We start from the raw sequence: 72089 nt of genomic DNA on the forward strand, positions 1-72089 counted from the left end.
TCTCAATCTCTTCCTTCTTGGCGAATGGTAGTCGTCTTGGATGCTGTTTAATAGGGGGGTGTTCTCCAGTGTAGATCCTATGCTGCGTTAAATTCGTCCGGCCCACATCCTCCGATGTAGATGAAAACAGATGCTTGAAGTCGTCCACCAATTGTTCCGCAGCAGTTCTTTGATCTTTCGATAATGGCGCACTCCCAATTAACTTCGATGTCAAGGACTCAGAAGACACAGTTTCGGGGGAATTGATTCTTCTAATGATGCAGTTTACTGGAGTACAAGTTGCTAACACTTCACCTTTCCGAATATTCCTTGGCCTTTCACTCACGTTGGCGACTCTTACAGGAATTACATCCTTAGAAAGGTCCACAAGCGTAGATGCTACCAGCACTCCTTTTGGGTTATGGCTTAAGTTGGGGGATTCAATGAGTCCAAATCGAAAACTATTGCTTTCTTCAATGGAGCCGGGTATTAATGATTCTGACCTTGAGGGAATTGACAAATCTGTTTGGGCAATTATTTGATGAGCGGATTTTACATCACTTTCTGAGGGAAAGACTGCTATGTCTTCTCTCGTCGAGTGCAGCTCGTTAGTCTTGAAGTCGAGGTTGAAGTCATACTTCTTTAAAAAGTCCAATCCGAGAATGAAGGGGTCTGTGATAGCAGCAACGAATGCGTTAGATGGTAAGTGGCATTTCCAAGCACAATTTCTAAGTTTATTTTACCTTCAATCTCGATCTTGTCACCTGTCACAGTTTGGAGGGTAACACAGGGCGGCGTCCATAGAATGTTGAGTCCAAATTGACGAGCCACATCTGTTCTAATGATTGTAACATTGGCTCCAGTGTCAATAATCAGTTCGCAGGGAAACCCGTTCACGTATGCGTAAACAAACAGTCCATTACTGCCGCCACTCGTCGATGAAATCTGGAAAACTTTAAGATGGGGCTCATTCCAATTTGGCGACCTCCGCCCAGCGAGATTGCCATGGCTTAGTTTTCCTGGACCTGGGAGGGGGAGGTGCTCTTCCGTCTGGTTTCTTGGCGAGCTTCACAGTTTCTTCGTAAGTGACCCTCGCCGCCACATTTCCAGCACTTAAGTGATTGTCCATTTTGGTACTTGGGAGCCGAAGTCCTTTTGAGGATTCCTGCAATTTCTTTTATTTGCTTTTCCAGTTCAGCAAAGCGTGACGAAACCGGATCAGACTCATCAGTTTTCACGCCGCGGACTGAATGGCGATCTTTGCGGGTTGCTTGCTGGGCGGCCTCCAACTTCATCGCATACACAACAGCAGAACTCAGGTCTTTGACATCCGCCATCCGTAGAGCTTTCTGGATTTCCGGATCTCGAACCCCGTCGATGTAGTAGTTGAGTGCCAGGTTGTCTCGAACATCCGCAGGACAGTCGCAAAAAGCAAGATGAGACAGTCTCTCGACGTCCGTCGCTAGCTCTTGCAGGGTTTCCCCGGTTTTCTGGAAACGGGACTTCAACTGGAGTCGGCTGAAATCTTTCTGGCACTTCTCACCGAAGCGAAGCTCCAACGCAGATGTGAGGGCGGCGAAATCCAGGCGCTGGCTGTCCGGAAGGGTCTGGAGAATGTCCGCTGCGTCACCTCTCAGGGATGCTGCAAGATGGCAGGCCTTGGTAGCAGAGTCCCATCCGTTCGCTTCCGCCACTATCATGAACTGAGTTTTGTAAACCTGCCACGAAGTTTTCCCATCAAATGTGGCAAGTTTAATGGACGGTCGAGCAACCGATGTGGGAGCGCCAAACTGTACAGAGTTGCTTTCCGCGGTCGCCAATCTCCTTTCCAGGTCTTTAAAGATGTCTTCTTTAAATTGATGAAATTTTCTATCTTCTTCATCCAGTTTATTTTCTACAGCATTGCATCGGCCTTCAACGGAACTTAATTTTTCTTCAAATTTCTCTTCGATTTTATTTTCCACTGCGATGAATCGGCCTTCAACTGCCTCAAACTTTCTTTCAATAGCATCAACTCGATGCTCTATCTCATTAAATTTATTTTCCATCACAGTCTTTACCGAAGTAAGATCGTTTTTAATTTCCTCTTGGTTAGAAACTAGGTCATTATTCAGCACCGTTAAATCACTTTTCAATTGGTTTTGATTAGCCGCCATATCATTTTTTAATTGTTCTTGATTTGCAGTAAAACTTGCAGTCAAATCACTTTTCACAGAGGTGATTGCGTCAAGAAGTTGTTTTAATTGTTCATCCATTGCGCGAGTAATCACCATAAAAACAAAGTCCAAATTTAAAAAGTCTTTATGAAAAAAATGTCCAAAGTCACACTTACTCCAAGAAAGTCCAGAAGTAGCCCCACGTTGGGCGCCAAATTGTAACGGATTCGGTGCGACTTCCACTTTCTTGAAATGAAGACACAGTTCTTGATAAAAGCACAGGAAATTTATTTACACTATGTACAGGAAAGATCGTCAACAACTGCTAAATTATTCATCAGCAGTTAAGCAATTATCACACAACACCGTAAACTCAACGTTTACACACGTATTTACTTCCAAATACGAAAACAACACAGCGAAATGCCTCGCAATAAACAGAGCAAAAATGCTCTCAGTTCGAAATCTCAATCGAAACTCCCCTGTTTATCCATCGCTAACGGCTTATATAGACACCGAAAAGAAATTTCTCAAATATTCCACACGCTTCTGTAAAGTAGTAGACCGTTATCAAATTTTATCAATGAACAAAAAGGAAATAGGGGTCGTATACTTTAGCCATATGAAAAGGGGTTGTATATTCATTACGGGAAACTATTTACAGGTTACGTTCCTACAATAATTACTATTTACAGGATTTGTAACACTATTTTTAGATAAAATTCATGCATGATAGAAATAGCAAATATACATAACGGCAAACTGAAGAATCAAAGTACTTTGAAACACTTATAAATATGTTCGAAAGCCTTCAAAGCTACACTATGATCAAATGCCTGTACTTAAGCGAAATTTTGCAGAGTAAATTGCAGAAACCTTTAGTTTTAATCCAATTTCGTACTTCATTCAATGTGGAAGTGCATCTACGTTGTTACTTCCTTTCGTCCGCCATTGATTGTGGTTGAACGATATCATCAGAGCGCATGCGCCAACGTTTCACCCTTGCGTTTAGGAGGTCCGTCTTCACATTTATTAGCGCCATTCACCTTATTCACAATTCCTAGCCTACATTGCACCCTGAGGCACCGTGTTTTCACCCCAGGAAGCCAAATAGCTTTTCAGAGGCACCCGTAGTTCTGACAGTGTAGCATCGTTTTGTAAGTTTGAATGTTTGTCAGTGTTCTTGACTTTCATTTGAACTTGTATGTACTAGTGTTGTTTTTCTTACCTATTGTGCAACATCAAAGAAATATCCGCGAAATTCGCTTATCCGCGGTTACCGTGGCACCCTATTCCGCGGGTGACTAGAAGTTTATTGTACATGCATGATATTCTAACTACCATTTTCAGCGACTGTTGCAACTACACTGGTTATCATAAATTAAGGAAAAACCACAAAAATAGCGATAACTCTCTCAAAAATAAGCCAAACCGTGTAAAATTTCAATATGTTGCTGAGTAAGAGTTGCTCAATAAAACTGCGATATGGAAATTAGTGGCGCTGAAATTGGAGTGCGTCATCTGTGAGGAGCATTAGAAGTCCACGTTTGAGAGCAAGCCTATAAACTGTGCTGTGATACTGCCATAAGAAATCCGAGATAGCCATTTTGTAACAATAACTTCCAGGCATTACTTGCCTGCAGAACTACGATAGAGAGCCATTGGGAGACTAGAGACAGGGCAAAGTCAAGCAGAAGTAGCCAGATAGCTAAAAGTGAGTCCTTTTGTGGTACACAGACTTTGGAGCCAATTTCAAACGACAGATTCGGCCTCCAGGAGGTTCAACCAATTACGGTCAACGGCTACGACGAGCGCCGATGACCGATTTTTGAGGTTATGTGCACGTTGGAATAGAACCGATACTCCGACTAATCTTAGATTCCCCCTTGCTGCATCCACTGGAAAGTTGGTGTCAACGTCAACAGTATGCAGGAGGCGTTACGAAAGTGGTCTGTATGCAAGGCAACCAGTCATTTGTGTGCCACTCACACCTTGCCATGGAAGGGACCGTTTACAGTTGGCACGACAACATATCCACTGGACGCCTGATCAATGGAGGGCTTTTCTCTTTATGGATGAGTCTAGATTTAGTCTATTAAGCCATAGTAGGCGTTATTTGATATGGAGATAACATGGAACTCGTCAAACATCCGCGAAAGAAATGGTTACGAAAGAGGCTGTGCCTGGATTTGGGGTGGTGTCTCTTTAGGTTTAAGCACAGATCTCCATTTCTTTCCAAAGGGAACCCTGAATGCTCAGGTTTGTAGAGATGACATCCTTGATGCTTATTGCTTTGGCATTTTTCGAAATTTTCGCAGTGGAGGACCCCAAAATCCATTCACAAACATTACTACCAAAGAAGTCTCAATTAGCGTCTTTAGAGAAGCCCCTAATTCCACCCCCTCTCACTTAACGTATTGGAAAACAGACTAAAATTGCGTTTTTCAAACATCAGTTTCAAGAACTTTTGGGGAAAGACCCCGGATCCCCCTTTTCTCCAACGCAATCACTATTACCTGAAAATTTCGTTTTTAGACGGTTCCGTGAAGAGCTTCTTGCCTAAACTAGCTAGCCTGAAATTGACTTCAGTTTCAAAAACACAGTTCGTGAGGGCACACTGAACCCCCGCCCGCTCTTAGTCCCATCGTTATCAAACAATGCTTAAAATACGATTTTGGGACTTATATTTGTAAAGAATTCCGAAGGAGAACTGCCAGGCTTATGTAACTTTTTACGGCGCTAGGGCATATCCATCAATTGTCGAGGTGAGGTGGACAAAAGTCCATAGTTATATTTTTCAGATATTAATGTTAAAAAACATCCGAAAGATCCTTAGAAGCTTCCCAGTTTTGTTAATGTCACCAAAGATAATATAAAATTGCGATTTTAGAAATAACCGCTTAAGAGCCCCAAAATCCTTCCTTCCCAAAAATAGCCTATAATGGATTTCAGTTCCGAAAAATATTTTGGTTCGGAATATTTTCACGTTTCCCCTATTGTTTTCAAATCTAGCCAAAAACGGGTTTTTGAAAAAATAGTGCCGAGAAATTACCGGAAGATAGCCGCCAGATCCCCTACCGTCACCAAAGACGGCCTAAATTTGCGTTTTAAACTTATATTTCGAAATCTTTCGATGGCAGACGATTGAATCACTCTCCCTCTTGCAACGTCAACAAAGGTAACCCAAAATTGCGGGTTTAAAATTTCAGTTTCGGAGATCTTTCGGGAAGAACGCTGATCCTTCCTAAGCTACGGTCTTAAAAAACAGCTTCAAATTGATTTCAATTTTGAAAGAATTTTAAGAAAGAACTGCAACATTACTTTCACCTAAAGTCTCGAAAAAGTTCCTAAAATTGCGATATTTGACGTCAATTTCGAAAATTTCTCCATGCACCTTGAATATACTTGACTCTTTTGTCCTTGCAACCAAACACAACAAAAGATTAACTAAAAATATTTTTCATACGCCAATTTCGATAATTTTCTTGGAACAATCCTCCTCCCCCGAATCCCTGACAACTCCCCCCACGCTTCCCCTTCCTCCGTCCCTTCTCTGATGTCAGCGAAGAAAGACTATAAAATGCGTTTTTACGACTAGTAAATTTTGGTATCTATTACTTTCTTCAAAGATATAAATTGTACCTAAGAAGTTTCTTACTATAAAAAATTTCTTCCTTTTTATAAGATCATTCTTCTGTCCCCCCCCCCCTTTTTTTTATTCGAACTTGGCATAGAAATTTAAAGAAAGATTTATATAGACGTTAAAGATTAGTCAAAATATGCAAATTACTCTTGAAGGGCGGCACATTAGGTCTTTGCACACGGTCGGCCGACACCCTAGGATCGGCCCTGCATATGCCGGGGCAATAGATTATGCTTTCCTATTACAGAATGATATCGCAAGACCACACAGAGCTCGCATCGCAGATAATTATCTTCAACAGACTACAATTCTCCGCAAGGAGTAACCACCTCGATCCCCGGACTTGAATCCTATCGAGCATGTTTGGGATGCTTTAGGGAGACGTCTAGCTGTTCTCAACCCGCCCCCTCAGACCCTTGCCGCGCTTGATACTGCTTTGCAAGAGCAATGGTTCCCGCTTCCCGTGGAACTGATTGATTGCATAATTGACAGTATCACACATCGCTGCGTGTTCTGTATTGCTTCTAGAGGGGAACATATTCCATATTTAAGGTACTTTTCCTATAGCAAACTGACACTGTCGATTTGTTCATTTTAGGGTTGTGTTAATTTCTATACTGCCACAATTGTCTGATAATTTCTTTTTATGTTATTTTATATCTTACTATGTGTTGCATATTGTGGGTAAGTTTCATAAAATTCTACATGTAACTTTTTGAGTAATCGTCATTTTTGGGATTTTTTCTTAATTTGTGATAACTAGTGTACTTTTCTCTGGATTACGAAAAGGAAGGTTACTTGCGTTTTTAATTTACACCTCCGATAATGAAAGTCCTGCACAAGTTTGACCAGGAGTCTAAACTCACAAAGGAGAAGCTATACAGTCTCTGGCTAATGACGGCTTAACGGGTAAAGCCTAGACAGATCCACTCGCGTAGGATATGATCCGTTTAATGAGACATCTGTCTTGTCTGAGCAACATTGAACTGCTTTACCTCTTTGGCTACTTTTTCAAACCACCGCACGGCGGCGTAGTCAGGCTTTAGAACAACAAATTTCACAAATTTCATATTTTTATATGAAAGTACGAAAGATATTTTGATTCGCATTTAGATCTTCAACAATTTTATATTTTTCTGCCTTTAAGTAAACAACCAAATATTTTCGATGAATCACTGGTGAGAGTCGACATTCTCCGATTTCTATATTTTACAGTAACGAATTTATACATATACTATTTATTTATATGTGTTTTTGTTTACTGCACTGCTGTTATAGATAAATAGGGGCAAGGAATTTCTTGGGGGTAGTTGTTCCTCGGAACAACTTGCCCCACAAAGAAGGAAGCTAGCCCCACAAGCACAAGTTCTTGAAAACTTACATTTTAGGTTAGATAACGAAACGTAAATCGTTTCAGCGCAATATTTTAGAATGCACAATAGATTTTTGCATAAAAACACCAAAGAACTAAACTCTATCATTTAAATTTCGTGAAAAAGACCAAAAAGTTCAAAAACGAAAATACAGTCGAGTCCCAACTTACGCGAGGGATGCGTTCCAGGACCCCTCGCGTAAATCGAACTTTCGCGTTGTAGCAAAGGGTATGTTTACGACTTCTTGAGAGACATAAACAATTACTTTAGACCAGGCAGCTTGAGCGTCCCCTTAGAATTTTTAGGGGTCCTAAATATGACTGTAAAGCTGTGCCTAAAAATTCCAGTTTCTGCTTTTGACTGCGATTTTTAAAGATATTGCAGACATTAAAACTTGCTAAACAAAAATGTTTTAATGAATTAAATAATTATAGAAATACGTTTGATAAAATGTAGCCACAAGCTGTATTTTCAAATGAGGGATTTGGTTCAAATTTGTTGCAATGTACTTCTATGACATTTACTTTCCTTTGCGAAGTGTCAAGATTGTACCATGTTAACCAATATCTCCTGAGAATTCAAGCGCAACATGTGTATTAAACAAATTTCTGTCAGTTAGTAAGGTGGAATTAAATTAAATTCTGAATTCTGCTCACTAGCGCCGACTCCATGGGGCTTGAGGGGGCTCACCCCCCCCCCCCTACATACACACACACACAATTTGTGTGTGGGTCATTCTTCAAAAAGTGTAACTTTTCTGTCACCTTTTACAGTAAAAACTTTAAGGAACAATTCATTTTACAATGATTTTTAATTTCATCAAAAATATATCTATTTAAACCTGCCAACAATTTTTTAATAATAATTTTATTTTAGTATAATTTTGATTCATAACATGTGATTTTCGATGATGGAACGCTGCGGTTAGCAACCGGTTACTCACCGGTTGACCGGTGAGGTTCGTCGACCGCAACCTAACTATTGACTTAACTGTAGCCGTAATTATTTGTTATTGTTGTTTTGAAATTGAACTAAAAAGAGGAGATTTTTTATAAGATATGCATTCTTCTTTTTAACTTTTAGTAACTTCAAAAGCTAAATGTTCATTTACAGTTATGTTTCTTTAAAACATTGATTTTTTTTCTTCTTAATATGGAATTTAGCAAGACTGACCTGAATCCTACTTCTGTAAGGTTCCTTCTTGACAGTACTGAATTCAAATTTTTCAAACGTTTCATTTCACGTCTAATTAATGTCTTACGTTTTCAGTTGATCAATTTGAAAGCTGAGCTTCAAAAAAAATATGAAGTCTTTAAACAATCTAAAGGGCTTCAAACACCTTTACAGAAGAAATTAACTCATTTAAAAAATAAGGTAAAATTTTGGTTTGTTCAATATATGTACACAGAATGAAAAATTTAAATAATTTTTATCATTGCTTTCTATAAGATGAACAGATTTCGATTTCTACTAGTTTGGGACACTATATATATATATATATATTGTACCTCGTTTTTTCGCATTGGGTTTTGTTTTATGAAACTGGCATAAATTAAGAACTAATAGTGGTGCTAAAAGAGGGATTAGGTTATGAGGATTAAAAAACAAATACTCTCCAGTCCTGTTATAGATAAATACGCAGTTAACTGAGTAATTATTTCGATATATATATGCATGATGTTCAAATAAAAACATAAACAGGGTTCGTACGCTCCGGGAATTCCGGGAAAACCGGGAATTGTCAGGGAAAATGACACTGTCAAAAATGTCAGGGAAAAGTCAGGGAGTTTTCAAATTTTGTCCTCCAAAAATTTTTTTTCCATTTTTTTTCCCAAGGAATTAAGTACCATGAGATCTAGTCTTCGTTTTTATTGTGATTTCACGAAAAAAATTGTAAATTTTTATCTAAACCGACGCTGGCACTTAAAAACTGCAATCGAAAAATGAACGTTTTTTTTCACAACGAAAAATGCTCCAAAAGAGCGAAGATTTCCTTACATGGAGTCAGTGAGGGGAACGCATTTCTTTTTACTGCCTAAACTTTTAGATGGGTTGCCACAACCATTCTGTTCGTTTCAGGGTTCGTACGCTCCGGGAAAATCTGGAATTATCAGGGAAAATGACATAGTCAAAAATGTCAGGGAATTTTCCAAATGTGTCCCCAAAGTTTTTCTTTTCCCAATTTTTACCCAGGGAATTTTGTTTTATGAGATCTAATCTTCATTTTTATCGATGTATTAAAAAAAATTGTAACAATTTAAAAGCAATAAAAAAAGTGGCGACCCAAAAAATCATCAGCAGCCGCCATTTTTGGCTCTCAGTAGTTCCCAAGAGAAAAAAAAAAGAAAAAAGAAAACAGGTGAACAGGAATTATGCACAAACTCAGCAGGAGAGAAGACAATTTACTGCTTCGGAAGCACAACCTGTAGATGGGAGGGTCGATCGGGGAAAATCGTTTTTTTTTTTTTGATCGGAAAATCATTTCAGCTACGTGTGAAACGTAGTCGCCATCTTTGGTCATTCACAAGATGGAAGTAGATACGATCCTAAAATGTCTAAGTTTCTAAAAACAAAGCAGAATTGGATGTTTTCTTTAATTGAAAACTGATGAAAATAACAAAAAATGGTCTGCAAATTGTTTTTCTATTATTATTATTATTTAAAATTTTCTTGAGAAATGAAAAATTTTGTTCTTAAAACAGAAGTATAAGATTATATCCTCACTGCCTTGGACGCAAATGTGATAAAAACTTTTCAATGAATTATAGTTTCATGAAGATTTATTATTTTTTAATTGTTTTCATGCAACAAATTAAAAAAGTTATTTATTATTTTTGGGCAAAGCCGCCATATTTGGTCATTCCTAAGATGGAAGTTCACAAGACTTTTTAAGTGCCTAAGTTCCCGAAAACGGCACTGGATGTTAATTGCAGTGCAAACTATTGAAAACAACACAAATTGTGCCTTTTTTTTCCAGATAATTTGTAATTATTTTCTGGATAAATGCAAAATTTAATCTTCATAACATTTTTTTGTTTTAATTGATTTAGACTCTTATGTGCTAAATACTGATTATTTTGCTTTTATTGTAGTTTTTTAAGGATTATTGATTATTTATTACTACTTTTATACTACAAATCCAAAAATCTACTTATTATTTTAAATTTTTCACTTTGTTGCCATATTTGATCGTTTGCACAATGGAAGTAGACTTAAAATTCCTGAAACAGAATTGGATGTTTATATCAATGTGAACTATTGAAAATAACATTAAAATATGCAATAAGTTATGAATTTTTGAAAATTAACTATTACTTTCTGGAAAAGAAAATTTGAAATTTTAATGTAAGCGTCCTTGAATATGTGAAAAAAAAAAAAAAAAAAAGATTATTTGCATTGGCCTATGATTGGCGGATGTTGATTTTTGTTACTATGCATTACATGGTATGCCGATCGATGCAACAAGTTAATCATATTTATACTGAAATTTAGCTTTGAACCTACTAATAAGAAAATAAAAAGAAGTATTGTAAACCAAAAGCGGATGCTAAAAGGTTGCTGCAGGACTACAGCAAAACGCTATAATATTACGCGTGTTATCAAAGAAACGCTAAAATAAGTTGAAAGTATTCTGTTTTCAACAAATAGTAAACAAATTAAAACAATTTTGAACAAAATATTTTAAAAAAACTTAAAATTTTGACAGAGAAAACAAAGGGAAAAAAAAATTCCAAGTTTTTTTTTTTTTTTTTAATCTAAGGGGAGAAGTTTCAGTTCTTCTGCATTGCTACTTTAAACAATTTTAATTATTTTGAAAATATTACTATTTAAACATAAATTTTGAATAAAGCGAGTAACCTGGAATTTTCTAAAAAACAACCTGGAAAACCTGGAAAAGTCAGGGAATTTTTTTTAACCAAAAGGGTATGAACCCTGATAAATATACTTACCTACTGTTCGTAAAAATAGTTATGATAGTCTGTTGAGTCAAGGTCAAAGATTTAATATCCCAAGAGTCAGTCATTTTCCCTCATAGTCTGCAACTCAGCCTGCTATGAGTACAATTTGCTGAACTCATTAGCAGAGTAAAATATACCTGAATTGGGGTTGGGTTTCTGATGTAAAACACCTGCTTTTGACAAGACGTGTCGAAAACTCATAAAACTTGATTTAAATGTCATAAACTGTCAAGTACTTTACTGTCAAATACTGATTTTATTGAGAAAAACTCATTGATATTTTTTTATAAACGCATAAGATTTCCCCACTTTTTAACTATAATTTACACATATCAAATAAGATAATTAAACATTAAATTAATAAATTTAATTAAAATATGTTGTAAATTTCCCTTTAAACTAGTTTACGCTGCTGTAAAAATTAATTATAGATATTAAAACTGTTAAATCCAGTTTTCAAAGTGGGTTTTCAAATTTTTAATTACTAAAACAATTATGATTAAAGTGAAAAACCAACTTAAATAAAGCACAAATTCTGAAGAATATACAGTCAGACCTCAGTGTAAGGTCACTCACTTATAAGGTCACCCCGCATATAAGTTCACTTTTCTAAAGTCCCGGTTCATTGAATAGGAATTCTATGCTATGTCTTATCAGATTTCTGGTCGAGTCTTAATACATTAACCGCTTATAAGGTATTTTCTGTCGGATTTCTTTAAATGATTTCAGTGCTTAATAGATTCACTTGAAAGAATTTTCCGCGATATACGATCTTTAAAAAGTGAGAAGTCGTATTCCTACTAACGTAGCATGTATTGCACAAAATGCAGTAGAAAGTGAGTATTACAATAGTGACACTAAAATATAAAGCAATAACGAAGGCACTCAGAGTGTACATATCTCACTTTTTTACCAGTCATGAGAAGCTAAAGCTTCAAATTTTCAGAAAACAATTAGAAAACCATTGTGCTTAATTTAAAGAAAAAACCTATTATTTCAGTATTAATGATATTTTTAAGTTAGATAAGTTGCACATCAGTTCTCTACTTGGGCATAGCAGCTTTACTCTTCGTGGAAGTTCTAACAAATCATTTTAAAATTTCTTATTGATTCCAAAGGTTTTAATTGATTCAAATCTATTAAACTATTGTATAACATAATTACTGTTATTTTTGTACACATTAAATTTTAAAAAGAATTAATGTATATACATGTTTATTCCTTACATACATGTTTATTCCTAACACACATGTTATAAAATATATATAAATCAGTTATAAGAGGTCACCCTGCTTATAATGTCAATTTCGTGAAGTACCAAGGGAAGGACCTTATATCGAGGTCCTACTGTACATCAAATAGCATTTTCAAAACTACAATGGAAGCTCTTCATCAGTGCAAAAAGCTCACTAACACAACCAAAAAGTCATGAGAGAACTAACGACTCAACCACATGGACACCAGTATTTATGCCAAAGACCAAATTGGAATTCGGGACACAAGGGGACAACACACTAATCATCAAACAACAGCTGTATGTTGTATTTTCTTCAGAATTTGATTTACTTACGTTGTTTTTTCACTTTAATAATATTGTAGCACAAATCTCATTTAATAATTTTTCATTTAACTAAAACAATTAGTTATAGATATTTTATGAATCTAAAAATCCTTCTATCTCAGTATTCATGTTTTCTTTTTTCTCTTTTGAATAAAAATAAAACTAAGTTGATCAGTACTCAATGATCAATTATAAATTTTTTAAATATGTTTAATGGTACTTTTTTTTTTCTTTTGTTACCTATTAACTTTTCTGTAAAAGGAATATAAATGCCCTTTTCCCATAAATGAGCTAATATTTGCTTGAAATGACAAAAGAAAAATCTTGTATAATCAGCAAAAAATTGCATGGGGCCTATATTAAACTGCAGTCTATATTTACTTCACATTTTGGAATTCTCACTTCCTTTTCCCTTTAAGGCAAATAAGATAGTAGATAATGTTTTTTGAGTTTAAAATAATGATTGTAATACTTTACCTTTGAATAAGTAATAAATTATTTCTACTCTGTATTTGCTTCTTAATAAGCAAATGAACACATTGCTGTTATAATTCCATGCAGTTTAAAACCAAGAATACATGAATTTATAAATTTATGTTTGCTCTTTGTTATAGGGTGAAGACACATCAAAGGGAAAGAAAAAAACACCCATTGTAAAATCAACAGTACCAGACGATGATGAAGAGACACTAGCACTAGAAAAATCTAGGTAAAAAAATTCTGGACTTTTTTAATTTAAGGCATATGTTGAAACCCAACTCCGAAACTGAGCAACGTCCAGAAAAATATTTTCACAATGCAAATGCGCCAAGTTCGAAATTGTACTTGATTTCAGAATTAGTGCTCTCGGTTTTGGTCCATCCAGTATTAATCCACATTCATGCTTGGAGGATGTACAAAACACCCCCACATTTATTAATGAGCCAGATTTATTGTGGAAATGAAAAGCAGCATGGAGAAAAGAAAGGACTAACAGCCCCTTGCTTCTAAGAATTACAGAAGACTAAAAGAATATGAGGTGGTAACTATTTGTGAAATCGAAAATTAACTAACAAAATGACAAGTGGTAACCAAAGCATAAAAAAAAAATGTGTGTCATACTGGTGATTTTTATAAGGTGTTTATAAAGCTCATGTCTGTATCTCAGAACCAGACTAGTGCAAGTCCAAAATTTGCAATTTTCAGTTTTTTAGTGCATTGTGTGTAGAATCCTATTCTGCATCGAGCGATATGAACCTAATTCTAAAAAAAAATTCCTTTGTAATTATTTACCAGTGTTAAAAGAGCACAAGTCCCATCCTTTGTATGCATCACACGAAAATTTTCCCTATCTCCTGTACATTAGCGATTATGTGACTTACGTTAGTCTGGCTCTGATGTACAAATATGAAATTGAATCACAGAAGAATGTTTTTTCTAACTTATAGGACATACTTTTTAAACTGAAAATTCAATACTCATCGTTAAAACGATGATTCAACCCATATCATTAATTTTATTTGCAAATAATTAAAAGTTAAAACTGAAGGTTTTCTGACATTTGTCTGGATTAATTATATATATGAGGGGTGTTTTGATCATCCTTTAAATGTGAAATCAGACTTTGGTTGCTAGTGACTTTCCAGATCGCATATTGATCAAGTTCATGTGCACTAACTCTGAAATAACATAACATTTCGGACTTGTTGCATTTGTCAATAATCCATGCACATTGTCCGTATTTTTTTCAGACGTTGCCCTATTTCACGTTTGGTTTCAAACATAAACACTCATACAGTACATATTGTATTTATTTCAATTTAGTACAGCCATAACTGGGGGGCCTTTGCCCCTCCTCACTTCCCTCGCTAGCCTCTGCATTGCCTTTTCGTACACACGGTATTTAATTCGCATTTTTCTCATGTGGACTACATTTCTTATTTTTTTAAAGATGTTTTTTCCCTAAATCCCAATAAAAGATTTCCAATTTGTCTATGATAGTAAGAGGCTTAGTGATGCAAGATTCAAATTTTTTAAATTTATATGCTAGTCGACATATTCACAAATTTAACATCAAAACTACTATTACAATGATCAAAGTATTTACATACTTACGTTCATAAATGTATAGAAAAAGAATTCAAAAACCAACCTATATAAGCTGGATGTGAATGCTTTCTACAGTGACTCAACAAAATGCAAGTAAATGTAAGAACAATATAATAGCTCAAAATTTATTCAAAAAATTCAATCCAGTCCATCAGTCCATCTCATCGAGGCATTTTGGGAGCTTAAAAACTTGTTAGCAGACTCTAAACATCTTTTGAAAAAGTGAGTTGTTTGCATTGTTATTTTCAACACTTCTCTACTCCCCCCCCCCCCAAATATGGACTTATAACTTTCCATACACACTCTATAAATGATGAAAAAGAAAATATGAGTTTTTTAGTGAAGAAATTGCATCGAAAATAAGTTAAATATGCGTGCAAATGCAGCAATATATTTAGCTAAATAAATAAGTCAATTAATAAAATGATTATAAAAATTAAACTACTTTAAAGGATGAGATGAGACTCATTAAAATGCCAAAAGTTTCATTTAAAAAAATGTGTTAACTAGTAACTTTTTGTAATACTTATTTTTTTTAGCTATAAATTTTTTTTTTCATCATTGTTTTCTAAAGTTTATCTTAATGTTTTCAAAGTACAGTCGAACCTCCATGTATCGAACTTCCACATATCAGAATTTTCTATATATCGAAATCCCAGCAAATTTCTATGTTCATTACATAGAAAAATTGTTTCTATATATCAAAAAAATCTCCATATATCGAAAAAAAAATTTGAGAAATTCGTAGATTTTTTTTCCTTTTTAGACTGTTTGTCTCATGAAAAATAAAGGTTAGGGAAGAAAATTCTGTTCACTAAAGGTTGCTATGAAACTCATAAGGAATCTGGGGTTGAGGGGTGTGTAGATAGGTCGTTGTTTCTTTCTGGAATTCTTAAATTCCCTCAAGTTTATTTCAAATATCTTAGTTGTAACCAGTAACATTGTAAAATCAGTTTCAAGTCATCTCTGTTGTCTGTTGATTATCGTACCTAGTTGTTTTAGCTGCAGTAAAAATCATTCAAGTTAAGTAGATTATTTTTTTACTTTTCTCTCAATTTGTCAAAACGAAAATCCCTTAATGTTGCAGGTCAAGTTGAATTACCGAAGAATGAAGATGTATGAAGGCGCAAAAATGTAATTTCTGTGTTATTTTTAATTATTAACTTTTATTTAATCTGATGCTCGTATAAATTAGAAATTAGGTTTCATACACGAAAATTAGCTCTAATTTTAATGTTTTAGGAGATTTTTAGGATAAAATAAGATTGTTTCTATGTATTGAAACTTCTACATATCGAATTTTTCTCTGGCAATTTGCTACTTCGATATATGGAGGTTCGACTGTATTGGATTTATTTTTCCTATTTATGTTTTTTGTTTGATGAAACATATTGAACAAAATCTTTTATTATAACTATTTTGTTATTATACATACTTACATAATTTTCCGTCAATAGGAAAGCTTTAGAAGCCAAAGCCAAGCTGTATGAAAAGATTACTTCAAATAATATACTCATTGGTGAGAATGATTTATAATTTTAACTTGACCTCTAATTTATTGTTGCTTTGTAGCTCTATACCCTTAACCTCTTCATTACAAAAAATTTAGTCAAACATTAAAATATCTTGGGAAATTATCATTCACAAAGGCTTATGAGAAGTCTGGATTTGGTCCGGACAGTTTGGATCTCAACCCCTCGTTGGAATTTGAAAGTAATAATCCTAGACTAGATAAAACATAGGGTAATGGCACCAGTAACAGACAAGGGTCCAGTAACAGACAGTCGTAATTTAGGATTTAAATATTTGGATTTAAATATTAAGAAATTTAGGCAAGTAAAACTGATGTTGCTACAACCCATGAATATGGTGCAATCATCTAGTGTTATCAGAGTAAATTTTATGAACCAGTTGGTATTTACAAGGCAGTGGTGGATGGTTTTGAACAGTCACCACGAGGCCTGCCCACATGTTTCACGTTCATTTGAATTTAATAGGGGTTTAGATCTAAAAATAAAGAACTTTTGCACATTTTGAAGAGAAAAGCAGAATTCTGACCATTACTCATCCTTTCCATGTCCTATCTGTTACTGGGTATCATCAGAATTTTCAGTGTCTGTTACTGGGGGCCGAACCTTTTTTCAAAATGGAGCAAATCAAAATAGAATTAACCAGTTCAGAGGATCCAAAAGCAGCCAAACGTTAGATATATAGTTGCATGAGAGAAAAATAGTTTTAATAGTCGAAATACATTAAAAAGCTCAGAAAATTGAGTTAACCTGAGTGTGATGTCTTAAGCATGTTTGTTACTGGTGCAGTTGCCCTATACCACACATGCAAAGGTACTTACCATGAAAAACAACTTATACTCGACATTCTGAGTGATAAGTTTTGTGCATGACAGGTACACCCTGGTGTTGAAGAGATTATTACTATCCCTATTTTTATAAAACTATACTTGAGATTCTATTGCTATAAAAAAAAACTATTGAGATTTAAATTTCTGCAGTGAATTTTATGACTGCACCCCTATATTTTGTGTTGCCAAGAGCAAATGTGCCCCTTGTCTCCACTTGGAGTGGCCTTGTTCAAGTTTCAGATGCTTCCAATGTCTCTTACTTTACTCTATCAATCAAACCAAACACTCTTTTAATGTAAATCAGCGAGTTTTTACTAAATAGTATGACCTTGCTCAACTCATAATTATCGACCTGCTTCACTATTTAGATGATGAGGAAAACGATCGATATTTAGTGGACTTCCAGAGAAAGGTTTTATATGCGCCTGTTCAGTCGGAAAATACGGATAAAGATGATGGCAGTAGTTCTGCTGCAAAGTTTGAAACTCCACTTCCTTCCACAGCCCATCCTGTAGGGTAAGCTCTTTGTAAATAATTATTGTTTGGGAAAAAGTACATTTGAATGCTGTCGATACTGTCACGGTTAATACGAAATTACCTTTAAAATTAACATTTGGATAACTAAGTATGGCTCACTATTTAACTAGATTTAAAGTTTCACTCTTATTATGCAGAATAAATGAAAAATTCGGTTAAGACGAAGAAAAGTTCTGACCCCTTCACGGAAAATTGTCCCGACATTATCCTTTTTTTTCTACTTGTTTTGTGTCATTGTAGAAGCTGCGTTGTGAAGCATATATAAAATCTCTTCCATTAGGAATAAAGCTCGCAAAATCTTTTAGGTATTAACATGTGTACCCCCACTATCAATCGCCCTTCTTTGAATAGGTTCTTTAAGTATCCCTAAAACGGGTTCACAGATTGAAGATAACCATTTTTTTTTTTTTTCTTTTAGCCTCTTCTAGTTCAATACTCCTTTAGAATCGTTTGGGAGATGGAGATTTTTCAATCTTTTCAAAACTTTTTTTACATAAATATCTAATTAAAAATATTCTCAAATTTGCTGATTTTTCTCCCCATATCCAAGATCTTCAAAATTCTTTTATAATCACTCCTATTGACAAAGCAGCCAACAACTTTTCAATTATTTGCAAAAAATTTTATCTCCAATTGTTAGATGAAGAACTAGAAAATTCCTCCACCTACAAAAAAGTTAACGCTTCTTATAACACCATTGCCAAAAAGGTCGACGCCCTCAACAAAAAAGTTAAAATTAAAAACTCTAAGATTATCTCTCCGTATATTACCATCTATCCCAAATTTCATAAAAATCCTGTTAAATTCCAATATATTACCTGTAGTTCAAACTCTTATATAAATTCCCCTGGAAAATTTTTTGTTAACCTGTTAAATTCAGTTTTTAGTAAAATTCTAAATGGTGGCCACACTTGGATTATTCAAAATAATAAACCTGTTTTAGAATTTCTGAAAAATAATACAATCGAGTGTATCTATTCTTTTGATTTCAAAGACCTCTTTACAAGTATTTCTATTTCTTGTCTTAAAAAAGTTCTCATGTCATACTTTTACGACTTTGGTAACATGTTGGATATTAATGAAAATGGCTTGTCTGATTTAATCAACTTCTGTTTGTTTAACATCTACATTTACAATGGTGAACATTGCTTTTTACAAGTCAACAGTATTCTGCAGGGATCTAAGTTTCCTTCAGTATTGGACCATATTTTAGACCATTTTTTAACTATATATTACCGTTTCTTACATAAAAAACTGAATTTTTTATGAAATTTTTTAAAAAAGCTTCATTATTCAACATAAAATACTGTTGCGATGCACAAAACCAATGATCAATAGAAGAGAGAGACATAAAAATAAAACAGTACGGTACGTATAGTATGTAGTAATAATAAAACACTGCACTGTAAGAGTAGATACAATAAGTTACATTTATAACTCGAAAATTGAAGATGATGATTTGTGCTGTGCAATCTATCATTATTGTAATATATTTTTAAATACAATAGCTTTGCATTATTTTTATATTATTTACATCTATGGTAACACCCCTCTTTCTGGGTCTCTATAATTTACAATGCAAGAGCAGATTCCAATTTCATATTGTTTGCATTTTGCTTACACACTACTCTGCGAACTTCATATTAAAATCAGGATTTATGCTGATTGCCTTCTCTTGACTTTAAGTTATACGTATGAAAGATTCACTCATACATAATTGTCGTGCTACCTTCAACCCATTTTCTACTTGTTCAAGCGTATCAAGAATCTTTAATTTTTCTTAAATTGTTGCAATTTTTCACTTTTTCTTTCCATCTTCAAACTTTAGATGAAATAGTGTGCCTAGGTGCCACAATATTTCTTCACCTTTCATATTTAGAATTAATAAATGAAAAATTAGTAGTGGCGATATATACACACTAATAAAGCTATGTTTATAATGTGGTGCGTGGTAACTTGCGCAATCAGTGATGCTGAAAGAATGAAAGTACATTCACGAAGTCAATGTGCAGTTATCAATAACAAAGCCGAAACGTTTTGTTATTGACTACTAAACATTGCATAACGAATCCTTTTCAAATATTTTTGTGATGAGAGCAAGAAATTCGCTTTAGCTCTAAAATTCGTTGCTCCTGAGAAACTCGCATTATAGCCATAAAGAAATGATATAGAAACTCGCGTAAGTCGGATGACGTTGTAGCAGGAGTCGACCATATTTATTCTTTCATTTTTCTATCAATGTCTTTGAATTTATATTTAAAATGTTTTTAAAATGTATCTCATGTTTTATATGTATATATATATATATAAAATTAATATATATATATACATATATGTATGTATATGTATATATATATATATATATGTATATATATATATATATATATATATATATATACATCTGTATGTGTGTGTGTGCGTGCTCATGTGTGCATAAAGTATAATCCTTCTTACCATTGAAATTATTTTCAACAGAGAAAACTCTTCTGCCAGCCGTAAAGATGTTAAAGAGGAAAAGTTAGACTCTGATGAAAACATTCATTATCAAAATGTTCAATATAATGGTATGATTTGATTTTCTTTCAATTATATGGTAATTTTCTCCTTTCGTTTTTTTCGCCATAGGCAAATTGTATAACAATTTAGGCGAAAATTGGGCTTGTTGAACCGCACATGGGACCGGTCTCAATAATTTTACTACTATTAATATTTTTTATTTTAATTTATGACCTACAAATAACACCTATAATCTTACAAAGTCTATGACAGATTAACACATGGTGCATTTATATTGAACAAAATTTATTTCGTGAACAAATTTCATTGCTATTTTTCATTGCTGAATGATTTTCAGATTTCTGCAACTTTATTTTTTTAATGTGGTTTTAATAAAAAATGGAGTAATAAATTGAACTCCTCCCCTAAAGTAAGTTATTTTAGTTCATAATTATTTGTAGTTTCTTTACTTTCTGTATAAAGAAAAAAATATGACAGCATTTCTTCAGACCAAGAACGCGGGGTATGTTGCTCTACCTTTAGAAAAGCCACAAAAATTGAAAACTTTTAGAAAAATTAGAAAACGAATATTGTAGTATTAGATTCGGAGGCTCCGTTTAATTGGCAGTACCGATTACTCGGCCATAATCGGCCACTTTGCAGTTTATTTGTAATCAGCCAAATTTTGCCGATTAATCAGCGGAAGAAATATTTTACAAAAACAAATTTTTTTAAGCATACCTTGAAAGAGAAACTATGATGAATATATTTGTTGTATTATATAATTTTATGAACAAATGTAATTTATTGCAAAAATTACTGTAACGTGTAGTAAGAAAGTGTAGAGAGTAAAAACAAAGCTGTACTAATAATATAAAGCTGAAGAGTTTGTTTGAACCTGCTAATCTCAGAACTACTAGTTCGAATTGAAAAATTCTTTTTGTGCTAAGTTGTCCATTTATTGAGGAAGGCTATAAGCTATAATTTACATTGATATTTTAATTAGCAAAAAAAGTTGTTCAATGTTTTATGTGATTTTTAGCAGATTTTAGCATTTTTTACCCCACAGACCCCGAACCAATTGCGCCAGAAATTTTTTTTGTACTAAGTGTAAGAAATTTAATTTTAAGTATGGTGAAAAAAAAGTTTTTGCACGTAGAGCAATTTTTGTATTTTTCATGAATTTTTGAAAAAAACCTTTATTTTACAGTTTTTCCTGGATTTATTTTTTTTCTAAACTCATCCCACAAAAAGTATAAAGGCTTCTCTTCTAAAATTTAACTATGTAATAGTAAAAACATTTCACCCTCTTCTGGAGAAAAAAAGTTTTCAAAAATACGCAATTGGTTTTTACAATTTTTTTTAATGCAGAGCACGGCAAGTTTTAGCAATCTTCAATTTACGATGGTCATTACGTCATCAGTAGCGGATTTTGGGGGGGGAGGGCAGGGGCCTGTGCCCCCCCCCAAAGGATGAATTAATTTCACTATTTTAATTATTACTTTTTAATTGACCTTTCTTTTGCATTTTTTTACATAGTAAATTTTAAACAACACAAAACACACACAGCATATTTTGAATAAAAGCATTTTTGTTTGCTAAAGAGGTATTACTGGAGTCAGAGGCTTAGAGTTGCAGAATACATTTAACTCACTAGTTTCGAATTCAAGGGACCATATTATCGCGATTCGTCCACTAATTCCTCTTTGATGGAATCAATAATTAACATTTTTTTTTTTTTAAATCTGTAGGCGCACCTAAAAGAGTCATTTTGATCCAGGAACCTATTTGCGAAATAAATAGATTTTTGTTCAGCTTATAACAAATGCAAATGAAAGAAATTATATTGTGGTTTCTTGGAAAAACTATGATTTTTAATGAAAGTACCAATATGTTATCTCAACTGTATCATGGCTTTAAGAAAAAATCAGCAACTGTTTTGAAATTTACACAGAAATAGTTTCTGAATTCTTCAGTAAAACTTATATTTTATGAAGTTATGATTTTCTTTATAAATTAATTTTAAAAAAAAACTTAAGTGAGGTATGGGTTTATTTAATAACTTTGCCCTCGTGTCATTATCACAATGTTCCTAAAGCCGCTCATTGTCTAGCATCTCGTTGACATTATATTGGGTTTAGTATTTAAATGATTTAAATGGCTTGAAACGTTACAGATGTTTTCCGTTCACATTCAAAGTGTTTTAGTGCATAATATTCATGTACTTAAAAGTAGATTCATTGACCTGAAGGAATCCTAAAAAAAGAAAAATTAAAAAACACGCACATTCAAAAATAAAGTCATTAAAACTTTGTTATGAAACATCGAATGCTGTGGCAGGAGGGGGGCTGTTAAATTTCCTGTGCTCCCTCCAAAAGATTTGTCTGTATCCACCCCTGTACGTCATGGCCACATAATCCAACTGCAGCGTTTGGATTTGCTTCTTTTTTTTTTCCATTTAGGAATTTTATTCTGATGGAGTATTGACAGTATAAAAAATAATAAATATGCTGATTACCAACTGCCGATGGATTTGCTTATTGGCACACCATAGTATTATCAACAGTGAAGTTTATGAAATCCCAAATGTGCTGAATCTTGAGAAAATGTAGATGGTTCAAGCATAAATAGTGCAAAAGTAAAAGTTGGTCGATTTAATATTTTATTATGTTATACAGTCTAACTCGCTTATAAGGAGCGAGAAGGGACCGCCAAATTTGCTCGTTATAACCAAGTGCTCGTAAAAAACGGGTTCCTAAAAAAATCATAAACATTTAAACATGCTTGCTTTGTTATTTTTATATTTGTGTATGGTACCAAAGAAGTTGGTGGTTTGATTTAAACTGTCTTATTGTCTCTTTCTTGTTATGGTTTTCGAGAAACATGAGGTTCAAAAAGCATTGTCATTTGCATCTGTGGTTTCTTCACTTTAGAAATCTAGTATGTCGAGATTTTTTTAACTTTCTTCACATATGGTGGTCACTTTCTTTTTCTCTACCTCTCTCTCTCTCTCTCTTGTCTTTCAGGTACAATACCCTCCAAAGTATAGATCGGAAATGATAACATTCTGTTCTGCAGATAATGTAATTTTTAAATGCTCCTCTACTCCATGAATTTCCAAAAAAAGGCCCGGTTATCATTCTCATGATTAATGTCTTATCTCTAACTTTCAGTTGAATTCAGAATGTTAATTGAATTTTTCCAAAAATAGAATAATCTTTTCTAAAGAGGAAATCAACAGACATTTTATGAATTACAAAAGAAATGCTAGCTATAAGCGAGATTTGCTCGTTGAAAGCAAGTTTTATTCCCATACACTAACTTTTGTACCAACCAAATATTTTTGTTTTCCTCGCTAAATCCGAGTTTTTGTTAAAACAGAGCTTGCTTATAAACAAGTTCGACTGTATTGATCTTCAAACTTTTTTTTTTTTTTTGTACTAAACACTAAAGAACATAAGTTAATTACAATATTGGATAATATTTATTATTAAAATTGTTATCAAAGTTGATATTGTAATGCAAAATTCTGTTTTCACAGTTCTGTTAAAAAATTCTTTTCAAAAAAATTGATGAATTGAACACTTTCAAAAAAAATCTGGGATGGTGAGAACTGTTTAATGAACCTTATAGAGGAAAATCAAATTGCTTATTTACTTTTCTGACAAAATAAAAAAAGGAAAAGTAGAAAAGTGGACCAATGTGCCCCATCCCCCCTACAGATCTATTTTAAAAAGCTATCTGATGCCCAACTCTTATTTAATCATCAACTTTTCCTACATGCAAGTAACTTCTCACTACAGTGAACTCCCATTACAATGAAATATTTGTTTCAAAGAAATACATTTCCAGTCCCGATTTTATTCCCATTACAATGAACAAAATTTGCAGTCCATTAAAGTTGGTTGTAGCAGAATTTCACTGTTTTGTATTCTTATTATGAATTCCATTAATATTTGAGAACTTAAATTCCTATTGATGTATGATGAAATATCTATCAGCAATATTCTATAATCAATGCTGTAGCTGGAGGTTAACATGGAGAAAAGCCATTTCCTGAAATATTTGGTTTATTTCTACAATAATAACTAGCTGACCTGTGCTAAACATTCGCACTTGACAGCAGTATTTCAATGTCCCATATGTAACACTGAATCTTGGAATATTGATATTCTTATCATTTTAAAAATGTAAATCAGAGTTAAAAATAATAGAAAACTTTCACATCTATATTTTTGCAATAAAAGCTATAAATATTTCAAGATTTAGCCTTACATGTTTGACTTATCTCAGTCAAATACTGTGGAATGACACCTATATCATATCTGTAATATGCACCTATATTCATCCTGGGATAACATCTATATATGTCAAATTAGATGTCTATTTTTTTTACAGATTTTTACTTGAATATTTAGGACTTAGTGTGCATTGACTTCAACAATTTTCTTATATTTATTTTTTGTTTGTTTGTTTAAAAAAGTGTTGATATATATTTAATGAATATCAACTTGTTAATTAATAGATCATTTCTTGCAATTTATGTCTGAATAAAAGCTATAATGTAGAGTCTGTTTATTACCATAATTGCTTTCTTTAAAAAAATTATTCATTTCATTTCATCATAAATTAATTATTAATTAATCATTTGCTTCAACTTAGTTCTATATTCTTCTAAAAAGAATCAAAACACATTTTAAGCTACATACAAATATTTTAATTCCATGATGTCATTTTGATTGTTCATGTCTTTTCCTAATTCATTTTGTAAACTAGTTTTTAAAAATAATTTGTTGTGTGTGTTTTTTTTTTTCATTCTCAGAAATACGTGATCATGGCACTGCTTATTTTGCATTTTCAACTGATGAAACAAAAAGGAAAGAACAAATGGAAGAATTAGGTTCATTAAGGCAAGAGGTAATTTAAATGCTTTTAAGATAGTTTTCAATACAGTAGCATTCCATGTACACTCCCCCCCCCCCGACAAAAAGAGGGGTGTATTGCTTCCTGACAAAAGAGCACTTCAACCAAAGAAAAAGGGTGCTTTTAAAAAAGCACTTTGTAGTAGCAGTAGAAAATGAATTTTCATTAATTTTCACTGTACACTTTTTATAAGCAGAAACCTAAGTATGTTTCTATATACTTACTTAATTTCTTAAACAGTAGTTTTCTAAACCTCAACTGAAAATTTGAATTATGGAGAAAAAAATTTATGTACTGCGTGGAGTAAAACGTCGCGGAGTACACATTCTCTTTTATTAACATGCATCATCGCCTACTCTTTGTATCACTTACCATTCTTTTAGCACCCTCTATACAGTGCATATTCACAGTAATGTTACAACAGTGGACGATAAAATTTAACATGTAAGAGACGACGATGAGAAACATCAAATTTTCTTTATGAATTTTTAATTGTCATTGGTATAAAAGTAAAATTTTTGGATTTCATTTCTTATTGAATTATCCTTTTTACAGAGAGCGTTCCTTTTCATAAAGAAAATGTTACCAAGATTTCAACAGTCATCCTTTATTTAACTTTTATTGTAAATTCTCTGTGATGTATTTTCTCCAATACTGTTTTTATATTTTATAGCAAAGTTATAAGGAAATATTTATTTTGTTTGTATTTTTCAGACAGAAGCACAGATACTAGCAAAACAAAGAATGCAAAGGAAACGAAAAGCAATGCTAGAAGCTCGATTAACAAAAATATGCGAGAGGAGAAATATCGACAAAAATGTTGTGCAAGCATATACTCCAATCAATGGTGAAATTTCTTCCTCAATAGTTTTATTTGAAACATATTAGCTATGTTTTTCACTTTCTTTAATAAAATTTAGAATTCTATGTATTTTATGATAATTTAAAATTTAGAAAAGTATTTCTAGAAAAGTTAAAAATTACTATTGCAGTAGAACTCCAATTATCCGAATCGATTACGACCAGACCCTATCAAATAATAAAAAATTCGGATAACTAGATTTTTTCTGAAAAAAAAGATCCATTTCAATTAATTACTGTATGTATGTTGAAAATGAGAGAAAAAAAATATTTTCAAAGAGAAAGAGCTTTTAATAAATTAAATAACAAGACAACACTTTTACTTGTTTAGGGTACTTGCTACTTGCAAGTGCTGTACATTAGAAGCTAATAATAGAACTGCATTATGAGATGATGAGCTCATTGTATTAGTAATGCTTGTGTTGCATCAGACTAGCCGCACTGAGGGAAGAACAATAGTGCACAGACAGAACCATCATTTTGCGAACTGCTATATGTTTCCGTCTTATTATTCTTTTTCCTGAAATTCTGAAAGTGATTCGAATGATTGGTGATTCAGGTAGTCAAAAATTTTCATCAAAAGTGAATCATTTCATTTTTTCCAAATTCAGTTACCTAGTTGTAGTTCTCTGCTTACGACATGTACTGAGAGTTTTGTGGTTTGTTGATTATCATTGGTCTATGACAATATAAAATTATAGTTTTTAACAGATTTAAGGAGTTTCATTAACATAATTCTATCGTAGAGTGGAAATATTCATGTATTATTTATAGGCATAATTTATTAGAAAAGTCTTTGCAGTTTTTAACTACAGTACAGAACCTTTTATCCAGAAAACTGGGAAAAATTTGCTTGATTTTCTGCCATTTTTAAAAAATGCGCATTTTTAGTAATTTTTGAAAAAGTGAGCATTTTTTCAAAACACCTACAAGAATATAAACAATTTTGTTGTGAATACCGTATTACCAGCATATAGTTTGGGAAATCTAGTACAGAAACAAACTTGAAAGTTGAAAAGCATGTGGGGTAAAATTTCCTAAATATTTTCCCGAACGAAACTTCAAACAGACACTTGAAAATCTGACATTTCTCCTATTTTATTCCAACTGAAAACTAAAGAAATAAATACTGACACACTCTAAAGCAATCTTTAATTGAATGGCTATTAATTAAAGCCGTTTATATCATAAGTGACAGTGTGAAAAGTGGGAAAAGCAAAGTACCAGATTCGTGAATTTTTCGGCTAGTATCGTGGAATCTAAAGACTGTTACACAAAAGAATAAGGATGCAAGAACTTAAAAGGAAAATTTATATTGATACTAATTCAATGCAAAAGCAATAAATAGAAGCTTTTGTAATCTGCAAACAAAATCTTTACAAAAAAGAAAAAATGTGTTCACAAAAACTAATTATTTTCATACATTAGTAAAAAAAATCTCACATTTACGTTCAGAAACATGTATCTTACCCGTCATTTTCTTTCTTTTAAAAACATTGAATACTGCGGTCAATTTTATTTGTTTATTTTTTTATTTGTTTACATTTTTAGGCTTTTAAATGATTCTTTCATTTAATATTTTTTTATATTTTTAAAATTATAAGCATTTCTGAACTGTTTTCTTCATACTTTAAGAGGCATTAATATTTATTATAGTAATTTGGGTCTTATAAACAATTGGCAAAGGGCAATTTTTAGCGATTTAGAAAACCGGGAAATTCAGATATCCAGAAAAGCGATGGTCCCGAACATCCCGGATAATAGGTTATCTACTCTACTTCAATGCACCTTTCCCAAGCGTCAGGGAAAGTATAAAATTGTCAAGGAATTTTATTCTTATCAAAAATGTCATGGAAAAGGCAGAAAAAATCAATTTTGATAAAACCTGAAAAATTCTGAAAACAGACCAGGAAAATCTTCTCCTGCTTCATAAACTGCTGTAGTAAGTAGATCATCATCTTGACCCACGGCTTCGGAACCACAATGAATGTACATATTGGCTTGTGAAGTAAGTACTTAAACCAAGAGTTACTATATCTGCAGAAAGTTACATTAAAGAATGAATACTAAAACTCCGATATTGAAGTACTCAATAGTTTGTTTTTGCTTATATTTCAAAAGAAATCATAATACAGTGAAACCTGTGTAAGTTGACCACTCGCAATGCATTACTTTAGTGGTCAACTTAAACAGGTGGTCTACTTACAGAGGTTGATTTATATGATAAGGGCTAATTTTGTGCCTGAAAAAAAGATGTCAACTTACAAGGGTGGTCAACTTCACAAGTTTTACTGTATTTAGATTTATTGTGAAAATTGCAAATTCAAAAAACAAGTTTGGAATTTCACCGAATTTTTTCTGAAAAATTCAAGGAATTTAATTTTTTAAAAATAAGTGGAAATCGTATTAATAATTCATGATTAAAGACCACAAACTTATTAAATGGTTCTGACAATTTATTTTTTATTGTTCTTTTTAAAATCAAAACAAACAAAAATAAAGATATATCCTGAAATAAATCTTAAAATTTAAAAGTAATTTAAATTACAGTGACCTCTCACTTATACGTGACCAAAGGGGACAGCGAAATTTTCGCGCACAAGTAAAATTCGTGCATAAGCGAAAACCCAAAAAATAAGCTTAAATGCAATAAGTTTATATCAGTTATAGTAATACTAATAGTACACTACTAATATTAATGAAAAAATATGCACATAATTTCGGTTTATGCATTGTAATAAAAAAAATGAAGTTGTACATTCTGTTATTTTTTATACACTGCACGTAAGCGAATTCCCCAAACCCTAAAAAATGTTGTATGATCAGAGCTATAGTCTACGAGGATGCAAAAGATCTTCGAAAGGCAACGTCAATGCTTACCGCTTGACCACGACTTTTAATGACGACAACCTTTTCGCATGTAACTCGTTCTCTCCTCGATGTCAATCACAAGACTAATTCCACCCCCAATAGCGCAAATATGCGTTTTAACTAAAACTTGAAAAAATTTTATCGCGCATAAGTGAAAGGTGCATTTTAGGTTTCGCGCATAAATGAACAAGAGTTAACATTGTTTCCCTATATCGCCGGCCAGACCTGTAAGAAAAGCGCGTATAAATGAAAAAGGCATATAACAGAGGTCGCGTATAAGCGAGAGATCACTGTATTTAAAGTTTTTCACTACTTTTTAACATTGCAAAAAAATATCTAATAGATCTATCTTTTCTGCCAATTTAGTACAAGAAGAAGAAGAGATTAAGGAAGTTGATTTATCATCTATTCCACTTCCTGAACCAGCTTCCGAGACTTCAGAGAAGAAGGAACCAAAAATTCGACCATGGGATGTTGGTAAAGAAAAAATAGATTTCCAACCAGCAGAAAAAAGAAAAATAAGTAATTTCACATTTAATTCATTAAGTAATTCGAATCATAATGCTTACTTTTTATGCAGTAAATATATGATGATATTGTCTCCTAGAAGCATGGGAGCGGTAGGACATCTAACAGGAGGACTGTTATTCCAGGGATTGAATATCTTACTGTTGCCCTGAAGCAACAATACTTGGTATTTTATGAAATTTCAACATTTCTTTAAAGAGGAAATTCAAATTGACAATTAATTGTATAAATAGGACTGTGAGAGGCAAAGGGATGTAAATACCAAAATTAAATGTTTTTAGATAATTAGAGCACATGGTAGGAGAACCTCTCCTCAGTTTTAGGGCAAGAGATGGGTACCAGTAGCTGTAGTGGGTGCTGCTACACAACATGGTTTAGAAAAAAAACTCTTGAGATATTTCTTAAATTATGCATACATATAGGACACAAAACTAGAAAATTGATGTTACTATTACTTTTTTGAAGCTAAAAAACTACAACTTTAAGATTTTCTTTTCTTTTTTTTTGAATAGGCATTAGTTTGTTTCCTCCTTAAAGTAATAATGAACATTCCTTAAAGGTGGAAAAAAATAGGAAGTTCATGGGAAAATTTGGAACGATTTACCACATATTTTTGGATTTTTTAAAGAATATTTCGAAAAGGATCGGACATTTTCAATTTTCATACTTGTTTGTGAAATGGTTTTGTTTTTGCGATTGTAATTGTTGTACTGTAAAATTTTTCCTCAAATTCTAATTTCTGAAAAATCCCTGTTTAAGGAATCTCGTTCTCAAAAAATTTGGGAAATATTTACTTCATTCAGGGGTTCTGGAGAATGCATCAGAATTCGGGAGTCTCCCAAACTAATCTGAAGAGTTGGCAGCTATGACATAATCTTTTATACTTTTGATTTACAGTAGTCTCTCTGGTTAATTCAAAGTGCTTTATTGACATTTTAAGGTATATCTTTAACGGCTACTAATATGGTTTACATTAAAATCTAAAAATCAAAATCTTTGAAAATCAAAATCTTTGAAAATCAAAATCTTTCGCTACTGTAAAATTTCCTAAAGAACATAAAATAAAGTAATGAAAAAGTATTAAAAGGTTAGTGTCAACAACACTCGCTAAGTGTCATAAAATATTTTTTGACGTCTACAGATAGATTAAAGAACATAAAATAAAGTAACGAAAAAGTTTTAAGAGGTTAGTGTCAACAACACTCGCTAAGTGTCATAAAATATTTTTTGACGTCAAAAGATAGATTAAGCTATACAAAAGCTGGCTTGAAAGGAACATGGTGTTATGTTGACCAAAAAGTGAAAAGCTACAATCCCTAAGAATTTTATGGATATCCGATTTTTGAGTAATCCTAGATAGTGTGAGAACCAATTATCTCGGATTTTTGAGGCTCTATTGTATTTCAGTTTTTATAAGAATTTTAAAGAACACTAAAAAAAATTTATGCATATATACTTTATTTTAGGAAATCAAAATGACTGGATTGAAGAAAGGCGAAATGAAAGACCTTTTGAATTTGCTCCTCCCACCAATTACTCCAGAAAATTCACGTAGCATGTATAAATGTGTTGTATCATATGTAAATAATAAAGTTGAAATTATTGCACATTTAATGTGAACATTCATTTCTATGTCATCCTTTTTAGTATTAAGGGGACCAAGATGTTCTCGACTCGACAAATTCAGGAAAAACGGTCACTTTTTAAACCTGCTTATTTTTTTACAAAATACTTATTTAAAAGGGAAATTTTTTCTTGTGTTTTTAGCTACTATTAGGAGCATGTTAGTGTTAATTAAAACTTTCACTTGTTGAAAAATATTTTTTAACATTGCCTGAACTAAGATATAGTTTTTCGAGAACAAAATAATCGATATACAGTTAGGTAACCTTTTTTTACAAATGATATAAAATTTTACCTTGAAATTTTATAAGTATCTTTAAAATAGGGCAACTGATGTTGTTAACCTCATTTTAATTTATTTTTTCCAATTGATTTTTTTCTTTTTTTAAATTCAGAGTTGAGCATTCAAAAATGTTCGAAATTTTCATCATCTAATATTCATCAAAATTTCTAAAACTTTTAGGTAGACAATTGTGCCAAATTTCAAACATATACTAATAGTTGAACTTCTGTAAAGTGTACCTAAGCATCAAAAAAAGCACATTTCGGGGAAAACTGGCGAAAACCTTGGAACGAACTGGAAACATATACATTACATATTTTTAGAAAGAGGGAATCTCCTTTAAAAAAATAATAATAATAATAATAAATAGATTTTTTGAAGATTGTTTTAGTCTTGGTCCCCTAACGAACACAAAGGTTTTTTTGAGATGTGACTTATTCAATTTTTCTTTGTGTGAGATATACTGTTTAAATTTTTGTTCCATTCGTCCCCAACTAGTTATTACAATACCGAATAGCGGTATTTCGAGCAATTTGTAATACCAGTATTTACAGAGGTAAAATACTGGTATTAGTTGAAAATAGTAAATAATTTCAATTAAAAAATTTTCATCTTAACTTTTTAAATATCTACTTATATTTTAAATGTTTATTTCTTTTTCCATGGTACAGAACCAAAATCAATATTGATGTAAAAAATTAGCTTCAAAAGCACGAATAGAATTTAATTAAGCAAAACTTGCAGAAAGATAGCAAAATGATATTTTAATCACTAAATGGTGAGAGGAATTGCATTTTTGTGCACTATGTTTTTGTTTTTTCTTACTTCCCTGATCTCTCACTTTCCCTTTTGTGGGGGGTAATTTCGAATGTATTTGTTCCATGAATAATTTATTCCCATCATCAATTGTAGTAATACTTCATGATATTCCCTTTAAATATTTTTCTCACCTGTACTGAATTTTGGCAAAAAACTTTTTGTTTATAAAACAAATGGCAGTTTGTTGTCACCGGTATAGGTTTGTTATGTCTCGCTTTAAACTAGGCAAGGTAATATTTAGAAACTGTATAGTGCCTTGAAAAATTGTATAGAGGTTAAATATAATCATTTGAAATATATTTTCAAATATTTAAATAATTATAATTGTAAAGAATTTTGAAATGAATAAGAGAAACTAACAAGATCAAATTTGGTCCAGTTAATCGTAAATTTCAAACCAAAGGGCTAATAACAAAAATCAAACACAAACCTCTCCTGATCAAGAGAAAATGATGTTAATATTAAAAAAGTATCATCTCTCAGAAAAAATTACAACTAGCTATATAAATCTTTAAAAAAAATATAATAATAATACACACAATACAAAAGAAAAACACACAGAAGAGTTTTTCAAAAAATAACACGCAATAGACTGAACTATTTGAAGATGAAGGACTTCTAGACAGTTGGTGGTACTGTTAACAATGCAGGATACACCTCCTCCAACCTGCATGAATTCAAAAAAAGCATTTTCAACTGCTGGAAAGTTGAGCACTACATGAGATACAGGCTTAGAGAAAATTCAATAGATTCATTATGCTTTTTACTATTATTGCATTTTTATTACGACATTTGTTACTTCATTTCATATATGTCAATAACACGTTTTTATAAATAAAATTTTCGCACAAAATTATGCAATTTGGCAACAAAATATATTTTCAAGCATTTTTAGAGAAATTTCAAATACCAGTATTAATATGAGTATCACGATTTAAAATGAATACCGGTATTGAGTTTTCGGTTCGGTATTGTAATCCCTAGTTTGAAAAATCACATTGAGAGTTGGCAAAAGGTAAGACAATATTTCTTCTCACTTGTATCCCATCCTCACTGCCCACCAGCACTCAATAAGACTGTTAGACACTTAATATATGAGCCTCAACCTTCTATATATCAGGCCTATGTGCTGTATTGTGCAATCGATGTCACATGACCTCAAGCAGGCGAATGATGAGCGAGAAATTCCCTTTAGTTCAGTGTTCGTTTCTAGCTTCTTGTTGCAGAAGAATTTTTTCATTTCTACTCATAACACTGGTATTTAGCAAAGTAATATTAATTTGAAATGTGTAAGTGTTTAGTTAACGCTATCAGCTGTCTTTATAGACGTGAAATGTTCTTTTTTTCTTCTTTGTATTTGACTGCGAAATGCTTCAATGATTATAAGCCGTTGGGATACTGTGGTGGTGAAAATTTAACGTATTAAACGTTTAACATTTCCAATTATGTTTGAAGCTACTCTTGTTGGATTTAAAAAAAAGGTCTTAAGAAGTTTGATTATCAATGCTTATTTTTTAAGCAGAACCGATAATAAAAATTAATACAGTAAAACCCCTCCTAACGGGCAATATTTAATTCCTCAATTCTAAAGGAAAATAAAATTATTAAAACCCTGTCCTGTGAATAGGAAGAGTTTTACTGCACTTGTTTTGCAAATAGCTGCCTGAATCAAAATGACTTTTAGGCAGACCTATGCTTTAAAAAATGTTAATTATTGGATCCATCAAGGAAGAATTAATGGATAAATTGCAATGTTATTCTTTTGAATTCGAAACCAGTGAGTATTCTGACACTAGCCTCTGACTCTAGTATTACCTCTTTAGCTAACAGGAATGCCTTTATTCATAATATGCTGTGTGTTTCATGTTTTTTAAATAACTTTAAAAAAAGCTATAGAGAAGTCAATTAAAACATAATAAATAAAATAGTTAAATTGTTTCATCTTTTTGACATTTTAAAACTAAAACAATGCTGCCTGTATTTTACACAAGATCTAATATTTAAAAAATAATAATAATAAAACTATTATCATAATATACCACCCAAATATAACAAATTATGTCATCGAAACAGCACCCAAAAAAAAAAAAATTGATAGCTTGAATTGGGTTACATTAACACTCAGGTTTATCGAGCAGTTCGAAAACCGCATAAAATGTCAAAAAAAAAGTTGAAATTCTGAGAATCCTGTTTTGGAAGGCTGTAAACAAAGTTCCACACGAAAAGATCTTAGATAACGTGAAGATTTTATTGGACATGGAACTTTACAACACAAAATTATGGTTTATAATGAAACACAATGGTGTATAAGTAAGCATGACTGATATCAGACTTCAGGCATTTCACCACCAGGTACCATCATGGTGATATTGTTTCCATTCAATAATATTTGGTCCAATTTTGTTATCCTGCGACCTTCCGGAGTACTTTCATACTCAGTAACATCTTCCAAGACCATGTTGACAAAATCATCAAACCCCAAAAGTGTTCCAACGATCTCTTTGTCATTTTTCATGATTATATGTATTTTGGATCCAATACACTTGTCAATCAGTTCTAGCGGCAACAATGTTGATGGATTGGTGACGCTGGTAGCGGCCATGTTTTTATTTTTTAATTAAATACCACTTTTTAGACACTAATAAGTGAACTACTGAAGCTCGAAGCGTATAATTAAAGAGGAAAAGATAGATAAAATAGGAATTATTATTTAGCAAAAATTAAAGTGACAAAAGCCGCGTTTATTTCAATGATGACCGGTTACAGTTAATCACAGAAAACAAGGAATGGGATACTTTCACGTGACGTCACAGAAGGTTTGTTTTCCATAAGACACGTGACTTTAGCATAGGACACGTGATCTTTGCAGCTTTTGCTGCTTTGTTTTGGAAGCCATTGCTGACCACCCAGCTTCAGCTACTTGTCATCACCAGTGAAAAATTGGGTAAAACTAGCATTTTATTAGTCTCGCCGTAATATTTGAAAGATTTTAGAACAATAGAAATACATGATCATTCTGAAAACTTCAGCAAAATTTTTTCGATGCATACGAAATGAATATGATTTGCAAAACCAATGAAAGGCTTGGAAGTTTGTAAAGAAAAGTTTGTTTTGAATCAGCATGTAAGTGAACTACGAACGGAAATAATGAAAAGTTATTTTTCCTGAGATTTTGCACCGTATTTTATTTATTTTTAATACATTACAGAAGAATCATGAAATGATATTAAGTGTTTAACTAAGCAAATATCCTTATAAAATAAAAAAGAACTGCAGGTGATCAAAAATAAATAGTTGATTTTTTGTTCCTAACAGATACAATGTTTTTTTTTAGAGTTCTAGATCGATATATAGAAGTAAATAGTGCATGAGGTTTCTTATTTACTCTATGCACAGTGTCTTTTTTATTGACGATATTCTAAGCATTAAAGAGTCAGAATTTTGATTTTATGATGAAATGGACAACTAATAAACAAGTTGCCTATTTTTCTCTGCTGGTTTTGTCTTTCAAAGTCAACCAATTTTTCTGTTCTGTAACTGGAGTGTAATGAATGACATTAGGCAGTCGCATTACAGTGGCATTTGGTGATTATCCATCCCTCGGAAAAGCAGAAATGTTTCTTTTATGACCATACAAAACAACTGAAACAAACTTCACCCTTTCCCCTCTGAAATGCAGCGACATCCCTTTCAATTTTTTTCTGGCTACGCCAATGTTACAAGGACTTTATTTCTTGACAGTCGAAAAATTCAAACTGCAGTGAATGATGATAGCAGATCATTATCATTATTCTGCAGACTGTTTTTTGCTAAGCAATTTTCAATCTGTTGCGAGAACCCTCAGTTTTCTTGAATTTAATGTGGCTTATGTTTAGGCGAGCCAGATTTTTGTACTGTTCAACCGGAACATCGAAAAACTCCCCCCACCCTTCAGTGTAGCAAGTATTCAAAAGGGTAGGGATTTGTCGTTCATGAACAAACGAGTCAAAAAGAACGAATCCTTAAAATGAAAGATCCGTTCGTTAACTAAAAAATGAACAACCATTCCTTTGAACGGTGAGCATTTGGAAAATTTTATTGATGCACTTGTGATAAAATCGCATTTTTAAAAAAATACTTTCATCTTCAATTTTTTAATGGGCAATCAATTTCAAATTTCCTTTTTCTCAATGCAGTACAATATTTTCTTTTCGAACCTTTTTACTTTCTGCGTTATTCATCATTTTTCTTTAACCATTGCAGTTAATTTTCTATTTTCCAATGTAGTTAAATTTACATTAAGCAATGTTTTGTGTAACTGGTTTGGGCTACTAGCAAAATGTTTGGACATTCGACTTCTTGTCTCAAGCACCTGCTAAAATCCTTCTCACGCTTTCTGTCACCAAAGTTATTTCTAAAAATAATTTTTATCACTTTTCTGGTGATCATTTTATCTTCTATAACATTCCTATCAGCTACATTCTATATTGATTTTAATTTATTTTTAACTTGCTTGGCGATTTCGAAGTCGCTTATTTTACATTCAATATCCAGGCATTTTTAATAAAGATTGTCTAATTAGTCCCCCATTTAAAAAAGTGTTGTCTTTTTTTCTTCTGTTCTCATCGGTACTGTGGAATAATTTTGAAATTCTATAATATTTAGGTGAGTACCTTTTTTTAAAATTAAGTTCTTCGGTACTCCGGCTGAGCTACCAATACATTTGTTGTAACTTTTTCGTTTCGGCAACTGAGAAATGACTTACAAAAAAAAAACTATAATTGCTTTATACATCTAAACCTGACTAAAAATTTTTGATCAATTTTTCATAGGCATTTTTTGTTACTTTAAAATAATTTTAGTTATTTTTTCTTTAAGAATATTACTGATCTAATGAAACCTTTCGAGTCTAAGTGAGTATGTTGTGCAGAGAGATTATCTGCAATTTTTTCAAATGTACGAAGTAGTTCAAATGAACGACTTGAATGAACAATCCTCTGATGTGTGTGTGTGTGAACAGAAATTAAATAGAATGACATTGCCCACCCTTGTTTTTTTTTAGAGTTTTAGAGGGTGGTTCATTCTCAATGCCAGGGGTGCCCATTGCCCATCCCCATCAAATTCAATGGCGCAAATCCCCCCCCCCCCCCCCCCCCAATGTGACCAGACGTCCTGCTTTTTGTCTTAGCGGGAATGTCCCGCCAAAGTGTCTCCCTTTGTCGAAAAAGTCCTGCTTTTTTTGTTTAAATTCTGTCACACAAGAAATATAACATACAATCTAGATTTTTTAAACGCTTTTTCGATTTTTTGCTGTCAGTAAACATAAGAACGCCATGTAAAATGTTATTCTTTAATGTTTAATACGCTGCAAGTACAAATGAAAATAATAATTTTGATTAATAAATTTGTTGTGTGATGCAATATTCTTTACATCAATACTATTAAATTATTTTCAACTTGAGTTCTTTATTGGTACATTTGAGTTATTTCTTGACATTTTTCTGTTAATTAAAATATTAAGCCTGTGGGAAAAAAAATTACTCAACACCCCCCCCCCCCCCCCGTCATGTGTCCTGATATTTAACTTGAAAAATCTGGTCACATTACCCCCCCCCCCCCCCAAATTTTCTCAACCCTCTTTTCCCCCTTTTTTTATTTTCTAGCTCTCTTTTTTGTTTTATTTTTTTAAAATATGTTAATTTATTTTTTTAACATTTTTATTTATTTGTTTATTTATTTATTTTTAATCATTATTATCATCATTATTTTATTAGAAAAGTTCTGTGATATGCCAATGAAAACACACATATACATACAAACTAAATAAATAAATGAAATGAAATATAAACAGATTAAAATAAAATAAATAACTTGAATCAAAAATAAATCAATAAATAAATTTCAATAGAAAAATTAAAAAATCCCTTCCAAAAATTTTGATAGCACAATTTGCGCCATAATCCCGCTCTGTGGGCACCCGTGCTCAATGCCATGAATAAATGGTTACTAATTTTAGTGATAAATCAGGGGTAATAAATAATACATGATGCAATCAGATACATTTAAATATTTTATTTCCTACACGTTAATATTTTTAAGTTACTTTAGTAGGAAGGAAAACTTTGAATGAGAAATAAAAATTTGAACGATATTTACGCATTCTTTGCATTGGCCAGGACTGTTTTAGAAAGTCTTTTTTGTTTTTAATCTCGCTGTAAAAATTCCTCACAAGCTAATCCAATATTAATTTTACAGGTCAACTTTACCTCAGAGCAAGACTAACTTAAGTCCACAATCGCTACTTTATAGGAAAAAAAAAAGGAACATTTGTATGGATCAATCAAGGGTTAAGGGGTACACTCTTTTAACACTGGTAAATAATTAGTTGATTTTTTTTTTAGAATTACGTTTGCATGACTCGATATGGACTAGGATTATACATACAATGCAGAAAATCGCAATTTATAGACTCGTGTCTGTCTGGCTCTGAGGTACAGAAATGAGTTTTTGGACTTTTTCGGTCATCTGTAATCAAATTTTTCTTTTTCCGCAACGTGAACTAAACCAGCCAGGACACCGAGATTTTGTTTGAAAACCGAGACTGTCATGGTCAAACCAGGACTTCTGGCAATCCTACTTATAGTCTACAATTTCACCATCCAATAATGACTTAACCTTCCGGAATGGCTACTGCATGATAGATTTTTCTGTATGTTGCAGTGTTACATTTTGTTGCTTTTATATTTTTCTTAAATCTTATGATAATACCACCAACCTTAATTTTAAAACTCATACATTATTGCTTATTACAAGAAAAAGAAAGGATTATTTTCTCATAGCATGAGTATTGGAAAATAAATATCATTCATTGAAATCTGTTTATTGAAAACTAGTATTACATTAGTTTTTATGAATCATAAGGCAATCAAATGTAAAAATAGTACATGTCTGTATCATTGTATTGTTTAATAAAAATATTTGTTTGTATTTAATGAATCTATTTTTCCATTTAAATCCATATTCACTTTAAAACAGCCTAGGCTGATACCACAAGAAGTTATGATTTATTAAGTTTGCTTCAGATATTGAACCAAAAGTGAAAACATATAAAATGCATTAAATTTGAACCGGAACAAAAGAGCTTAACTTTAAATTTACATTAATGTCATACTAAGTACTGGTTTCATTTCAATGTATATTGTGACTCTGATAAGTTTAAGCTTGACCTTGATAATGTTTATCTTCTTTTGGGATATCAAGGAAGGGTAATTGGCACCAAATTGAGTTGGGTTGCTTTTGTAGAAGTTTCTCAAAAGTATTCCAACCCAAATCCGTGCAGCAACTACACGTACCTTTTTCATTGAAGTTCCCAAAAACAAGTAGTCAAGGTCAAGCTTGCACTTATCAGAGTCACACTATAATATTTTCTTTCTCAACACCAACTTTTTAATTCATTTTATAACTTTTGATACTGGACCCAAAATTCATGATTTTTTGTATCATGATTTAATTTTTAATTGAAAACTTAACTGCTACATTACAGATTCATCATTTACACATATTACACATTTATTTATTATTATTACGCTCAGCGTTTTCGATTTGAAAATTTTAATGTACTGAAAAAAGGTGGATAGGGCGGTTTTTCCCAGGGTGGACAAAATCTGACAACCTTGCCTTTCGGTGATATTCCGCATAGCTTTGAACCCGACATTTCTTTGAAAAAACTTCTCAAGATACCATTTAAGGATTTTTTTTTCTCTACTAAATGCTTTTAAAAAGATGTGATATATGGAAATTCACTGTATAATATTGTTTACATTTTGTTTCACTAGCTGTGAAACTAGCTAGCAGACGAGTGACCGAAGCAATGGTTCGGTCACTCGTCTGGTCATCAGTGCTAATTCTACATTAGCTACCAGTTTGTTTGGCACTCTAGGCTTCCTTAAGAGGTTTTCCACCTCCAGCTCACTCACTTCCTATGCCGGGCTGATGAGTGCTAATAAGCACGAAACTGCAGTTCTCGGCTGGAATTGACTAAGCTGGAGTTGTATTTCCGCCTTAACCCTGGCTATAGGGCGGTAAGTTACAGAAAAGTATATATGGACTTTCAATATTTTACCCCGCAATGGAGAACAATATAGTGGCATGTTCTAAGTATGAAATCTCTCACTACACAGCAAATCATGGATTATACAAAGTATAGTTTTACCATATGGACACATCAAGCCATTGTTAAGTACATATAGATTATTGTGTGTGTTGTAATTTTTTATTTTACTTTATCATGGTAAACTTTGCTTCTTTAATAATAAATTGATAAAAATTACCCTCTTATCCATGCTATTCACAACTTACTAGTACTCGGACTGCCTATTGTTTGGGAGGAAAACTTTTTGATGCTTAAAATACATATTACTCATTAGTCTTAAAACCAATTTTGAATGTTCAACAGTTTGTATAAAAAATAACAATGACACATTCAAATAAAATAATTTTATTTTCAAAAACAATCCATTGTTTTTATGAAAATCAGCCTTCTTGTGTGCAAATCCTTCTCGTTTGAGTATGAAAGGTTTTTTAAGAAAGATATAGTTCTGCATCAATTTCCACACTACCTTAAAGTGGCATCCAGACTGGAGCATCATAAAACAGCTTCTGAACATGACCTAAGATCAAAAGCACTCTAGTGGGGATGCCACCTTGGAGGTATGATGCAATAAGCGCATTACCCCTTTTTGCAGAAGCAAGGCGGGTTCCCCAGGAGGTATATTTCCATCACAGAAAAGAAAAGCTATTTGCTACTATTTTTAAAATGTCATTAAGAATTGATGGTGTAATAATCATTTACAAGAGTTGTTAGATAGTTCTAATTAATGGGAAAATTTTATACCAGGTATGTATCCAATGAAGGTGTAAGAATTGGAACATTTCTCCATTTATAAATGTTCATCCATCTGAAAATGCAGCAGGAAACTAAAAAATACAAAATTGTGTTTGGAAAATCAATAATTTTATGTAAGGACATTACACAAATATTTTATTTACTTTGAAAAATAAAAAATCATTTATAAACAGAAAAGATATTAAAAGTAATACCTCTAGTGTGATACTTTAATGTCCAAAAGAAAAACATTTACTTGAATTGACTGGTTCTCAAAAATATTCATGGATGCAAGCCTTCATTGAGTTAGTACACTTTGTCCTTTGCCTAATATTTTAAATAAAAGAAATGAATAAAATTGTAGAAAAGTTATCAAAGTTCAAGATTTGACAAAAAAAAAAATTTAATTTGAATTATGAAATTTTGAATCCAAATTATGTTTTTCGCAATCATGAGTTGCGACAGGACCCTACTCATTGGAGTTTTTGTTTCTGGAAACGGCTCCTGTCCCTCCAAGCCTGCCCCTTCTCCTGGGCTGGGCGGTTACGTGTTTATAGTTTTGTGTATGTAGGCGCGCGTTCGTGCATGTGTACGCACGAAGGCGTGTGCGTATGTGTGTAAAAGCGTGTGTGAGTGTATGAGCGTGCGTGTAAGTAGGACATGAACACCACCGCCGAGCTGATTTTAGAGGACAGTGGTCAGGACCAGAGGAGCCGCGCCTGCAGAGGCTCCCGGTCCAAGCTGAAAAAGGAACCACAACGTCAAGGGCGGTCAAATGAAAACAATTAGCAATCGTTATTGCTCAAAAAAAAAAAAACACAAATGAGCAATTGTTGAAAATGCAAGAATATTAATGAACAACAAATGAGCGATTTTCGGAAAAAATGTCCCGTTCGTAACGCTGGAGAATCAAAAATCAGGATACTACGTATAAAAAGCGAAAGAGATCCTTAAAGAGGCATAACAATTTTGTATCGGGATGGAAAAAAAAACTATGTTTTGTTACAAAAATTAGAATTGTTTACAAGACATTAAAAAATATATGAATAATTTTCCACATTACAGTCAAATCTCAATAACTCGAATATTCCTTTATCTCGAAGTTTTCATCAGATGCCAAACTTTTGAGACTGTTGTAAAAATTCCCCATAACTCAAAGTACCAACAACTCGAACGTTTTAGCCCATGGGACTTCGAGTTATCGAGAGTTGACTGTATTTCCTAACAAAGAATTAGTCTACTTATCTTCTGTTTCAAACACAAGTGACATTTCAATGAAGCACAGTCATGAAAATGCTTCATTAATAGATCAAAATATAAATGGAATCTTTCTTGCACTCAGAGTTATATTTTTACTTTCATAACTTAAAATTATATCTATGAAAAAACAGGATTTTTAAAGAAATTTTTTAATTTGATTAACGAGACTACTGTACTGTACATTGGTTTGAAATGCACTTCTTAATTTCACTTCAACAGCTTTGTCAAAAATGTTTGTATTCTCGTTGGGCCCTCACACCGAACATAGTATAACAGTAAAGCAGACCTGTAGGTATTCAGAAAAGTAATTTTGCATTGAAGGTGCACTGCTTGGCATTCAATTTATGGTACGAGATTTGGCGAATCACATAATATGTGTACAGTATAGAAAATATGTTTAATCATCCAATGATAAATATAGAATGATAAGTGTTCTTCATCTCTTCAGCAGGAAATTACTAAGATTTAAAAGATATAAATATGGCACAGCTCCAAAGACTAGTTTTAATCATTAAAATTTTGTACAGTATATTACTTGTCACATATCACATGAATTTACAATTAATATACCTGAATCAATAAAATGCATGAGCTGTATATGAATGTTGAAAATTTATTTAACCTGAGAACTAATGTTCGGGGATGAAGGAAATAAGAATGAATTCAGGTAATTGCAGGACATTTTTTAATACTCAAAGCTAAAAAAAAAAAATAACTGAAAAAAATGATTTGTTTATAAAAATTCCATTATTTGATTTTTTTTAACGAGAATAAATGAAAATTCAAGAAGTATTATACATATCATTCAACTTTACATGGGCAAAACTGATGTAAACATAACGACTATAAAGTGTAGATTAATGACGAAATAACTTACTACACTTCAGTAGCTCGTGGCATAAAATTTGTATTCCTCCTTCTTACAAGATGGCTTGCACAAAAAGAAAGAAAAAGTTGACACAGCATCAGTTTTCAGTACTCTTTTTTTTAGTCCGATAAAATCCTTGTGGTCATACATGGCCGTCGTGACAACCTTGAATATCGTGATTTGACATTGACAACCGATTTATTTTTTTAGCTCTGTAGTTGAATGTGGAAGGATTTTGAGGGATATTTCTTGCTCCTTGCATTCTTCTTTATCATCATTATTCGTTCATCTACACGCACAACCGCTTGTTAGCATTTTTCTTTACGAAAAAACCTAATTTCGACAGCTAACGCCACGTTCCCAATACCTTTAACATTACCACTGGCCTAAAGGAGGCATTTTTCTAAATTTCAATCTTCTAATTATGTTTGGTGGACGGGGTTCTGTGTAATACCAAACTTATGCGAAAGAAATATTTTTCTTGTGTGAAGTCGGTGAAAAAGGGAGAGGTGGACACAAGGGGCGGGGGGTGCTGCCATTGAAGTATTTATAGTGGGTTTCTGATCTCTTTTTTTTTGGGGGGGGGTCTCGTTTTGGGATGGGGGATGATGCTCGGTAACATTTGAGGGAGATGCAGCATCACCATTAGGAGGAATGTGGATCCCGGTCTCTGTGAGCTCTAATTTTCATTCCAGGGTCCCCATACCGAACACTATTTGTGGCTTAACCAGTTGGGTGGGACCCTGAAGACGGCTTTGATTTTCAGATCCAGACCCCCCAGAGCTATCATTTCGCTCGGAGGACTTGGTGACTACAAGCATATCCCCGTCTTAAAAATACACACACACACCACTGCCCAGGAGGAGGGACCTGCTCGAGGCCCCTGAACCATAGGATATTGATGCCGCCGTTCAAAAAGAGGGACGGCAGAGTTTTGATCTGTGCTGGACGCCACTTGCGTCTTAAAAAGGTAGAGAAAAGGCGAGAATGTCCGCTATGAAGAAAGTCGAATCACACAGGGCGAACCCGGATATTCAAATTTTGGACCTCCTGCAAAAAATTACCAAAGATTCTTACCACCCACTGGATTGGGCCGCGGGCCCTTCAGTGCTATGGGGCCCGCTGCAGGGACAAGAGCTATCTGTAGAAACAAGAAACCCTACGAGTAGGGTACTATTGCAACTCATGATTGCAAAAAACATGATTTGAATTCAAGATGTCAGAAGGCAAATTATAATTTTATTGTTATTCACTTAACTCGTGAACAGGGCCGATCCTAGGGTGTCAGCCACCCGTGTGCAAAGATCAAATGTGTCACTCGTCTAGAGCATCTTGCAATTTTTGACTAGTTTTTAACATGCTTATCCATCTTCCTTCAAGTTTTTGTGTCGAGTTTAAAGGAAAATACCAGAAAAAGGATGAATTTATGAGAAGTAAGAAAAGTTAATTCTAACAAGGTACTCTTTTGGTATAGTCAAGTCTAGTGGTTGGAAGTAGTGCGCTACAAGTAGCGACGCTACTGTAGTAGCTACATTTTTTAGTAGTTTGTAGTGTAGCGCACTACTTTTGAAAAAAAGTAGTGTAGCGAGTAGTTCAAAAAAAAAAAAAGGACTCAGTAGCGATTTCAAGAAACTACTTTTAAATAAGTTTCGAAAGAAAAAAATTAGGTTTCAAACAAATCTGACTGACGCAAGTCTTAAGCGAGTAAAAGTTGCACCAATCAGATTCGTAACACTCTGAAAAATACGAGCTGACCTCAGACATATTATTTTGACGCTGTAAGTTTTTTCTGTTTGACGCCATTAGATTGTTTGGCATTGAAATGTTCCCATTTTCTCACTATTCGCCTTGAATAGAGCATTCATAGAAAGAAAAGAATAAGCGATAATTGCCAATTTAGTACAGCGTTTGTGCTCTCTGGCAGCAGAAAATGTCCCGTGGATGAACATTTTAAAATGTTTTAGGCCCTGACCGGTTAGCAATAAATATTACAGTCTTATAGAAATGTATGATAACGGATTTTTTCCCGTTTCATGCATATTTTGCCAGTCAAGCAAAAAGCTTTCGGTATCAATGTCATCCCCATATACGGTCGAATATCAACTTATGCGAAGGTATAAAATAAAATAATACGGTACGTATAGTATGTAGCAATAATTAAGTGCAGCATTACAATAGTACTGTACAATAGATGCAGTAATTATTAGATGAAATTAGATAAAATGCAGTAATTATATTCGATGCATTTTTAATTGTTCAAGCATTTCAAAGATCTTTAAATTTCTATAGTTGTCAGAAACATTCTATTTTTCCTTTCATTTTCAAACTTTAGCTAAACAGTCCACTTATGTGAAATTATATTTCATCAACGTCATATTTAGAATGAAAAATATACGAAATATTCTCTCATGGGAGAAACTTGTTGTGACCACCTACAACTAAATGTAGCTATGGTCTTTCTCTTCTCGTGCTGTTTTCCTCATTCAGTATTGCAATCCACCTGCTTAGAATTCCTTTCTACTGTCTCTCCTGTCAAAGTCTGAAATGCGTACTTTTCAGAACTTATCTACTCGCCCCCTCCATTCTCCAGGTGTCATGCCTGGTCAAATCTCTACTCAGAGTCCGAAGTTCCTATGACAAACATTTCCAGATGTCTTCATTATTTTACTGAACATTTTTCAATTGCAAAGAAATATTTGATCCAGTCTGCGCAGCTCGAAGAGTCGTCATAATCAGAGTTGCACAAAAAAAACTGTCGTAAAATCTAGAGTCACTTAACATTGAAATTATATGGCATAAGTTTGAAACTTTGAAAAAGTGATGTGAAATTTGGGTGTTGCGATAATGAGGTTTTACAATTGATACATTCAAAAATTATTGCTAGCCGTAAAAAGGCATTTTAATCTGTCTTCGGTGACATGAGAGGAAGAACAAGAGGAGAGGAGGCTGTTTTCCTGAAAAAAATTTAGAAGTAAGTTGACGCATGATAAAGGATTTTAATTAATCTTCGGTTGTGCTAGGTTGCTAGGAGAAAAGAGTGGGGAATATTCAAGCAAACTTGTGCACTCACTTTTTATTTTTCTCAAACAATGCTATGCTATTGGAAATTCGGGAATTACTTTGCTTGGACAAAACATTTAAAAATCAGCATACTTATTCGACTTCTAAAAAGTTATATCGTTAAGAATTCTTGAGGAATTTTGCTTAACTCATAGAGCTATGTGTGGCCGCCCCTTGCTCTCGGCCGGCCCGCGTGCAGTGCATGAGCTGCACATCTGCTAGGATTAACCCTGCTCGTCAATGTAAAACATAATTTAAATTCAAAATGTCAAAATTCAAATTATCGTATTACAGTAGCAGACATGCTGGAAAAATAAAGTGTGGTTGTCAAACATGCAAGGAATTTCAGATTTTCTTGCATGCCGGATAATCCGTGGAGTCTTACAATACTTGCGATCTTTTAAGTGAGCAATATTATACAACCTTTGACCAGTGGCGCAGCCAGAAAATTTTTCTGGGAGGGGTTTTTAAAATCAAAAATTGTTGCTTTCTTTATCATTCATTTACAATGCGTAATCAAGGGCGCCCATATAGGGGGGTAGGGGGGGCTCAAGCCCCCCCTTAGAAATGAGAACTTCCTTGCTTTTAGTGCTTTTTTTCTTTGCAAAAATGTATAAAAATTTCTTTTCCAGCCATTAATGACTAATATGAGCCAATCATGAATAAGTTATAAAAAAATGTCAAATTTTAACATCTTTAATCTGTACTAAAATCAGTTTCCATGGGGAAAATATTCTGCTAAATCATGGGGAAAATTTTTGAGCCCCCCCTTAAAATTTTGCATATGGGTGCCCTTGTGCGTAATTATTCAATATCAAAGAATTTCCACAGATTAGTAATTATTCATTCTAAGTAACTTCTTAAAAACAATTAATAATTCGTATTGATGGCACTATGAAACGAAGAAAGTGGGAAAAGCACAGAATATTTATTATTAGTTTTACTTTAATCTTATATTCATTTTTTGCGTGTTTTTCGCGAGATCACTTAAAAGCTCCTCCTAAAAACATTCATGTATTTTTGAATGTCAAATGCTAGCTAATAACGGTTTCGATCTTTCGATGAGAATTGGTTAAGAGCCTCAGAAAATCGGTCGCGGTAGGCTTCCTCTCACTAGATGTCCCTAAAAAGGAGTTGTGCAGAGATGGAAGTGCTGAGGGACCATGATACCCTGTAGAGCTTTATTGACACCATTTTAGCTATCTTATACCAAGGGGGACATGGGGTGCTTATCATGAAATACAATTTTTATATTTAAGAATTGAAAAGTAATTTCTGACTGCTTCCCGATTATTAAAAACAGTAAAATATTTTGTTGAAACCTATTCCGCTTGGAAAAGCTCAAATACTCTGCTTTTTCCCTTGATCTTAATGGAGGAAATGAATGTGCTTGTGTTCTGGGAGGGGTTTTAACCTCAAAACCCCTCCCGTGACTGCGCCACTGCCTTTGACAGGAACTTACGACCAATAACGTTAATTAATTGAAAGTGCTGTTAGTTTCTTATAGTTAATATAATTATATTTTTCAACACATTAAAACACTGTCTCAGTTGCCATTTTTTCATATTGTCTCTCCCCCTTCCCCCCTACAGTAAATTGGTCATTTGCTTGCATGCTTCACCTCATAAGAACTTGTCGTAATGAATTTTTATGAAAAACAAATTTACTTGAAGAGCACCAGATATAATGATTTCTATTGAAGTGCTGAATACAGGAACAATGTGCTATAAGTTCACATTGAATATAACCATATGATGCCCTAATTTTGGCCCTTTGTGTGGTTAAAAGAGGAATTTGATAAAATTAGGGACCAATGGATACCGGTATAAACAGCAGGTTTATTATACATGTGTCTATTTTTATATGTATATTTTAATAAATAAATGGAACATAAGCATATACATAGTGTACCAGATTTACGTGTTAACTGATTTTTCTTTCGTTGAGATAAAAAGAAAATATAGAAAGAACATATTAAAGGTTTGCATATGACATTTCAGTTTATTTAAAAAAATCCTAAGCAAAAGTTTGTGGCGATTCACTTAGGAGTTGGACAGAATTTTTATAACAGGGCAAGTTAAATTATTTTCTTTGATTTTACAATTAAAAAAAAAAGAAAATAGTAGCATTTAGGTCAGATGTTTTATATGCTTTTTTAATTACTCACTCTGGGTCTCAATAAATATGGGTAAATTTTCCCTTTTAATTTGAGCTACTTTCAGCTTAATTTCTCATAGTGCAATCCGACACGAAGCAATAATCATGAACCATATTATAAAATGAAATGCAATCGGAATGCAACTAGAAACAGATGCAGTGAAAAAACTAAATTTCTTTTCATCACGAAAGTAAAAAAAATGTTCCTAAGTCCTGAATACAATCGATAAAAGAACCATTAATCTTTGCATGAAGAAAGGTCTGAAATCAGATTTGTTTACACTGTAATAACCGGAAATGTTGCCATTAAAGCCGGAAACCCAATCTCTTTATAAATCGACGACAGCGCTCATGGTGAGAAAGTGAAATTTTTGAGCCGTTTTCAGGTGTTGCCATTCGTAGGAGATTTCTCTCCTTCTTATATCTCCATGGTTTTGCATAAGGGGCCGTATCCGCGGTGTTCTTCTTCTCGGCGTGAAAGTATCCCATTACCTATTTAAGTTCTCTGATTTATCAATATAAAATATCATTAAGAGAAACTTGGCGTACATTAATTGTATACCATCTAAGGGGATTCAGCAATTGAGTTTCACATTTTATTCATTTACTTAAGCGTTTAGGGTTTTATGAAATCTTGTACTGGCAACATTAAGTCACCTTGTCGTACGAAAACTAAATACTTCGAGCAGAAAAGCAAGGTCACCTCACATTCAGTTTATAGCGCGAATTAGTAACAAACTGTTTGGAACTGTGGCACTTTTTCTCATTTTTTAAAAAATTATATACATTGTTGGTTATATTCTAGAGATTCATTATGACTCTGAAGAAATTGAGCATCGACGCCGTTGATTTAAAAGATAAACGAGTTCTTATGCGGTATGTTGTCAAATTTTTTTGTTTGTCAAAACTAAAACAAATATAGCTTTAGAATTAAAATTGAAGCAACAGCCTCATTTGTATTATAACAAAGAATGAGCATTAACTATGAAATAATGATTGTGCCACTCCTTTTTAATTAATGCTTTTCGTTTCGTTTTTCTCCCCTATTTTTACAGGGTTGACTTTAACGTGCCAATTAAAGAAGGAGCTATTACAAATAATCAGAGGTATGACCTACTTCTAACTTTGAATGTCCTTTTCTTTTGAGTCTTAACTTTTTCTTTTAGTTTTTGTATAATAAAAGTATAAATAATTTTTGATAACTTTATCTTCCAAGTTCTTTTCTTTGAAATGCAACCGGAATGTGCAATTAAGATTTTCCAAAAAAAAAAAACTTCGTTAGACTTTGTTGTGTTAGCCTTTTTACTTTTTATTGTACCCTTAACTTTCAAAGATATCAATTAAAAGTTTTCCAATATATTTCAATACTGACAAAAATTCTGACTCTAGTACTTTCGTAAGTTAGTCATGTGCATCTCATAGGAACTTACTAATTTTTACTTTAGCCAAGCTATACTTTGCCTGTAAGTAAAAGTAGGAAACAACATTGGTTAAGCACAAGATTTTAAAATTAATGGTGTGTTTTATGTTACTTTGTTGCATAAAAGTAGTATTCGTTTCATAGTTTGTCTACAACTTTTTCACCTAATTTTAAACCCTCAGTTACTTATCATAAAGTACAGATTAAAATTAAATACAAATCTAAATTTATCCTTGCAACAATTTTTTTTATTTTATGTCTTTTTTAATTAACTTTTTGAATTGGTATGATCTTTCAGCAGTTGTTTATTCTACATTCACTTTTTTTTCGCCTTAGGAAGGGTGTAAAAGCTATAATTACCATTTCTAATTTTAAAAGACCTTATCTTACTGAAATTGTAAAATTTAATTTTAAAAAAAAATTCAGAACTTGGGCTTGCAATCTGACCTTAACAAAACATTCAACAAATCATTTCTATCTTATTCCACTATGGGACAATGTAAGTTTTGAAAAAAAATTTATAAAGTTCAGTTTACATATTAAGGAGAAAACTAGTGTTTTCCAATTTTGATCATATTTGACTTAACAATTATTTCTATGTTTTTCTCAATCTTAGAATTGTAGCTGCATTAGATTCTGTTAAATATGCTTTAGAAAAAGGTGCAAAGTCTGTTGTTCTCATGAGCCATTTAGGAAGACCTGATGGACAAAGGAATGAAAAGTATTCATTGAAAGTTGTGTCTGAAGAATTGAAAAAGCTTCTTGGAAGGTAATTTTTGAAAGTTTGAACCCAGTTTTGGAAGTTCTGAATAAGATCAGAGTTTTGAGAGCATAATTTTTCTTTAAGATAGAAAGAATCATGTGAGAAATCATATATCGTCTCACATGATTTCTCATTCTTTGGTTCATAACAGAAAGTTATCTGGGCTAGGGCGAATATGATCATGGGTTTTGTTCAAGGGCAAGGCGCATAAAATCAGTATTTCATTACTACTGTTCCTCAAATCCTGATATTGAGGAGCAGTTTTACAACATTTGCCAAATTATATTTTAATACAAATACAAATGTGATGACCAGCAACAGGCTCTGAGCCCAGCTAGGCTGGTCCTAGTCGATTAATAAGTCCCCAATGAAGATCAATGGCCCTCTTAAAGCTATCCACCCCCTTGCTCGTTACTGCCTCTTCCAGTAAGCTATTCCAAGTGCCCAGGACCCTGCTAAAGTAGTAGTTTTTCCTAATTTCCAAGTTAGCCTGAGATTTAAATAGCTTAAAACAATAACTCCTTGTCCTGCTTTCCCCACAAAAATTTAATCCATTTACATCTTTCATTTTGATAAATTTAAATAACTGAATCATGTCCCCTCTGACTCTCCTTTGCTCCAGGCTATACATGTTAAGCCTATTAAGTCTGGTATCATAATCTAAATCTGAGAGTCCCCTTACTAATTTAGTTACCCTTTTTTGAACCCTTTCCAATACAAAAATATCTTTCTACAGATAAGGCGACCAAAACTGAACAGCGTACTCCAAATGAGGTCTTACTAAACTCCTATATAAAGGCAGAAGAACCTTCTTAGATTTGTTTGAAATAGATCTATTAATAAACTTAAGCATTTTGTTGGCTTTGTTACTAGCAATACTGAACTGTTGACTAAACTTGAAGTCCTGATTTATTAAGATACCCAGATCCATAACATTTTCTGCCTGATTTATGACTGAACCCTGTAAACGATATCTCATACGCTTATGTCCATGACCTAAGTGTAGCACTTGACATTTCCCTATATTAACTGCCATACCCCATTTATCTGCCCACTGAGTAATATGATCTAAATCCTCTTTAAGCTGTTTTACTTGTTCTTCATTTTCGACAACCCCCATACCCCCCCCCCCCCAGTGAGCCAATTTCTAACTTAAAGTTTTTCCTCCTATTCCTATGTCAGCTGACTTGCTGAGAAGAGCAGCATAAAACAAGCAAGTTCAACAAGTTTCAACAAGAAAACAAGCAAGTTTTAAGAAATGTAATATTTAACGTGTGAATTTAAAAATAATTGAACAATTGTTTCAGCTACAAGCTTTTATCATTTATATTTAAAAAAATAGAAGAACTGGTGCAAGTGAGTGGCTCTATAAATACAGGGATTTTTAGTGTATGAATATTCAAAAAATGAAATTTATACCATTAAAAATATTAAAACTGTTCAATAAAATATTTATTACTTTAAGTCCCATTTAGAAAATTAAAAAGCGGCTAGTTAAATTTTTTTTTATTGCCATTGGTTGTTGTGCAACTATTTTATCAGCCCTAGATGTTGGGGGGGGGGGGATCTTCTGGTGCTGCATTACCTTCACAAGTTTTTTCTGTCCAGTTTTTGATTATGTTTAATCTTTTCAACAGCTGATTAAGAACTTTGCTTTTCAAGCTTAGTAATTTCTATCAATGTTGAAGTTTGTAATTTTCTCTAACTTAAATGCAATCATGCATTAAGGTAGGAAAAAAATAGTAAGAAACAGTTTTTGACAGGGTTGGGTTTTGGACTGTCCAAAACTGGTTTAGGACAGGACAGGTGGTTTTTACCGTCCAAAACTGTCTAAAACTGTCCAAAAGTGTCCTAAACTGTCCAAAACTATGCTAAAGCTAAAGCGATGTAATCTAATCAATTCGTATTTACTGCAATATTCTTAATGCATAAACATAGATATTAATGAGGTTTAATTAATGAGTATTGGATAATATTTTTCTGCAAAATGTTCATTTAAAAAGTATTTTAGTAAAAAAGTCCAATAACTATTACATAAAAACTTCCTTTAGTAACAGTTGATAGAGTTATGAAAGGAAATTCACAACACTACCAAGACAACTAATTTCAGTTCCATTTATAACTCAAAGGAATGTTATTAAATGTGCAATATTTAGCTGCAAAAAAAAAATAATTAAATGGTTTTTGCAAATAAGTTTTACATGATGTTTTAACAAAAGTTGTTCTTTAAATCATAGATTAAAGAACAAGACATTGATGATTAAATACTTATGTTATAAAACTTGTGCTATTCTTTTTTAGTTCATATTTTAAATATAGTACATTCTGTAACTAAAAAATTGTAATTTATTGCATTTAAATCAATTATTGCACTATATTTTGAACATTTTCTTTTGCACACATGCATAAATGTCGAAAAATTTGGTTTATGGAAAGAAAAAAACTCTTGCATACAAATGAGGAATTTTTAATGAAGAATTCAATTTTTACGTAACTGGATTAAAATCAGCTGCATAAATAAGCTGCATATATATTTATATTATATTTATACTTAAATATTCGCATAAAATAAATATATTAAATAATCAAAAAAATAAATAAATAAATACTTTTGACACATTTTGTTCTGTTTTTATATTTTCTTACAAAATATAGTTTATCAAAAAGTAGTTTTGGACACTTTTGGACACAAGGGTTTTGAACAGTATGGTAACCCTGTTCCTAACCTTGCCAACCCTGCTTTCATTTGCACACACGCATAAACATAGGGAAATTAGGTTACTAATATCAAAATAATAATAATAATAACTAAATAAACTCATGCATACAAATTGATTTTAATCAAGAATTCAACTTCTATGTAACTAGATATAAATCAGCTGCATAAAAAAAGTTGAATGTTCTCATTGAATTAATGTTCAATATAAAACATTACTTTGATAATTTTTATTCTGTTTTGATGTTTTCTCACAGAATACAATTTATCTAAAAATATAGTTTTAGACACTTTCGGACAGTTTTGGACTCAAGGGTTTTGGACAGGACGGTAAAAACCAGGGTTTTTACCATGGTTTTTACCGTAGTGTCCAAAACCTTGCCAACCCTGGTTTTTGATGTGTTCTATTGTTTTCAGAGACTAATATTTTTATTAATAATGATTCTCTTACATGGTGGCTCATAAAAATACCTTATATACAACCGAGCAATTTAAGTTCAATAACATTTGACTAAACTTTAAATTTTAAGATATGTCAGTGCTGTTTTATATTGTTACAACAGCATTGTCATATTCTCATTTGGTTTTAGTTGCTCACAAATAATTTCCAAAGTTCTAGCTACAAAAAAAAAAGGTAGTGATAATAATAATTATAATACGTTAGGTCAGAGATTTCCGAACTGGGTGCCTCAGGAAGAGGTGAGAAGTGCCGCGAAGTCTCCATAGTAACAATAAAATGCATATAAAACTAGACTAGGATGCCGAGAGAAAATTCTAATTCTTCAAAGGGTGCCGAGAATCGTTAAAGTTTGGGAGCCCTGCATTAAGATGGCACTAGGCAATAGTGTTCAGAAGGGGTCAGGGGATCTGTACGTCCCTTACTCATGAAAAGAACTGTATCTTGGGAAAAGCGAAGTTATTTTAACAAAAAGAAAAGCGAATAATATTGGGGGGAAAATCTTAATTCTTTCAAAAAGAATTCTTTAAATTAGAAAATTTTTTAACCAATGCAGCTTATTGCTTAGCAAATTAAGTTTCCATCTTTTTCTCCCCCCCCCCCCTTTTTTTTTTCTTTCTTCCTAGTTAGTCTGATAAGAAGGGTCTTCAAAATGTTTCTCTTCTTCTCTCGTCCCCTGCATGAAATTTAAAATAACTTTTAGTTGTTCGGTTGGAGTAATAATGGAAATTGATGTCCTAAAAACGCATTTATTTTTATTTAATCGTTTTTCGGACATTAATTTTAAAACATTTCTAGAGGAGGATCCCCGAATCAACCCACTATTTCACTAAGGTTACTATCAAAAATAGTCTGAAATTGTGCCTTTAAGATTTCAATTTTGAAAAGTTTCGGAAGAAGATCCCTAAAACCGCTACTTACCTCTAAACGTCTGAAAAGATGACTTGAAATTGCGTTTTATCTTTCAGGGGAGGGTTTTTGAACTCTTCCTTTCCAAAGATTGCCTAATGTTGGGAAAAAATCTGAATTGATTTTGAAAAGAACCTTTAAATGAACAATTTCAAAAGTTAGACTGTTGATCAGGCAATTACGACCAAGACCTCCTCTTTCTTTCACCCCCTCCAGCCCCCCCCCCCTTCCCCCCCCCCCCCCCGCCCCCTTTTTTTCTTTTTCCTATTCGGTCTAAAAGTAAGAAAGTCTTAAAAAGGCTACACTTCGCAAGCCCCCTCCACCCACTAAAACCATTAAAGACCTTCTCCAACCTCGTTTTATGGACTTCATTGTCGAAAAATTTCCAGGGGACAATAACCAAACGCCATGCCATCGGAAAGCATCGAAAATCGTTTAAGACTTATTTATGGATGTTATGGAGCTTCCATTTTGAAAAATGGCCCAAACCCTGAAAAGTTACCAAACACGGTCCACAGTCATGCTTTTTAGACTTCAATTACTAAAACATTTCGGACGAAGGTACGTTGATCCGTATGAAATCTGAAAATTAAAAAACTACAATTTCGAAAATTTAAGTTGGAAAGTATTTAAATCTCTCCACATAGTATCACCAAATGACTCTTTAATAATTCGTTTTTTAGGACTTGAATTTCAAAATAGTTTTTGAGCAGAGCACCAGAACCACCCTGTCCGTAACATTTTCATCGAAGTTAGTCTGAAACTGCGTTCTTAGAACTTTAATTGCAAAAAATTGGGCAGAAGGGTGATGAATTTCGTTCAACAAATATAGCTTTTAAAATTTCAATTTCTAAAAATTTCTGCAGAAGGCTCCCCAAATTTTTTCCTCTCCGTAGCATCACCGAGACAGTTTAAAACTGCGTTCTTGGGACTCCAATTCTAAAGAATTTCCGGGGGAGAACCACCTTGACCCCTCTTCCTCTACCCACCAAGAGCGAGAATTTTACAAGAGTATCATTCTAAAACTTTTTTGGATGCGTCTTTGCCCCGTGTCGAAAAAATGGGCAGATCAGGGCACTGTTGCTCTCCCTCAAAAAATTGATATATATAATAAAAAGTAGGGTGGGGGACGGGTGCTAATCTTGGTTGTAAGGGCCCCCTCCAAAATAAAAACATATATACGCCACTGTTATTAACATTTGGTAAAGATCAAGTTTTGTAGCAACCACATTTATACTCTAACACTGGTGCAAATCATATCCTCCAATCCCCACAGTCAACTGAAATTCTACTGAATTTGCCATTAGTTTTTAATATAATTTAAAACATTTCCCAGGGATATACTATTTCTTTCTGACTGTGTTGGTGCTGAAGTTGAAGCAAAATGTGCAAATCCAGCAAATGGTTCAGTCATCCTTTTAGAAAATTTGAGATTTCATCTTGCGGAAGAAGGAAAAGGTGTTGATGCAAGTGGAGCCAAAGTAAGATTTTTGATATATATCTTCTCTTCAGTGTTGTCCTCATCAGAAAATGCTATTTTATGAAGTGCTCTGCTCATTTTGTGTAATCCGATCCTATATTTATTTTTTACAGTATAGGAACAAAAATATTTTCACTTAATATTATGAAATTGATTTTATCATTTGATCTTTTGTTTTGTGTGTAGAATATTTTGCATTGCTCAGCATCAAAATTTAGTCACTGCCTTATCATTTTATACCCTAAAGTAATCAAAACAAAAATTGCATTGTTTTTTTCTATTCTCGGTAATGTCAAAGCTTGAATTTTAAAATATTTCACTGGTAGAGAATTAACTCTTATAGCACTGCCCCAAAATTCTAATGTTTTTAAATGAATAGAAATGTGCATGTTGAGTTAGTTATCTGCATATAAAACTTTTCATGTGGAATTATCAAAGCTGATGTTAAAACTATAGCAAACCAGTGGTTTCAAATGCAGGAAAGAAGAAAGATCACAAATGAGAGTATGAGAGAGAAGGCTGATAAACAAAAGAAGTAAAATTCTTCCTTACTGCTTCCAACAAAAAGTAGGTGCTGTGAAACATTTTCTGTATACTGTAATTGTGAAATGAAATAGGAGAATCCTCTTTCTCTGGCTTCATGCATTATGAAAGTATTTCAAATTTAGTTAAAGGTTTAGAATAAAATTTGTCCAATTTTGTTAATTGATATCTAACCTACCCACTCTTTGAGAAAATATTAACTTCAAGGGGGGGGGGGGGGAGTGTGACAGTTTCCTTAGACACTTATTTTTCAGAGTTTTTTGCCCAATTCAGTTTCACCTAATAAATGCTTTTACCTTCCCCCCCCCCCCCCCCAAAAAAAAAAAAAAAGAAATATTGAACAGAAAAAAAAATTACGTGATTTTGCAACTGACTGCCTATACTTTTTGTGTGTGTGTGTTTTACAATTACTCATCCATTCATAATTGATACAATGGTGGGATATTTTTTCATACATTTTAAGTTTCATCTTTTTAATTGCAAGCATATTGTATTTAAAAAAAAACCTATAGCAGTTACAAATATGTAAACAAAACAGTTACTATCTTTTAAAAATTCTCAATATTCAATTCTTGTATTAATATGTGTGTATTACAGGGTTGCCACGCACCAGGAAAACTTAAAATGGTCCGGGAAAATGAAAAATAACCTACATTTCTGGAAATGTCATTGGATTTTGTTTTATTTTCTGATCATTCTTAGTTAGCGCGGCACTATATAACTTCAATAATAATTTCTTTCCGCCTTATCTTTCCCGCTGCCAACTGCCATTCATCGTTTTGTGGTTCCAACTTCCTCCTTCCCCCTGAAGTTCTTTTTATCAACTCTCTGGCATTGGTGAGCCATTACAGTTGGCGGACATGTGCAGAAGGTATATTTTCATTTCTTAGTTAGCAGGCTTGCTCTGTCTGAATGCTTTTTTATATCAGCAATTCTGAAATTATTACTATTTTGAGTATGCAGCACATTGTCTTGTGTGCGAGTGCATCAGAAGTTCTTAAGGGGTCTAAGGACTTTCAACCTTCAAAATTTTTGACTTTCTGGAAAATATATATGTTATACATAATATAATTCTGAACAATTTGATACCTTATTTGTTACCATACGCCCAAAACTTTTCATGTTATCCTGGGGAGAATTTTTAATTTTTTATTGATTTAAATTTGTTTGATTCAAATTCATTCATTGATTTGTTTTTATTCAAATTATTTATGTTGGTTTGCTTTATTTATTTTGTGTGTATTTCATTAGCGGAGCACAGAACTTTTCTTTTAAAATAATAATAATTAAAAATAAATAGATAGGTAAATAAGTATTTAAAAAATAATAAAAAAAAAGAGGGCTAAAAATAGAAAAGCACAAAATCATTCAGAAATATTGAGGAGGGAGGGGGACAACCCTGCTTCATGAGCTACAAAGAGGGGAAATATGTGGAGCTAAATGATGCATGATTTTTTTTACAGGCCAAAGTCTAAAAGATATGCTGCATTTACGTTATTTCATAATTCTCAATTATAGGTATTTGTTTCACTTTTGTTAGTACATATTTTTGATTATTTCAACTTGAGTAAATTAAATTTGATAACCATTGGTTGAAAATGAGGTGAGTTTTATCAAAATTTGAGATACATATACAGGGTTCGTACGCCCTTGAAAAACCTTGAAAAGTGCTTGAAAAAAAAAAGTTCATTTTCAAGTGCTTGAAAACCTTGAAAAAGTTTTAAAACCTTGAAAAAGTTTCTTAGTGCTTAAATTCTCTCAAAAATCAACGAATTGTGCTTAGAAGTTTTAAAAAAGTATTTCACAAATGCAATTTTCTGAACATGTGTTCAGTATGCAACATCGCGAAAAATTGCTTCCGTGTTTGGGATTTCAATCCTTTTGCATCTTGTAAATATTTTGATGTTTTTTACAACCGAAAGATATTTTGACATATGGTACCTTAGATTAGTTTATCTTTTGTTTAATTTCATTAATTAACAAAGAAATTAATTTGGAAACCATGACAACATTGAACTTACTCGGGTTTCGCGGAAAATTGCTCTTGTGTTTGAAATTTCAATCTTTTTGCATCCTGCAAATATTTAAACATTTTGGCTAATCAAATGTTAGTTTCGCATATGCTACCTTAGATTAGTATATTTTTTGTTTAATTTTAATAAAAAACAAATAAATTTATTTCATGGGAAACATGCCACGTCGAACAAGCACAGACTTTGCGAAAAATTGCTTCTCGTGTTTGAAATTTCAATCTTTTTGCATCTTGCAAATATTTAAATATATTCACTAATCGGATGTTATTTTCATATTTGCTACCGTAGATTAGCATATTTTATGCTTAATTTCAGTAAAATATAAGTTTATTTTATGGGAAACATGACAACATTAAACTTAATTCGCGAAAATTTGCTTCCCTTGTTTGAGATTTCAATCCCTTTGCATTTTGTAAATATTTTTATGTTTTTGGCAATTAGTAGTTATTTTGACACTGCTACATCAGATTAGCTTATTTTATTTTTTATTTTAATAACTAAAGAGTTAAAGAATTTATTACCTTGGTCTTGTTTAATTATTTGCTTATTTATTTTTGCAATTTTGAATGATTATCTTTACCTAATTTTTGGTCATAACAGATTTAAAAAAAAAATTTAAATTTCAGCAGTTGAGCACCTAACAAATTAACTTAAAGTTTGTATTTTAAATATAAAGTTGATTTATATAATTTTATTTATAAGTACATCATTTTTTATGTCTGCTAAAATAAATAAGGTGTATAACAGGGGTGGTTGTGTTATGATTATTCACATGAAATCCACTAGTGCTCGTTTTTATGCTTTTACCTCCCTATATCTCCAATTTTCCCCTTTTCCTCAAATGTTCAAAATTACTACTTTATTAAGGTTGTGGGTACTTGGAGCTTACTGAAAGAGGCTTTAATCAGCAAAGGGGTAGATAGCTTAAGGAGGGTCATTCATCTTCATTTGGATCTACTAAATTGACCAGTACCAGCCTAGCTAGGCCCAGTGCCTGCTGCTGGTTATCAACAGGCACTGGGCATGGTATTTCTATGCAGAATATTTTGACTTAATAAACTATTTTATGAATTGTATGCATAGCAAAAGTTATTGTTGTACATATGTATATTCAAGTAACAGGGTCTTAGTTTTAAAAATTATTCCCCCCCCCCCCTTGCCCCATTTTGCTCTTTGAAACTTTCAGGTAATTTTTTATGAACTCACAAATTACAATTACACCTGACTATTATTGCCTTTCTAAATTTAAATTCTAATTTCAACAATAACTCTTTTTTTCCCCAAAATAAAACTACTTTTGTCATAATATATGTCAACTTCTTGTGAATCTTTTCAATTTCGAAATATGGCTCTATAAATCTGAACTTGCACAGTATTGTCTATTGCAAGTTTATCAATGAAAGCTGAATAGGCTCAAGTTTACATTCAGAGTATTTATCACTGCTTAAGCTGCTTTTATATATATTGAGGTGTAGAGACTGGACTGTGGACTTTCATCAACTTATCTTACTTCCTAATTTTTAAATTTACTCGAGGACAGTTGAAATGCCTTATTGGCTGAACAGCTAATAAATACATACGAATAATTGATTTGTATACTTATAAATGATTTGCAAACCTAATATTTTTAGAACTTAATAGTGCAAACTGAAATAACTTTCTGGTTAGTGTTTTTGTCTTAACCGCCCTCATATTGTAATAAACCACTTTATAGCTATTGGAAATAAATGTTGAAGCCGGGGGGGGGGGGGGAGTGACTTCAAAAACTCCTCTCTGGCAATGCCATTGAACTTGGGTATTTTAGTTTCTTCCCATAAAAGTTAAAAGCACTTATGAAAGGTTTTTTTTTAAAGTTAATTAATTTGCTGATTCTAGAAAATATACAAACCTCTGACTGCTGCAACCTTTGAAAAACCTCAAAATTAAACCTGTTGGTATCTGCTTCTCTTTATGACCAAACTTTTCAAACATTTTCAGAAAAACTTTCAACGCAGTAGATCTTTCATCAAAGCGTCTCTCGTTGTAGAAAAAGCAATTTTGTTTCCCTATACTTTTTTGTATTATTGCCTTATTTCTATGTGTTTGTAGTAAATGAAATCTGCATACAATATTTTTAGTACAAATTTATGATATTGCCTTGAAAACAAAATTTTTTACCTTGAAAAGTACTTGAAAAGTGCTTGAATTTTTTTCTGCCTAAAGGGTATGAACCCTGATATATTAATGTTGCAAAAAGAAGGTGGACATTGAAAAATAACCTGGAATTTTTCTGAAAACCACCTGGAAATCTCGGAGAATTTAATTCTTAAACTTCTGTGGCAACCCTGATATTAATAACACTTGTATCAATTTAAAACTAAAGAGCCTCAACTATGTCTTGCAGGTGAAAGCAAAACCAGAGGATGTAGCTGCGTTCCGTGCTTCCCTTACTAAACTTGGTGATGTTTATGTTAATGATGCTTTTGGGACTGCACATCGAGCTCATAGGTGAAATTATTTAATAATTAAAGCTGCTTAAAAAATACATGACTATGCAAAAATTTCAGATAATTTTCGCTATTAAGAAATTTTTTAAATGTTATTTTATTTATTTAGTTCAATGGTTGGGGTTGATCTTCCTCAGAAAGCTTCTGGATTTTTGATGAAGAAAGAATTGGAATATTTTGCCAAAGCACTTCATAATCCTGTCAGACCATTCCTTGCAATATTAGGAGGGTAAGCTAATTATTCACTTCAGTAAGAATTTGAATGTCTATTTGAGCTCATTAATGAGACTTTAATTGTACCTTTTTTGTTTTACATTGAATTTTAACACTGCAGTAAATGTACAGCCAGTTTTTAGCATCACCTTTTGGGGTGTCATTTTTCCTATTGCTTCCTAAACAGAAAAGAATGAAGTTATATGAAAGTCTAAAAAGATATTATTTCCCTTAAAAAAATACTTTGCTTAGAATAAATTTTATTAAACTCATCAGCATGTTGAATATAAACATCATACAAACACCATTTTCTTTTAGGCTCATACATTGGATATTTAATTATCCCTCTCTCATTTCGATTTTCAATATTTCTAAAGACAAAGGTGGCTCATATGGGGTCAGGACAAAGGGGACAACTGCCCCCCTCACTTCCAAAAGTAAAGGCGCTTTACCCTCCCACTTGTCCAAGTTCAAAGCTAATGATTTATCTAAAAATGATTGCTGATTGATTCACATGTTTAAAGAAAAAAGGATTGACCTAATAAGTTCATGTTGTATACTTTTTTCATGTTTTCGTTTCATGAAAATTAAAATGGAACTTTGATTTAGGAGGGGGGGGGAGCAGGGAGTCTACAGTGGTCGTTTAGATTTTTTTTTATTATAATTTTTTTTAGGAAAAGTTATTTAATTGAACATCCGATTAAATATAAGAATATAGCCAAACTTTCAAGAAAAGGTCAGCATAAGGGAAGCCGCCCACCTAACCTACGCCCCCCCCCCCCCCACATGCACCAGCCACCTATGCCGAGAGAGGTTCCTGGAAATTAGCAATATGTATTGATTATAATTTATAATAAATGGAGGTGGTCTTATTGCACCCAATTTTTCATTTTCTAAAATTGGCAATTGTGAATATAGATGTAGATTTAGGTACATTGCAGTGAAGTTTAAAGAAACTAATAAATATTTGTATGTTTTTTGTACTTTGAAAATAGTCTTAAAACTTGTTTCCTTTCTCGTGATGTACATTGCTTAATCTGCTATGATTCATGCTCCTGAGGAATAAATTTCATTCTTCTAAACTTGAGCACAGTTTTTTAAAAAATTAAGTTTTTCAATTCTTAGTTTCTTAAGTAAGCATGAAATCAGAATGTTGAAACCTGTAAAATTCTTCTCTGAAAGTACGTAGGTGCCTATTGTTATTACAGTTTGAATAATCCTTTCTAGTGCTAAAGTAGCTGATAAAATTCTGTTGATTGAAAATCTGTTGGACAAAGTAAATGAAATGATCATTGGAGGTGGAATGTCATTCACATTTCTTAAAGTATTAAACAACATGGAGGTAACTACATGTTTAAAATACATTCTTCAACTAAGGTAAACACACCAGTAGTGGCCAGTGCTTCAGTAGTGGCCACTAAAAGGTTTAAAGCACAATAGTAGTGGCCATAGTGAAGTATACAGTTAATTGGCGATAACTCGAATATTACTATAACTCAAAGATCTTATAAAGCCCCGACCCCTTTGTCTTTAATTCCATGCTAATTATTCTCAATATCTCAAAGTTAACTTTCTTTAACTTGAAGTTTTTTCAAAGATGACTCTAAATTTATTTCAAAAGAATAAAAAAAAAGAAGTGACTATGAGAGAAAAATTAAATTACCTTCAAAACTAATGGACCTCTAAAGCAAGAAGAGCACCTGTTGAGCCAATGTGCGATAAAGGAGTTACACATGCAGGAATGAGTTAGCTTGTTTTCTTTTGTTGTACTGTACTGTTTACACTTTGACATGTAGCTGGACTACGAATTTGCTTTTAAACTGTCAAGTTGTCAAGTCAACTGATTGTACCTTTATTCAAAGGCTGACCTAAGTTAAGATGCATTCTCCTTCGTTCTTTAGTTTGATCATTTGCTGATAAGTTCCTTAGAGGCATTGAGTTTTCTTTACTATTAAAGATGTCTAAGCAAGTATTCTGTCAGTTGTATTTAAAAAAAGAGACTTCTAAAGCGGTAGAATCCATGAATCCGAATTTGAAACAAATGAACATGTACACCTTTCCAGGAAGTAGAAGGAGCTCTATTCAAGTATTTCCAGCAGAATCAAAATCATGCTTTTGATTTTTTTCTCTCAATATTTTCGATTAAACTGTGCCTATTATGCTTAAATCTTTTAAGCTCTGTAATTTTGTCTGTTATATGTACATATTAATTAAAATATTCGATGGTTTCAATATTAAAATGTCAAAAACCGAAACTAGCAGTAAGTCGGAAGTTTTTCGTCGGCCCCTTTAGATTCGAATTATCGCGAATTGACTGTATTTTTAAACTGTGGATCTACAATGTTAACTATCTCTCTTGAAACTCAGTGAGCGCATTATAGCCCAACTCTTCCTTAACTGTCCCATTTTCTAAAAATGCCAGAATTTCAATTTTTTATACATTTTTTCCCAAACCTCAAATTTGATCCTTTAGTGCCCACTCCAAAATCTGAACATTTCAGTTGTGGCCATCTGACATTTTCCCATCCGAAGAATTGGCATTTTTTATTTTAAACGCAAAAACCTGATGAATAAAATTGATTCAATATGATAGTTACATTTAGTACCATCACATTATTATTGTTCATATCTTTCTTCAAAGTGTATACGTACCCTTAAAGTGGCCGCTACTGGTGTGTTTACCTTATATAGCATAAGGATACAACCAGTGAATGAACAGATTGTAATCTTTTAGAGAAAATAAGGTTGTAAAACATTTTTCTTTGATAAATTGAAAGTAGTAACTTCATTCTAATAAATTTCACAAAAGGAAATGCTATTTGTCCTCTGTTTGGGTGTGTTCTTTCACTTTGTTGGGACCTTTTGTTTTTACATTTCAACCCTCCAAAAAACATGATGCAGAAGCGGTAGTTTTCCTAAATTTAAAAAAACTTAGTACCTGTATCATCTAAACTGATTTTACTTTCATGCACAAAATTCTAGTTTTTAACAATGCTGTGAATTTTTGAAAATGGAGTTCCCTTAAGTGTTCATTCACTGGCCACTTTACCCTATACGTATTCTGGAATAATGCATGTCTTTGTTGGTATCTGGTTCTTTGAATCTACAAAAAGCTTTCTTGTCACTGAGTATGTAAAAAATAGTATTCTTCACTTTCACCATTTATTTCTGCTCTAAATATGTTTTTAATATGTCATGATTTCTGCGTTGGTTTGTCAAAATGGGACACATTGCATGCAGTAAAAATTATTTTACTCTTCTGAAAAAATTTCATTATTACAGTTATGCTTCTGTTTTGAATTCTTATAAAATTTTAATTTTTCCTACATTTTCATAATCTTTCTTCTAATAAAGTCAACTTTATTTATCTTGGCTTATTTTGTATTGAATTTTAAAATGAAGCTTAGTGATGCTTCTTATTAGTTGAAAGCAGGGTTTGAAAATATCATATTTTCGAAAATATCCGATATTTTGATATATATCTGATATTTTGATATATATCCCAAATTTTCATTCAGCACGAACTATAGTCTAAAATAGTAAATGAATCTTTTATCACTCTTTATTTTCTTATATTATTTTTGCAAAATGTAGGCTTAAAAGTAATGTTTCTTTCATAATTTATATCTAATATTTTATTTTACATTTTTATCAATTTTAATGGTGTTAGTTTAGTATTAGCTGTTTTACTCATTTTTCCTTAGACAGTTATATAATTCAGAAATAAAAAATACGCATTAGTTGGTGCACAGTCATAACGCATTTTCTTTTTTTTTCTGAACATTTAATGTTTAACTAGGCACTTTTGATGTGTATTAAAATTGTTACATTACTAAAAATTTTATGAATATAAAATAAGAAAGGAAGATTATATTACTTTGTTATATTAATGATGTATTAATACATCATAAAAATATAGTACATAACTTTTTAGTTATTTTAAATACTAAATGAACAATATTACAACAATTAAAATAATTTTTATATTGAAAGTACTGGAGTTGAAAAAATAAATATCGAAAATATCAAAATATCATTATATTTTCAAAATAATTATAGGATATATATCCTGATATATATATCGGCAATCCCTGGTTGAAAGCAATTAATAAACTTACACATTGTATTTATGTATTTATCTGAAAAAAAAAGAAAAGTAACTTCATTGTTCTAAAACTTCTGTTAGTGTACAATGTTAGTCTTATAATAATTCAAATTTGGTTAATGTTAATCAATATTGATATGAACTACAGAAGTAATTTTTTCACTTTAAATCTATTAGAATATTTTAAAAATCTGATTCCAACCTTTTTTTTTATGGGCAGTTACTTTTGGGTGTGCTGATCAATGTTTAAGCCATTTGATTGGCGCGTACTGATAATCTCCATTGTTTTGATAGATTGGCAATTCACTGTATGATGATGAAGGATCAAAAATTGTTCCTAACCTGATGCAAAAAGCTGAGAAGAATGGTGTGAAGATTCATCTTCCTGAAGATTTTGTGACTGCAGACAAATTTGCTGAAAATGCAACTGTTGGAGCTGCAACAGTAGAATCTGGAATCCCTGCTGGTTTTATGGGATTGGATTGTGGGCCTAAAAGTGTACAGCGATTTCGCGAAGCTATTAAGAGAGCAAAGACCATTGTCTGGAATGGGTACTGTATTGATGCTCTGTTCCATTTTCAGTTAATTCTCAATATATTGTAAAATATAAATGGGTGATTCTCAAATTCCAAAATTAGCCTAACACCAAAATTGTGTAACTCAGAAAGTGTTTTCATTTTTTTAATTGTTAGAAATAACTTATCTGATGTTAGTCTACTCTTGTTAAAACAATAACTCATTTAGATTTTTCTACAAAAATTTTTAAATAACCAGGAAGTCACACTTTGGCCTGTCCCCAGCCGTTTTTCAAATGAACTTAATTTATTTAAAATTTTTATATCAACATTCCGCAAATTCAATTTGTAGTACAAAATTAAACATACTTAAAGGTGTAAAATAGCATTCTTTAAATGAATTAAATTACTTAAATCATCAACGCATATTGTTTTAAACTTTGTCCCCAGGTTTCATGTCATTCTCCTGTCCTAGGATTGAGTTCAATTATTATAGATTAAAAAAAAAGGATTTTTTGATTTCCTGTGCTACAACACTGTTTATTATCACCATTTTGTTAGATTCCGTGAGTATGAAGTTCATATGATTTGTCTGCTGTTCTTACTAAAACTTTGAAGTTCAAAAATGGGCATGAAACATTTTTGTGTTAAAAGAAAATAATAATTCTTTTAGTGTATAGTTGAATTAAGGTTAGAATCTGAAAATAACAGTTACCTTAATTATAATCCTGGGCTTATGCAACAGGCAAATTGTATGGAAAATGTCATACTCCTGTCCTAAAAAAAAGTGTCATACTCCTGTCCCAGAAAAATCACTCTTCTAGTATTTCTCAAGCACTGGTAATGCATCCGGTAGAATAGAAGGATTTATTTCCAATACATTAGTTGGAAAATAAGATTGAGAAAAAGAAAGTTAAATTTGGCAAATGAAAAATGTATCAGTGGATTTAATTTCCCAAAATATTGTTCCAAGACTCAAATGTATTTCATATGTATATTAGTTGCATAAAACGCTTTCATAATAGATAACCCCACGACTTGAACGTTAGCACAAATAGCACAAAGCTCTGCATGAAAGTTTTTAAACTCTCCCCGAAATTATTTTCTGGTTAATACCTTGTTTTGTAACTCTCCTGATGCTGCTTGTCAGTCTATGGCTATATGAAAATTTGACCCCTCTTTTGAGGGTGTAACATACAAGGGCTCTCATAAGGGGGGGGGGGGCAAGTGGGGGCTCAAGCCCCCCCCCCCATCCCACCTTAGAAATTAGAACTTCCTTGTTTTTAGTACTTTTTTTCTTTGCAAAAATGTAAAAACATTTCTTCTCTAGCCATTAATGAATTTATTAAAAATGTCAAACTTAAATACCTCTAATCTGTACTGAAATCTGTTTCTATGGGGGAAGAATATCCTGCTAAACCATGGAGAAAATATCTGAGCCCCCCCCCCCCCCCCTCCGGCCTTAACATTTTGCATATGGGCGCCTATGGTAACATAGTTAAAGTGAGTTCCCTCTATTTTTCTCTTAATAAGTTCCTAGCAAAGAGTAAGTTGTTACCTACTAAGAGTAATTTTTTTCAGCATTTTTATATTTTTAAAAAATGTGATTGGAAAATGTCAGGTATTTGGAGAATTACCCATATCCATGTATATATTTGTATGGCTCTGAATACCATTGATAGTTATATTGATTTTGCGGCATAATATTATTTTCTATAATCTACATTGCTATTATCATAAGTTACACTCATGCACAAATTGCACTGAATAGCACCAAACAGAAAAATCTACTGCAAAAGTGCATGAAGGCATTTCTTTACATTTTAATAAACATGTTGCATACTAAATAACAGTATAAGTAATATATTAATTTTTTATGCAGACCAGCTGGTGTTTTTGAATGGGAAAATTTTGCTCAAGGGACTAAAGCTGTCATGGACGAAGTTGTTGAAGTGACAAAAAGTGGAGCTATAACTATAATTGGTATTGTAATACATTTTTAGTACTAAAATGCAAAATATCGTAATTGAGTATAATAAATATCTTATGAAAATTTCAGATGTACCTACGCTTAGTTATTGAGCCCTCTACTTTAGTTGTGTTATTTCAATTGTTGTCCGCCCTACCCGCTTTTTTCTGAAGATAAATAAAACCTTGTTACCCTATTTCAGCGATAAATGTGCCCTTTACCTTTCCTGTTTGAAAAAGCTGCTCTCAGAGCCTGTTAAAATGGTATCACCCTTTGCTACTGTTTTTTTTTTTTTTTTAATCAGGATTAGTTTAGTCAATATAAGATGTAAACATTCAAAACCTGAAATGAAAGTAAATTGTACAAATTTGTTGTGTTATAAATTTCACTACATGTTTGATATTTCTTTCCTTATTGCAAAGAAAACTTCAGTTGAAAAACAAAAAGTTGTCATTGATGTCCTTATAAAGAAAAAGAGTATGATTCTGAATTTTTATGCTGAAAGCTATGAAAGAAATTTTCCAATTATGACAGTAGGTGCCTAACTGATGGCCTGCAATGCTTATCCATGTATCCCAATTTTATGGTCAATGTTGCAATAAAAAAATAAGTTCAAGAAATTTCCAAAACTACCGATCACTTTCATTCAAAACCATAATTGCTGTAAATTTTGAGCCAAATAGTCGAATTTCTTTTTAAAAGAAACTTCATATTGATGAAATAGGCATGTAGTTATGATAACAAAAGCTTTTAGTTTGTAATTCTACTTCCTCTTCTGTGTTTTCCCATGTTATCTATTTAAAAAAAAAACACATGTATTTGATTTCATTTGTTCCGGCCTGAGAGATTAATCTTGATATGAGATGCAGTCCTCTGATACAAAAAGGTTGGGCATCACCTAGTTATGGAACAATTACAGCATTCTCAGAATTCAGCAGCATACTACAAATAAGAACAGAAGAAGAAAGAAATAGAGTGGGGTTGTTTCTATCAGTCAAAAGTACTACTCTTAGTCACTGAAGTTGATAGAATGAGCAAAAGATAAAAACATGGAGCAAGGAATACCTTTTGTTTTCAAAATGTTTTAATTTTGAATTAATTTTTAAATGTCAGATTTTTTAAACAAGGCTTGATCTCTATGACATCACAAGTGATGAACTTTGGCGCATATTCCACTGGCGCTTGCTGTCTACGGCGTTTCCAGGTTATGATAATTTAGAAGTGAATTAAATATTGCACTCTATGCTTACTATCAACCATATCGTTGTCAGTACATGTGAGTGAAGAAGCGAACTAAATATTGCGCTAATGGTATCAGTGACTGGCATTTCATCATTTGTGATATGTGCAGAAGTATAAAAAAGGAAATTGAATCTGCACACTGATTAAAATAATAAAGATATTAAACTTTGGTCAAACTATTTTTTAAATGGTCAAATCCTGTGTTTTTAAGCATGCTCTTTCAAAAAAAAAAATACTTTTAAAATTTTGGAAACAACCCCATTAAAATTTAATCTTTTGACACTATTCTTTGAAAAATTGTTAAAATTTTGCTTCCACAGTTAAGTTGTAGAAATGTAGACCCCAGTATTATAGCTGTTCTGATGCTCATTTTAAGGCTTCTTCAGACTTATCACATCCTCTGCTCTTACACTAGCATTTAGTTCTTGGTGGAAAATGTGTTATTCTTTTGTCAAAACATTTTAGTTCAGTTTCCGTTTGTACTAATGTTTTTGCACAGGTTTATGCAAGCAATCATTTAGGGGATCAATTGGCACCTCCCTCTAACTTTGAAATATTAATGTTTTTGCTTATAAGTGGGCTTGTTTTTTGATCATTGAGTATGCACCTTTTGCCCTCCCCTGTAAAAATTTCAAATGAAAAACCTAGGTTTATGTATACTAATGTGTGCAGGTTTGTCAAAACCAGGGTTGGCTTTCTGCCGGCAGAAATTAGTTTTTGCTGTGCCAGTGGCAGAAGCTGGTTATAACCGGTAAAAACTGGCAGAAATTGGCAAAAACCTAAAAGCGTCTCTAATACTCAAGTAATCACTAACTGATATTAGTTTAAGTAAAATAAAAAAATTAAACTTCACTTCATTTTAAAAAATAAAATCCTATGCTAGTGCGTTTGATTTAGTTCAAAAGGGGAAACTTTCCAATTGTAGATGCTCGTAATATTTGGATTAATCTAACAAAGGACAAAAAATCATATGGGTGCTTAGGAAAGATGAGTGACATACAGAATTAAACAGGCATTACTGATTGTAATTTGCTCACTCATATGCTTCATCTAAACTGCTTGTGATTGAAATTAACTTGTGCTTCAAGAAGAAGAATTTTACTTGCCAATATTAACGTAAATTTTCTACCTAATGTCACAGCTTTGCAAAAAAATTGGCCACATTTTTCAAAACTTATTTTTTTCCTCAAATTTTTACCATTACCCCAGTTACTAGTTAGTCCAGTTTAAAAAAAAATGCAATAGAGGAAAGTTTCACGAACATTGCTTGTTTCCTGATGCAGTGCCTTCTGTTAAAAGAATATTCTAAAATTTCTCATTTATAAATATTAAATTGAAAAACTGTTTAGATTTTAGAAACCACCTTTTCCAAGGGGCAACTGCAGGGTCCAAACAATGTAATGAATTGTGATAATATTGTAATTAAATTGTGCTTTGGTTCACAGCTAATTATTTTCTCCCTGCTCTTTCTATTGTATGTCAATAATTAATTTTTTGTCATTTTGAGTTTTTGCCAGTTTCTGCCGCAAATGTGGCAGAAAGCAGTTTTTGCTATGCCGGTTTTAACTGGTTTCTACCAGTGGTTTTAACAACCTCGGCAGAAACTTGCCAACCCTGGTCAAAACACCCTGCAGGTTCACTGATGTAGTGTGTAAGAATTGTCAAATTATGACCTAAGAAGTTTTTAGTGGTTCAATATAGAAATTTTAATGTTTTGAGAAGATTTTTTAATGCAAATTATTGTTAATGATTCATGGGCCTGTGGGGAGATCCTCCAATTGTTGTCTCCTTGTATTGAAACACCAAAGTTAGAGCCCTACTCTGCCCTCAGTTTTGTCCTTGCAATGGCCCTGTACACCTCTATTTGCATGCAACTTAGTTGTTTTTTCAAGTGGGGATACTTTTTGTGCATTGCAAGAAGTCCTGCAGAAAAAAAAGTTCTTATGCTTTTTTTAATACAACTAGTATTTTGCTGAGAGGCTGAATTTTTGGTAGTTTGTTGTATTTCTTGTTTGCTAATGTATAGGGTTCCCCCCCCCCTTGTGCATATATTGAGTAAATATATATATATATGACTTATTTCTTTTCTTAATGTTATTGTAGTGAGCATTTTATTTTGATGCATATATTTTCAGTACCAAATTCTTTTACATTTATAAATTATATGCAAATGACTTTTGACAGCAAAAGCTTTTTGCTTAACGGTCCAAGTTTGCATAAAACGGAAAATTTCCATTTTCATACTTTTCTATAACAATAAAATTATTGTAAGCCAGCCAGGGCAATTCTATATCATCCTCTTTTATGACATTAACAGTAGCTTCTATATTTTGTAAATAGAGAAACAATAATATCATTGAAATATAAAACATTCATCTATGCATTATTCTTGGCTGCCAGAAAACGCATACCCGGTACTAAATTGGCAGTTATCGTTTATTCACATACTTTTCTTTCTAAACCATGCTCTTTTCAATGTGGATATTGGCAAAATGTAAAAATCATGATGCCAAAAAAAAACTTGTCAAAATTATATATCTGAGGTCAGTTTATATGTTTTAAGAATCTCATTTCTCATTAAGTGTGCTTTTGTACTTGCTTAAGATTTGTACTAAACAGAGTCATTTGAACCTTGCTTTTTTTTTACTTTATTTAAAAAATATTTTCCAGAAATTGCTACAAACTGCTATTGTTTTGTATTGCCCTACTTAACTATTCTACTTTGTTTAAAAAATAGTGCACTACTTAACAAAAATATGTAGGTACTGCAGTTGTGTCGCTATTTGTAGAGCGTTACTTCTGCCTACTGGTTTAGATCAAGGATCTTTGATCACTGTACTATTCTTATCTCGTGTTTTTTTTTCCTTTAATTTATGAATAACTAATGTAGCGCAGTAGTTTTTTAACATTTTTTTACTATTAATTAAGCAATAAGAGTTCATAAATAAGATTAACCCAATGGTTGTTATTA

General features: G+C 32.5%; 3 protein-coding genes and 1 long non-coding RNA gene across 4 annotated transcripts in view; 2 read left to right on the forward strand and 2 right to left on the reverse strand.

Annotated features, from left to right (window-relative positions):
* Positions 1-8178: 8178 nt before the first annotated feature.
* Positions 8179-30932, forward strand: LOC129217038 (coiled-coil domain-containing protein 174-like). Its single transcript, XM_054851274.1, has 10 exons — positions 8179-8339; positions 8421-8525; positions 13286-13380; positions 16217-16278; positions 17487-17634; positions 20131-20219; positions 24974-25068; positions 25789-25921; positions 29173-29328; positions 30801-30932. The coding sequence occupies exons 1-10, from the start codon at positions 8304-8306 to the stop codon at positions 30887-30889; spliced, it is 1008 nt and encodes a 335-aa protein (XP_054707249.1). The 5' UTR covers positions 8179-8303; the 3' UTR covers positions 30890-30932.
* Positions 30933-34268: 3336 nt separating this feature from the next.
* On the reverse strand, positions 34269-34805 carry LOC129217039 (U6 snRNA-associated Sm-like protein LSm5). The gene has a single exon (XM_054851275.1). It carries the CDS (start codon positions 34659-34661, stop codon positions 34386-34388), a length of 276 nt encoding a protein of 91 aa, XP_054707250.1. The 5' UTR covers positions 34662-34805; the 3' UTR covers positions 34269-34385.
* A 6056-nt stretch (positions 34806-40861) lies between these two features.
* Positions 40862-43293, reverse strand: LOC129216118 (uncharacterized). Its single transcript, XR_008580171.1, has 3 exons — positions 43060-43293; positions 41138-41249; positions 40862-41014 (listed from the first exon to the last, which is right to left on the reverse strand). It is a non-coding gene; the product is annotated as an uncharacterized LOC129216118 (long non-coding RNA).
* A 5641-nt stretch (positions 43294-48934) lies between these two features.
* The window catches only part of LOC129235137 (phosphoglycerate kinase 1-like), a 26096-nt gene continuing 2941 nt past the window's right edge, over positions 48935-72089 (forward strand). The window contains exons 1-9 of the mRNA XM_054868828.1: positions 48935-49143; positions 49323-49373; positions 50304-50456; positions 55869-56013; positions 60972-61075; positions 61184-61303; positions 62515-62629; positions 65687-65943; positions 67790-67890. Of these exons, the coding sequence (XP_054724803.1) occupies positions 49082-49143; positions 49323-49373; positions 50304-50456; positions 55869-56013; positions 60972-61075; positions 61184-61303; positions 62515-62629; positions 65687-65943; positions 67790-67890 (1108 nt within the window). The 5' untranslated portion in view covers positions 48935-49081. The remainder of the gene's footprint in view (positions 49144-49322; positions 49374-50303; positions 50457-55868; positions 56014-60971; positions 61076-61183; positions 61304-62514; positions 62630-65686; positions 65944-67789; positions 67891-72089) is intronic.

This window comes from Uloborus diversus, chromosome 2, assembly GCF_026930045.1.
Source record: "Uloborus diversus isolate 005 chromosome 2, Udiv.v.3.1, whole genome shotgun sequence".
Taxonomy (NCBI): domain Eukaryota; kingdom Metazoa; phylum Arthropoda; class Arachnida; order Araneae; family Uloboridae; genus Uloborus; species Uloborus diversus.

Coding starts and splice junctions, on each gene's coding strand:
- LOC129217038 (XM_054851274.1), top strand. CDS start 8,304: ATGGAATTTAGCAAGACTGACCTGAATCCTACTTCT. Junction 16,279..17,486: donor TTCAAATAATATACTCATTG/GTGAGAATGATT, acceptor TTCACTATTTAG/ATGATGAGGAAAACGATCGA. Junction 29,329..30,800: donor AGCAGAAAAAAGAAAAATAA/GTAATTTCACAT, acceptor ACTTTATTTTAG/GAAATCAAAATGACTGGATT.
- LOC129217039 (XM_054851275.1), bottom strand. CDS start 34,661: ATGGCCGCTACCAGCGTCACCAATCCATCAACATTGTTGCCGCTAGAA.